Source organism: Perissodus microlepis, chromosome 7, assembly GCF_051167445.1.
Source record: "Perissodus microlepis isolate ML-2025 ecotype Zambia chromosome 7, ASM5116744v1, whole genome shotgun sequence".
NCBI classification, from domain to species: Eukaryota; Metazoa; Chordata; class Actinopteri; order Cichliformes; family Cichlidae; genus Perissodus; species Perissodus microlepis.
Window position 1 is genome coordinate 19083669 of NC_140467.1, and position 70675 is coordinate 19154343.

The window sequence follows — 70675 nt, forward strand, 5'->3', positions numbered from 1 at the left end:
TGAATGTCCTTCACATACATGTCTGTTAAAAATATAGTGAGTACACATAAACGACACACAGACTTAAATTTAAAATTACTGCTGATGTCTCCAGCATCAGTGAGGAAAGATGCTTAGTTTTTGTGCAAATAAGTCACAATGATATGTACAGTGAGGATCAAACAATGAAGCAACAATGATGAAAACACAGTTTTGAAGGAGGCTGACCCATCCTGTTGAGTCCATGGCTGTAGTGGCCCCTGTGGTCTCCTTCCACCAACACTTCAGCTAGACTGCGAGCATGATGCTGCTTGGTACCCACTGCTGTCATGCACCTCTCAATGAAGCCTTTGACCTCCACCTCGCTGATCAAACATCTGCATGGGCAACGCGATATTTAATAAGCAACATTTGAAAAAGTAGAGTAAAGATGATGATGTGATCATACAGCTTGTTTGGATATTGCATGTACTAAAAACACATTACACATATTACTTTTTTATCAGTCATATCAAATTCAACGGTCGACAGTCCAGTTATTTATTCTAACATGAATTGCTGATTTTCCTTAAATTGCAGTTGATCTTACCTAAAAATTTGAATTATATCATATAATTATATGAAATGTATTGCTTTTATTTTGTAAGGTTAAAGAACCATCACCATCTTGGTTTCTTGACCTGAGTATATTTGGATGAAAGGGGTGGCTAGCTAATTTTATTAGAATGGTGCAGTGGTACTTCATTTATATAAGTGTATTAAATGCTGTGTCACTTTTGTGCAGTGAAAGACAGACATTTAGAAAGCCACAAAAAGTTGACGCACCACACTCTCCAATCTTATCAATACTTAACCATAAAAACATTTATTTATTATTTATTTTCACAAGGCTTGGGTGTATCATATTTTCTTTACCTGGTTTGTCCATGCACCACCTCCAGTGGCTCAGCACCACACTGGAGCATCTGAAAGTGGTTGGGCTTGCCCTGCTGCCTGTGTAATTACAACTAAATGCCAAATAGGACAACATAAAACACACCTAACATCTATTATTGTATGTATTTTTTACTACAGGTTCATTCATTTTCATTTTATTAGCACCAGAAGTTGTTGATTTGGAAAGCATAGCTAGCATACCTTCTTTGTTCTTTCACTTTTGACACGTGGATATGAATGTGTAACACACATGACTAGGCTGTCAGCCTGTGTAGTTGTATTACAATTGTCTCCTTGATGAGCTTAATTAAATGTTTCTGTGTAACACATCTGAATCTGTGTGAGCTGAGCTGATTACATCACACATATTTTGTGTTCACCTTTGAGCCCTGCATAAATAATTGTTTTGGCTCACTGCATCTAATTAAAAATCAGTGCACATGACCATGACAGTCAGTAAAACTACCACAGGAGTATTCTGCCTGATGGTCTAGCTCTCATTCAAAGACTGGAATCAAGAACAGGACATAAATAAAGTAAACTGCAAAGCTCCCCCATACTCTACACAACAGTTCCACCAAGGGGATTTTTTTTCCTGCCCTGTGCTAATTCAAATTTCAAAGTCCATTTTTGAAGTGATTGCAAAACCTGTAACCACACTGATGATATACTTGTGGTAGAGGACTGCCTTCAAGAGAACACCTGAGGGTTATATTGTGAACTTCAACATGGCCTGGCTTTCTTACATTAACTGGCTTGACAAAACCTAAAAGCCCAGTCAGTCATGATGTGTATCATGATTAGTGGTTATCAGTTGGTTATCAAACCTTTCTATGTTTCCTTCCTGTAATAAAACAAGTTTGAACAACTAATGATAAGTTCTGAGTGTTTAATGCTGAAAATGTAATGCTTTTCATCCTGTCATCATTCTCATCCTCCTTTTTGCTTCTTTCAGAATCAATAACAATAGACATAGAAATAATTTACCCTGAGACTATTTGTGATAAAAAAACAAAACAAAACAAAAAACATTTCCTTTTCTTTTGTAAAATTAATTTCCAGCAAGATATTTTCACATTCCAAGAATTACCCAAAGGCAAAATAAACAATAAAAGTAAGATAAGTTAATGAAAGTTTAACATAATTGTGTATAATTTCATTATTGTTATTTAATGCATTATTATTACTTTGATGTAAGGAGCAATTTACCATTCTTTATTTTTGGCCAGATGTTGGGCATTGCACTCAAAACTAGAGGCGCATGGACAATTCAAATATTGATAGTATTGATACCAATGCTGGTATTGGTATTGCTTAGATACTAGCACAATAGTATCAATACTGTGTTTCCATGTTGCCCGCCCGTTAAATAACTATGATATTTTCATTATTATTAGTAGTAGTAGTATTGGAAATAAAAAATGCCTTTCAGCTTTTCAGTTTCAAAAAATATGAAATGTTGAAAGGTGTGTTTTGTTGTATTAACTAATTATTGAGGAAAGTAAAACTCACAGTAATTTAGGGGTCATTAAAATGTGTTCAGAATTCGCACATTATTTATGATTCATCTCATGAAGTCGTAGCACACTGCTCTTCCCTACATTAGCTTTATAGGTTAAAAGTATCGGTATTACCAGTAATGGACAAATGCTAATGATTTGGTGGCTCGACACCAAAAAATGTAGGATGGCACAGCACTGCTGTAAGCTGACGTTTACGGTTTTTTCGCTAAAATCTAGCAATTACGGAATGTAGTGAGATGGTAGAATATTAATAAAGATGGAGACGATAGAAATACTAAAACACGGTACAGGTAAACGTCTGTACACATAATAAATAATAAGCTACTGCATCACAAAAGCACTTTTTGTCGCAAGTCTAGGGATTATGTTAATCACAATGAAAAAACTCTTGGATGAGTTGCTAACTCGTCTTGGCGCACAGGTTATTAATTCATTGACTGAATCTACAGGTGTCCTTTGACCACACTTCTAACCACGCTCCTACCTGCTCATGCTGACTTTGCTGTCCTTTCACTATGATGGTCTGTTGATCCTGGATCAGATGTGTTGGGGGTAAATCCGATGACCTGTCAACTTTCCTCTTCAAGTGCCTCAATGTTAGGAAACGCCCCGTGTGTCAAAACTATCTGTCAGGTGTCTCTGCCCGGGGAGAAGCTTTGTGATTTGGCAAGGTCGTGAACCTGCTGCTTTCGGTATTTCCATTATATCGTGTCAATTTAACCCAGAAAGCACATTCTGATCACAAGTACAAGTCAATGAGTTTGGCAAATTGACTGTTTAATATCATAAGTGTCATTGGCAATAAAATGTATTTTTCAAGAGAGATCTGGCCAAAGAGGGCAGCAGAGTGGAATCACTTTTTGGCACACCTGGCGCTTTCCGTTTTCCTGCTGTTTTAATCGCGCTCTACTTTCTGATGTCTGTCTCAAAGACCACCTCGTAAACGTCGCACCTTGCGTCCCTAATACAGCGCTTATACAGACATGTAGGTATACACATAATTTTTCTGCTTGAAAACACAATTGCTGGTAATACACAGGTTAAGAATGGACAAGAAAAGCCCTTAAGAGCTGCATCATTTTACCTCAGCAACTCCTTTTACATTTGCGGGAAGACTGAGAAATTTCTCTCTGATGCATTTTTCATAATCTTAATCGAGAGCGGCGGATCACAACTTTGACTACACTGCACCCACCCGGTACCGCTGAAAACTGCTGTCCTGCACCAGTATATGCAACTCCCCAATCACGGGCTTAAAGAAAAAATACAACTTATTTAATAATAAAACAACATATATTACTATTTAACAGGAAATATAGATAATATAGATAATAGATTATATCTCTTCATAGTTAATGAATGAACCTTCAGTCTTTTTCCTCTCACAGTGATGTGATGTAAACCAAGGTTTTTCTTATATTTTAAATTTTTATTTTGAAAAGGCCAAGGAATGTCTTGCATCAGTGAATTAGACGCCAGTCTCTTTCTTTGAAAGCTTGCTGTCCACAAGGGGTCAGGCACTCACTGAATGCTGGGCGACTGGTAGGGATGCAGAAACATAGAATATGCTGCAGCATACAACTTTGTATCTCTCTCTCTATATATATATATCTATATCTATAGATATATATATGTACAAAGAAAATAGGCAAAGAAAACATGATGTATCTTAGACCGTAGTGATCCTGTACAAGTAACTTACCAAAAGTTGCTATAATTTTTGCTTGTTTAAACCACGTTAACCTAACATGAATTATATTTGAGCCAACCCACAAGAGAAATTAGCTTTTCACATTCCGCTTTTGTTTCTGCTGGATCAACTCACCAAAAGGAGCTGTTTGGAGCTCCTAGGCATAAACCGCTCTTGCAAACCTACATTCTGGCCCTATATGTAAATGTTCGTAGTGCTACACTTCAGTTAGGTCATTCTGGTGCTAATAAGGAGACAATGAGATATTTAACCCTCCTGTAGCGCTGCAGTTTAATGTAAACACTGTTCAAAACAACATGACCATTGTCCTGCTTCAACACAACAACAGCCCAGCTATCTAGGCTATCCATAAAAGGGAAAACGTAGCTGTGGTGTGGCAAGAAAGCTTATCGAGTGTTACGAAACAAACTTTAGTCTTTACTTGCTCTTAAAACCTGGACCGTGCTACAAGAAGAAATGATCTGGGAATCAGTTTGACTTCTGTGTAAATGATGAATTGTAATGACCAGTACTGGACTTTTGAGGATCGTACCGTAGCAACCGTACTGTATTGTAGGAAAATTTTGAAGTCATTGTACTCCAGCGATGGATTCCATAAACCACTCCTGATTGCTGTGACGTTGATACATGTCCTACAGACAATGCTGACATCATTGAAACTATGTGACACTTTATGAATGACTTGAAGCACATTTTTCTCCACAGTGTCATGTGTAGAAATCATATTCATAATCATATACATCTTGGAGCACATTGTAGAACACCAATTTTGGTTAGACTCAAATAAGTGATAAGCCAGAGTGAGACTAAATACAACACAAAAGCACAGCATCTTCATAATTTCTACGCCTGGTTAGTACCCTTGTAGCCCGGATGTTGAACCAGAAAATGTTTGCTTCAGGTGGCAATGTAATAATGTATCTTAATGTATGAAAAAGAATAATAATTTTAAGACTATGTGTCAGTTTTTCTCCGTGACAGAAAAAGCTGCTGTTGCAAAGAAATATGTCTGTGTCCTAAATAAAAATATAAATGTGTAAAATTACAGCAAAAAGTTGATAGTAGATATCAACTCAAAACTATTTGATAGTTAATTGGCCAAGACTGTCCGGTAATGATAAGGTTTTTATTAATCCATAGAAAATGTCTTGAAAAAGTGTTTAGTTGTTTATCTTGTTGTAATTTGCGTAAAAGTACTTTTGTTACAGTGCCATAAACCGGTAGCTTTATGGTTTGGTTTTGACATAAAACGCTAACAAACCAATATTGGAAAACTAATGATTGAGTTTAGGTTAGTGTAAATGTTAGAGATTCAAGATTCAAGAAGTTTATTGTCATATACACCACAAAATACATTGGTTACACTGAGCAATAAAATTCGTACTGTGCGAGTTACCTTCACACAACTATAAAAAAAACAACTAAAGTTCATTGCTAAGATGTGTTTCCGTCTCCTGACTGACTTGATAGCACGAGTTTATGCAGTCCTCCTGCACGTCTTTACTCCCACAGGCCTCAGCTGCGACTCGAGAAAGAGTATGGAGAAGTTAGTGCCACCTCCCTATGCAGTGCCGCCTCCTATCCTGTAATTCTCCATGGGTCAGACATCTGTAAGCATTTCTCTCAGACCACAAGAGGAAAATAGAAAGTTGGAAGCTACAGGCTGTGATTTGGGTGTGTATAAATAAAGTTGCTAGCAAAGGAAAAGCTGCTAATATGATGGGAGTCCAGAAGGTGGGAGGTTAGTAGGAGCAGGACACCCAAATCATCAAAGAGTGGAAATGAGTTGCAGGAGGGCAAACATAGCCTCTGAAGAATTATATGAAAGGCTAGTTTCTGATTTGCTCATGAGATATTCGTGGGTGTATATTTTACATATGTAAGTACAAGTTTGATTCATTGCATGTGTGGCTAAAAAAAAAACATACATGGAACGTACATTTCTAAATGATTTCTCTTTTTATGGGTTGCACATGGTAACCAGGGCTTAGCTGAACATGAAAACACTTGGAAGGGTAAGTCATTTTGGGAGGGCTGTTGCAAACATATGTCATTATAGTCAGGGCTTGATCAGGTGATCCTTAGTTACTGTGCAATAGGCCTAGGCTGCTGAGGGATGTGTTTAATGTGCTTATACACCACAATCACACAATCATTTAATCATTAGTTGTTATTAATCTCTGGTTCTCTGCCACAGTGTGTTTTTATCCTGTCTCCTTCCCCTAACCCCCAGCTGGTCAATGCAGATGGCTGCCCCTCCCTGACCCAGCGTCTGCTGGAGGTTTCTTCCTATTAAAAGGTATTTTTCTTTCCCACTGTCGTCAAGTGCTTGGTCATAGGTCATTTGATTCTTGGGGAGTTATCTTTGTTTTTCTATGGTCTTTACCTAATAATATAAGGCATCCTAAGGTAACCAATGTTGTGATTTGATGCTATGTAAATAAAATGTAATTGAACCATATGGTATACTGCTCTAGCTGTGTCTACAATCTTCACTCCTTAAAATATAAGCAACGCTAGAACAAATTAAAGAATGTTGTCAGATCTATTACCAATTATTGGAACAAGTAACAATTTGTTTAAAACTGGTGTTTTAAGGCTGTTCTAATGAGTCCATCTGCAGTAGACGAGTAAACTTACAAAAACATGTTGACTCTGAAGTCTCAGAGTGCTAAACAGGGAGCAACACCCATTCAGTCTGTAATAATGCCTGAGCAAAGAGCAGATTGAGTGGAAATGAGCCATGTTGCCCCTTCACTGCAGGCCTCCACATTGGTGCTGACTCCTCTGTAGTGGTCGGCACTGCCTCAAAACTGCAGGGCACATTTGTGCAGCTTCCAGAAATAGGATGTGCTGTATATAATTGGCAAAACAGCAGGCTCACAGCTGCTATGAAAACAACCATGCTTTTCCCATTGCCTTAGAACCACCCTACAGGCTTACATATGAGGCCCAAAATGATACCTTTAAAGTTGGGTGTAGGTGCAAAACCGCAATTTAATGGAGCGCCTCTTTGCCTCTATGTTCCTAAAAGACCTGAAAAGCATTTGTAGATCTTTGATGAATTGGGCAAAAGTTTTTTTAAACAAAAGAATAAAAGTTTTGTGCTAACAGTGTTAACAGTAACTGGTTTATTTAACTCATTTATAAGACAGCAAGAGAAATTCAAAATACTTATAAAATCACAGGAATAGTGATAAAAAATAAATGTGTGTCGTGACTATTAACATTTAAAGCCTGCTGAAAGATAAAATATATTTGACTGTCAATGCAAGATGAATGTTGATTGTCCTTTTGTGAAGTGGTTTCTCATCCTCGTGGTATTCAGACATCAGCTCCACAGCCCCCTGTTCTCTCTGCTATTCCTCTCTCTCCCTCTCTCCCTCTTTCTCTAACCTGACAAAAGATCATTCAAATTCACTCATAAATACAATAAATAACAAAAACGATGCAGAGTAGCTGCTTGCTCAGTCTCTCAAGTTGATTCAGCTCCCAGTCTCAATACAATACTAATACTTATTCAGTCTTTGGTCAGCTTCACATCTCTACTGACCAATCCTAGTAAGGCTGACATTAAAATGGGGACATTTTAATATTAGTTTTTCAGATCCCATGTGTGAAATTTCTGTTATGCTTTTTCTTAACCTCTTAAGCCCCAAGCCTTCCTGATCTCCTGCCTTTTGCCCCCGTATCAGGGGGCGTTGGGGCTTAAGAAGTTAATGTGTTTGCTCTTAATTTTTATTTTTTGCAAGTTTAAGTTTACTTTTCCGCATTTTTGAGACCATCTCATAATGCACTGACATGATTTCCTTTGAGTTAAAATGGTATTTTAGCGCTGATTAGGGGGCAGAGAGGCCAGCCCAAGTCCAGACTCCCATTTAGGTTAGGAGTGTAATAAATTCTCATGTCAGACTTCATATTCTTGATTTAAATCAAATGCCTTCTTCACATATCACTCTTATCTCTTGCCTTCGTCTACCAGCTGAAAAGTTTCAGGAAGTTTTGGAGTCCATCTTCTCCAAGGAAGTCGAAAGAGCCCTGAGACGAGCCCAAGTGGACGAGCAGGAGTACAAGCAGGACGATGGCCAGGAGCGGAATGAGAAGGTTCCAGCCGGCTGCCAGGATGTTGTACCATTTGGCCTTGTCCGAACACTCCTGAGCCAGCTGCAGGTTGCCCTGAGTCTTTTGGTCCCTGGCCTGCAAAGATGCAGGAAGACAAATTCATATTAAGACATCTGGTGTAGTCAGTTTTAAACATGCAACTATTTTGCTGTAATAACTGAAATGAGTAAAGAAAATGAACAGCCTATTAATACAAGATAATCCATAATTTTATTGGGGGGGGGGGGGGGGGGGGGGGGGTGTTGTATTGGTTGGGTCTGATTATTGCGGGGTCATAACCCCCCTAACCCCCCCTGGCAATTACGCCCCTGCTCCTCAGTTTCATAAGTCTTGTGGGACATCTAGAGACATTAAAGCTTCATCTGCACTACATAAAAAAGATAATATGAGTTCACTGTAAATAAAGAAGGTAAAACACAGATCATCTTTTTGTTTATAGACAGATCTGGTTCAGTGCTGACCCAGGGCAGACTGAATAGCTTCTAAGTGTATCCATTTATTGTGGAAAGAACCCAGCCAGGGCCTTCCATACAACTCTCTAATTTCCCATGAGTACTTGCCCATTAGAAAGATACCAATTATGCCATTTTTAACTCCCCAGACAAGGAACCAGTGACTGTCTTTAATCTGAGTGCTGAGCCAGTGGCCCTGTGATTCTGAGCTGCACCGTGTGCATGCAGAAAAAAAATTAAATAAAGGGTATACACGCCCTTTTGTGGTGAGATTTTCGGGAACTTTTATTTCCAGGTAGTCATGTGGTGTTTCCAAACAAGATTTGAAAATGCAATTTTCCAGGACTTCTTAACTTTTTAAAATGTGTTAAGTTTTTTGTTTTGTTTTATGTTTCTCTGCAGCTCCATTCCTGTGGTAAAGGGCGCTCCTGCTTTCTACTGTGTGAGACATTCGACCAGAGACAATAATAAGTTTTTACATGCTTCAGAATCTTACTGTGTTTAATCAAACTCAAAGAATTTTGCAACAGAACTTTTACACAGAGGAAAAGCTAGAAGTTGTTCTGCTTTTTACACATAAAAAATCTGTAAAAAATTAAGTAAAATGTACAATTTTTAAATGAAGAATGCTTCCATATTCATTTTATAAGAATTTTTTAACACCTTAAAAATGATAGGGTATGCAGGGTTTTTTCCCCTCTTTTTACGGTTTATACCCTCACTTACACATGGTTAAAAGAAAACAATTTTCTTCTTTTTGTCAAAAATGTAATTGCTGGTTCCCGCTGCTTCTTTTAGAAATGTTATTGTAGGTGCAGCCACTCATTGGTGCTTGACTTTTGCCCATTGTTTCATAAGTATCCTTGCCAACTTTGCACAACTTTTGCTTTTGCTGCCAAGTTTCATTGCAGAAGGCTGAGGCAATTATAGTAGCACAATGTTCTTGTTAGCATTAAGCTGTTCAAGACTGACAAAAGTCTAGTGTTACACTGCATAGAAATTCTTCCATTTTTTTCATCAAGTGTATCCAAGTGTTCCTGCCTTTGTTGTTTTCAAAATGTTTTAATAAAGAGTTTAAATAACTGGAGACAACAATGAAGGCTACTTTATTTATTTTTTTTTAAAAAACACATTAATAGAAAGATTTGTTTTAATTGGGACTGAGTTAACAATGTAGACCCTTCTTTGTTAGATGTCTGTAAATTGATTGTAAAACATTTTCAAAAGCAAAGAAAGAAAAAGAGCACAAGGCCTCACCTTGATGGAGTAGATGAGCGCCATGAAACCCAGGCAGCAGAAGTTAACATACAAGGTGTTGCACAGCGACCAGACTAGATAGTCTCGGGGAGGATTCTTGCCAGTGTTCCCCATGTTCACTACAGTGGATCCAACAGGCTTGCGGGCAGATTTGCAGTTGGTAAGAGGGGTGCAGTCGGAAGGGAAGTTGTAGGAATGGTTGTCCATTGTTAGCGTTCAGAGAGGGGAATCCTAGCTGTAAGTGAATAGACAACTTTGTGAGCTTGTTATCCTTCCAGATGCTTGGTCCTCGTCTTGAGAGTAGTCCCCCCCTCTATGCGAGAGGCTTAAAAAGGCCCATAAAGAGGGAGGTGGCAGGGAGAGCTTGCATGGGCAGGGTCCTTTAATGCACTGCAGGTCTGTCATTATGTGGTCAAGCCTGTGAGACTGAAATAGAGATAGAGAGAAGAAGACAGGGAAACAGTTCTCTGAGAGAAAGACCAAATATATAAACTGTAGCTGAGAAAAGTATCCAAACGATAATTTTCCTAGAGATTTGAAGGTGGTGCGTGGTGATTTGGGTGAAGGTGAAGGCCATTTGAATGATGTTGAAAAGCCTTGATATGTCTGATGAAGAGTCTGCCAGAGGTCTTGAGGCAGGCATCTGTATCTTGGTGGGAACAGAGTGGGTTAACACAACCAACAGGACACATTTCTAAAACATATAAGAACTATTAGTTCAGTTCATTTCATTTGGTTTTCATGTGAATGGTCACAGTTTCTTACATAAAATAAAGTAAATTACCCAACCTGAACATTATTTTTTAAGCTGAAGCCAAACAAATTGTAATATTTGTAACAAATTGTAACAGTTGCATACATTGAAGATCCCACAGTAGATGGCCACTGACCAATTTATGCTGGACAATAGGGTTAACCAGGGTAAGAGGATACGCTTTAGAATCAAGTGCTTGTCCTTTTCATTGTTTTCTTTTTTTTTGAAAATCATTTTGATATAAACACAAGGATTATATACATTTGAAAGGGAATAAACAGACTCAACAGACTATGTTTTAAAAGACCAATGAGCCAAGTAGTGAGATCTAGCTTCCACCAACTGCGCCTTATCTCTAAGGCTAGGCATTATGTTCCGCATGAGGACCTGGAGAAGCTTATTCACGCTTTTGTGACCTCCAGGTTGGATTATTGTAACTCCTTGTACTACGGTCTTCCCTCTTATCTTCTTCTTAGACTGCAAACAGTCCAAAATGCAGCAGCCTGCCACTTGACTGGTACCAGGAAATTTTGCCCTATTACTCCTGTTTTAGCTAGCTTGCATTGGCTGCCCATAAAGTACTGTATTCAATTTAAAATATTACTCCTTACATTCAAAACTATAAGTAAATTAGCGCCGAGTTATCTTAGTGAACTTCTCAAACCACATACTCCTGCTAGAACACTTAGATCTGCCACTCAACTACTTCTGATGCAACCTAGATCTCGGCTGAAGTCCCGGGGTGACCGTGCGTTTGCTCTGGCTCGACATCCGCGCATCTGATTTATTGTTATGATAATAATAAACGTTTCTTTGCGTTAATAATAAAATAGGAAATCAAACATCACTTTGCACTGTCTATTCCCACAGTATCATCAAAGATGCACAGAATAATTATTAGTGGATCAGGTTCAGCTACACATGAAGAATTTCAGACATTGAATCAAAGATGTCGGCCCAATATTTTTTAACCTCGGGACAAAAAACAAAACTGTGGCTTATGTATCTTCAGCTAGGGAGCATTTCTCCCATATAGGAGAGACCTCAGGGTATATTTTATTTAACCTTTCTCTAGTAAAGTGTAGATGAAGCTTTAAACTGAATCAAGCAGTGTTTTGCATTAGCATTTATGGATATTCTGCAAACCTTTTTCCCATTGAGTGTCTGTGATTATGATACCTAATTCTTCTTCCCATTTAGATTTGATAAAGGATGACCTTGCAGGGCTTACTAACATTAAATTCTGAAAGGTGCAAGAGATACATTTCTCACTACAAGGTGAAAGTTGGAGACACTTATCAAGACCGGAAATGTTGAGACTCTCAAAGACCTGTACATATTTCCTGACAGAGTCTGGCTAGTATCTAAAAAAAAGTCTCTCCCTGGTAGCTTGTATATCTCTTGTAACTGCTTGAAAGAGGCAAAGACACTGTCCCAATATAGATGACTGATTGAGCAAAGTCCTACCTGTTTTAATGCATTGTCTAGAATAGATGGTTTAAAAGATGGATTGCCTACAATGGGTGTAATAGGGGATAGAGACTTCAAATTAAAACGTAGTTTAATCTGCTTAAAAATACATATGGTGCTATGTATTACCACATTGCCATCATACATAGACTTATCAATGGGCAATATAGCTATATAGTAAAGCTGACAAGCTTCCTGCTCCAGTTGCGACCATGTGAGGGGATTGCCGTTGTCTGCTAACCAGTATGTCATAAATTTTATATGCAAAGCCCAGTAATAGAACAAGAAATTCAGAAGCGCTAACCCTCCCTCCGTTTTAGACTTGCAAAGCTGTTTCCTAGCAATTCTGTGTTTTATTGCCCCATAAAAAAGGTAAGAGGAGTAATTTCAGGTTTTTAAAAAATGTTTTAGGAAGGAATACAGAGAGATGTTGAAATAAGTACAACCACAATCAAAATTATCATCTTTATAGGATTAACTCTACCAATGAGTGATATAGGAAGTGAATTGTACACTTGACTGAAGCTCAGATATTAAGGGAGAGAAGTTAGATTTTAATAGAGAGGAATAGCATTTTGTAACCTGAATACCCAGATAAGTGAGCTTCTCATAAGCTATACTGAATGGGAGGTTTTGCAGTCATGATGGGTTACTCACATGTATAGGCATTAGTTCACTTTTATTCAGATTTATCCTGTATCCAGAGAAAGACCCAAATAACTTAATTTTGTCTAATATGGCAGGAATAGTCTTTCCTGGCTGGGTGATATATAATAACACATCATTCGCATAGAGTGAGATTTTATTAGTAGTTGTATCAGTATTTTTTTTAAAAATAGATCCCTGTTTTGTCGCTCTATATAAGCCAAAGGATAGTGATAGATTCTGGTTGGTAAGAATGCGAGCATGAGGATTGCCATAAAGCAAACTTACCATTGAAATACATTTCTTGCCCAATTTAAATCTTTCCAATAGTTCGAACAAATAGGGCCATTCAATCTGGTCAAATGCCTTCTCAGCGTCGAGTGCCAAAACTGCCAATTCTTCTTTAGGTCTGGCAGTGGAGTAAATAATGTTGAATAGTCACCTGAGATTAAAAAAAAAGAATTTCTCTGGGGTATAAATCCAGTTTTATCAGGGTGTACTAACTGTGTTAAAAGGGGCTTAATCTACTGGCAAATACTTTAGACAATAGTTTCCCATCCAGATTTAGCAAGGAGATGGGACGATAAGAACCTACATTCTCAGCATTCCTACCTTTTTTATAAATAACAGTTATAATTGCCTCTGTAAGGGTGGGAGGGAGGACTTTATCTGCTAGAGCTTGAGTGAATGTTTTATGCAGGTATGGGCACAAAATCTCACTAAATTTCTTATAAAATTCGCTGGGGATGCCATCTGGTCCAAGAGCCTTATTGGTTTTACTTGAGGCAATTGCCCTCTTGATCCCCTCTGTTGTTATTTCTGAGTTTAAGCATGTGAGTTCATCCTACCCTAGGTTTGGAAAAGTGCAGCTATCCAAGAACTTTTTCGTAGAGTCACAATCTATATTTTGTTTAGCATATAAACTTTGATAAAATTGGAAATAGTGATTGTTAATGTCCATTAAAGCCTCAACTGCATTATTTTTAATTTTATGAATTGTACTGTCTTGTTCTTGTTTCCTAAGTTTTCTTACTAGTATTTTATGCGGTTTGTCACCAAGCTCAGAGTATTTCTGCTTGGTGCACAAAAAGGCTTTACTGATTTTTGCTGAGAGTAGATTATTATATTCATATTTTAAAGACAGTATTTTCTTATGTAGCATTGTGGATGGCGTTTGGGCATTCTCTTTATCCAGATCTTTAATTTGTTTGTCCAAGTCAAGGAGCTTAACCCGGTTTCTCTTCCTTCTGGCTGATTTAAAAGAGATAATAGTACCCCTTAAATACTCCCAAAGTGTAGCTGGCTTAGTTTCTGAGTTTTCATTTACCACAAAATAGAGAGATCAGTGTTTCCAAATATTCATGAAAATCCTTCTCACCTAACAGTAGAGGGTTGTTGCGGTCTAGTTGCATTTTGGATGTTTAAGGTTAATGTGACAGGGGAGTGATCAGAGATGACAATATTGTGATATTTTGTGTCAATTTTGTGTCAATGACATGTGGCATTAATTCAAATCAAATGTTGCCATTAAATATGTATAATCAAAATATTACAGTACACACAGGTTATTTAATTTATAAATTATTTCCAATTTTTCAAAAATTTTATTTCAGCAAAACAATAACTGTCATTGTATTGTAGAGCTTATGAAAAACTCTGTTAGAGGCACAATTTCTTCGTTTGATTTCCGAACACCAGTGAAATGATTCTGATGCTATTTAAACATGATAAAAATGAGTCAACTTTGAGCCAATGACACAATGAAAACCGACTTTGATGATAAACATGATTATGCTCTAAGTAGAGAAATGAGTACTGTGAAATGTGAGATCTTATGACCACTATAGTGAGCTGTAAGTTCAAAAGTATGGCTTAATAAAAAAACAAATATAACTTAATGAATTGAATCATCTAGATTTTTAAATGTGTCTCTTTGCTTTTGAATGCTGTTGTTTCAAATGTTGAAACAAAATGAGCAACAACGCCCTCTGCCGCCTATAACTGTGCTTTACAACAAAGGCAGGAACAACCAAAAAAAGTCCCTCGTGATGTTTTATCTATGTGACCGTGGAGCAGGTAGCTGTTGTTCTCATAGTCTGTTGCAGTAGTGTGATACGTAGGTTTAAACTGCGTGTTATCTACGAAGTATTTCGTTTCAAAATGTGGTGTAAAATGCGTTATCGTCGTCACTTCTGCGAAAGACAACAGTGGGAGGGGCGTATGCAGAGCTCCAATTAATAGTGTCCTGTGCCGGTAACTCAGCGCAGCAGAGTGGCGCAGCGGAAGCGTGCTGGGCCCATAACCCAGAGGTCGATGGATCGAAACCATCCTCTGCTATCTATATATTTTTTTTTTAATTAACTAATCTTACAAGATATGTAACATAATGTTACATTAAATCGTGTAATTACATTCATTTGGAATAAATGTTTATTTTAGTATTAACATCTAATCAAACCACAGTAACTTTATGCCTATATACAGTTTATATCTACAACACTATCTTTGTTCTGAAATTCTCACTCTCTTTGTTATGTAATTACTTTCTAAAATGTTTAGAGACAAACAAAATTACTATCTACGTTTAATAAAAAGAGCAGAAAACTATATGGTGCCTCATTAATATCAGTTTACAAAGTCAAACCAATTAATGAAAACAGCAATTAAAGTTGCGTTTTTTCACTTTAGTAAAAGGTAAAAATTAAAAGGTAAAAGTAAAATCCCACACTTCTGCAGTGTTGTTTTTATTGTATAATTTTTATATTTAAAGCATGTACACATTAAGAATACCATCTGGCATTTATATAAGAGAGAGATGAAAACTCTAAATATGTTTTGTTAGCAGTAGTAATTTTTTTAAAATCAGATATTATAATACAGGTAAAAGAAAAATATAAAACTGTTAAAAAACCCCACACAGGGTAGAATGTAATTTATCATTGTTTAAGAAAGTTATGTGTTAATTCACTCCATGAAAAGTTGAGATAAACATGACATGGGGAAAGAAAATCCCCCAAAGCGAGATTTCCAAGGAACTGTGAACTTTCTATAACTGACAAATGATGTAAGCATTCAGGAAGCATTCTGGTGTAACTTGCCAGATGCCGTTTTCTGACAGCATGGTGCAGCCTGTATCTTGGATGGATTTGTCTGGCTGACCTTCTCCCCACTTGGTAAATGTCAGACGTTGATTTTTCATGTCCACCTCAAAATTCGCCTCTGCCTTTTTGTTGTTCACACTGATCCAAGCTGCCTTGTAAACATCGCCAAACACTTGAGTCAGTGCGTTGTTCTCCTCCTCGTTCTGGGGCAGAGCCAACTCTAAGTGTTGTTGGGAGCAGAATTCGACAGCCCTGGAGAAAGAGCCTCTCTCCTTGTTGGACACAAAGTATTTCTGACCAACTCTCCGGACAAAATGATAGTTAATGGCTAGAGAACAGAAAAATGTAATAAAGCAAACTGTTACTCTTAGGCTTTTTATTTAAAATCAATCTAATGTTGTAGACACATGGAAAACTGTCACACAGAAATATGATGATGAATATGATGACTTATCAATCATGTCTGAAAATTAGACTTAAAGTTGTATTTTTCAGATGTCCTGTGTATTTGACAAAAACAGTTCTTTGTAACTGAGTTGTGTTTGAATTTGAATTAAAAACACATGATTGTGACACTTACCGAGCTCTAGCTTGGCAAGTCTGTCCTTCAAGGCTCTGAGGTCTGGGCAGCTCGTCTCAGTAGCAGCTGGATCAAACAGATCAAGTTAGTGAACTTTACACAGAGGCCACACTTACAGCTGTGCTGTACCTACAATGGTCATTTAAAGTTTCCTCACTTTTAACCACTGATAGATTTTCTTTTCCAAACTTTTATTTATTTATGACATGGAAGGAATTGTTGTTGTTTTTCTGATTTCTGAAATGATTAGATAATCACTCTGTTTAGCTTACGGGCTCTTTAAACTGTTTCAGGACGTTTTGTTCAGTCATGAGAGAAATATGGAAAAAACAAGTGGTTACCATTTGTAAACTGTTTTTCTAGCTCATCCATCATCGTTGACATGCTGCTAACCAGCATCTAAATTTAGACAGTGATCAAATTACCCCCATGTGAATTATGTTGTGGGCACTTACGATCAACAAATCAGAAGATAACATGAGAAAATACAAAATGCGTGCAGGCATAAATTGTTTTATATACTCCAGCTTTGAGTAAACGTAACCAACCAAAACAACTGAGGCCTTGTGAGAAATTTGTGTGACTACAAATGTTACAGAGAGAACGACAGTCTACAATCAAGCTTCCCTAGTGACTTTACAGACTATAAATACAGTAGAGACTTATTTCTAATCCTGCGCCTGCCTAATTGTGTCACCATATGCATAGATTTCAAGGCACATCAGGGGACACATAGCCTTTATCTTTAGAAAACATGCCAGATAACTGAGGTGTACATGATCTAAAGCAATCATTGCAAAAAAAGGTGTTTAAGTGTAAACTTTACAGCATGTTCCATGAACGCCAGGATATCCAGGTATCCCAGGAAATCCTCGATCCCCTGCAGAATAGATAAACAGGTAGTGAGCCAGCTAAAGGTGCTTGTGGCTTCAAAATCAAATATATTTGTCTGTCCAAATAAAAAATAAATTACCTAAATTTAGTCCGAAATTACATCCTTTAAAATACTGCTGGAATGAAGTAATAACATCGGTTATTTTGACCTTGAATCCCCGGTAATCCAGGAATACCATGTCGTCCAGGTGGTCCTATCATCCCAGCAAACCCAGGATATCCGGGATCTCCTTTTTCACCTTTTTGACCTGGAGGACCAGGAGGCTGACTGAAGCTGACAGTGGCCATCAAGCAGATTACGGAGAATAAGAGAAGCAGTCTCATCTTCGTAGTTCAGAACTGAAATTTTGGTTAAATATAGTATTAAGTTTTCCATATAAAAGCCATGTAGCCCTAACCCTCAAATGGAAGAATGATAAATATTCCAATTATAGACATTCTTTATGCAGAAATTGCTAAATTTAATTAATTTTTCTAGCTAGCGTGTTGTACTTCTTTATCTTTGTTGTTTTAAAGTGTTTTCAAGAGTTAAAACCATTTGGTAGCACAAAATTTAGTACAATACAGAGATAAACAGGAGAGAACTCACCCCACCAACGAGAAGTGATGTGCTGGGCGTACTGCTTCTTTGCTGCTTCCACAGAAAAAGAACTGAGATATTTGCTAGAAGTAATGTGGGAGGGATTCAGTCCACAGTAAGCAGCTGGAACGTCTCATTAGGGATTGTCCATTAACCTCCCTCCTTTCAAACCAAAAAAAGGCCACTGTGTTGTGATACCTTAAAGACTCTATGAATCTAAACATGAGAATACGGATTTGACATAGTTATGGGTGAATGCAGAAATGATAACGTTTGACTTTATAAGGCAGAAACAGTTTCTGCCACTTACAGTTTTTTACAGACGCTAGGACACATTTCTCAATACTTAGGTCACTTTTGCAAAACTCCTCACACAGTGAGCACAACAGAAGTCTATGTGGGCTAAACTGAGGATCAGTTATCATTGTTTTGGCACAAAATGCATTCAATGACTACATCTCTCAAATTTCATGAATTATTTTCTCACTCAGACACAACAACTGCCAAAAATCTTTGTACGTACAGGACATTTTGCATGTACTTACATACTGTTTTCAAAACTGTTAAACTTATGGTCAAAACAATAACAATGCAAAACTGAATAAGACAGCAAAATTCAACAGCAATATTTTATTGAAACATATTTTAAATCTAAAAATGCAGTTTAACCAGCCACAGCTGATTCTCATTGTAGATGAACATCTACACAGGTGTTACTCCTTCAATTTCATTGCAAAAGGAGACAACTGCTGAATAGGTTTGTTTTGTGATGTAAACATGGACCCAGCCAGAAATGGAGAAGTGGCTGAAAGAGGAAGAAGAGTGGCTGGGAGGGGGCAAGGAATACGTATGCGTGGTGGAAGAAGAATAAGAGGAAGCTCAAGAGCTGTAGTCTCAGATGAGATCAGAGCTACTGTAATTGATCATGTAGTAAATCATGGTCACTCAATGAGAGAGGCTGGTCAGAGAGTGCAGCCAAATCTGCAACGCTCTACAGTGGCATCTATTGTTAGAGTTTTCCGGCAAACCAACAGGTAACTTGTATTCTGCAAGGGCATTTGCACATTTCAGAAGTAAATAAGCTTTTGTGTAATTGTTGTTGCATTTCTGCTTAGGACTCAACGGTTACCTCACACAGGAGGGAGAGGACGGATGTTCACTGATGTGCAGGAAACTGCCATTGTTGATATGGTCATCAGAAACAATGGGATAAAACTCACTGAAATTAGACACAGAGTCTTGGCAGACAACGTTACTTTCGCAAATATTCACAGTGTAAGCATAACAACAATTTCTAGAGTCCTGAAAAAACATCAGGTCACGATGAAACAGTTGTACACTGTGCCTTTTGAGAGGAACTCTGAACATGTCAAGCAACTCAGGAACCAGTATGTCCAGGTAAGATCACAATAAAATACAGATCTGTTTTTGAACAAAACCAAACACACACAAAGACAATTTTTACAAATTTACTACTGTAACAGCTTATGTTGCCTTGTGGATTTATGTTAGAGAGTCATGGAGATTGAAGGCAGGCAAACACACCACATTTTCATCTTTGTGGATGAGGCAGGTTTCAACTTGGCCAAAGCACGGCGACGAGGGAGGAATGTGATTGGGAAGAGAGCCACAGTGAATGTCCCGGGCCAGAGGGGTGCCAACATCACAATGTGCGCAGCAATATCCACTGATGGACTGCTGTTACACAGACCACTAATTGGGCCATACAACACTGAACGGCTCCTTGCGTTCCTGCATGATCTCTATGGAAGGGTTGTGCCAGGTGAGGAAAGGGATGCGGAGAGAAGGAATCAGCCAACATTTATAATTGTATGGGACAATGTGGCATTTCATCACTCCCGTGCAGTCACCGAGTGGTTTGCAGCCCATCCCAGAATGGAGTCTCTTTTCCTCCCACCTTACTCTCATTACTCAACCCCATAGAGGAATTCTTTTCCTCATGGCGGTGGAAGGTTTACGACCATCATCCACATGATCAAATGTCCCTCCTGGATGCAATGAATGCTGGATGCCTGGAGATATCAGCAGAAGATTGCCAGGGATGGATCAGGCATGCCAGAAGTTTCTTTCCTAGGTGTATTGCCCTAGATGACATAAGATGTGATGTGGATGAGAACCTGTGGCCAAATGGAGAAGACCGAGTAGATTAGCATTACTATTGTATGTGTATCAGTGGATGGTGTGTATACAAATTCTTGTATTTTTGGGATTACTTGGTGCAAAAAAATAAAAATACATAAACAAATATTAACAAATTCTGCATGATGTCTGATTCATTCCAGTAACATATATTGAAATTATAAACCGATGTGTCCTTGTTTTACACAAGAAAACACTGTGTAATGCTACATGTTGTTAGTGTTTTTTAGGTCATTGTTTTGTGGGTGACAAAGTGTGTTTGTCGGCTGTCAACCTTTGCTAGTGTTCTGGAAGAATGAGTTTATTTGAGACCTGAATAAAGTGTTTTGGTAGTTGTAGTGCATTTTGAATGTGAAATGAACTGCTTTGCCAAGCTGAAGGTCAGTTAGGAGAATTGTGTGAAGAGTTTTGCAAAAGTGACCTAAGTATTGAGAAATGTGTCCTAGCGGCTGTTTTAAAAAAACAAAAAAACAAAACTGTAACATACAGTAAAAGGCTACTCCCTGTACAAAACTCAATTTCAAAAAGAATTGTGCTCATTTTGAGCACACAACCATTGCTATGAGATTAAGACATGAGTGCACTATTGTTTTAAAGCTCTCTTAAAATTGACAGACTTAAGGCAAAGTTCAACATTTAAGATTAATAAATCAGTTGACGCTGAATTGTTTGAAACACATATTTAAAGGAAATTTAACAGCAGTTTAATGTTTAAAATAGTACACTGAGGTGGTGTGCAATGTAAATATTTCAGTACGTTCACTTCTTAGTGAAAAACTACAAATACTGTGAATCAGACTTTTGCAGAATCACTTTAGCAGCAATAATTTGAACAAAGCATCCTCTGTATGATTTCATCAGGCTCTCTCATAATTATAGAGGAATTTTGGCCTACTCTTCTGTTAACAGAAAGGAAAGATTCAAAATATCTAATCAGGTACATTTGATTAGTAGCATATGGCTGCTACTTGTCCTCTTAACTCCCATGGAAGCATTAGGGATGTGCTTAAAAGACTCCAGAAATAAGCATTGCTATGTTGGGTGGACCTCCTTTTTGCTCATTCCACAGAAAAATAGCTGAGATATTAGGCAGACCTCCATGTAAACAATAGCTGCAAGGTCTCATATGGGAACTGGGAGGTGGATGAGAGTATGTGTGTGTGTGTGTGTGTGCGTGTGTCTGTGTGTGTATGTCTGTGCGTGTAGGTGTGTCTGTGTGTGTGTGTGTGTGTGTGTGTGTAGGGGCATGATCTCTGATATTATGAAGTTATCATCACACCTCAATTTTATTCCTAATTATGTTAATATTTCTTTCCAGTTTTTCAACCACAACTGCAGTATTGCATTTGCAAAGAGCAAACACCAACCAGCTGAAAAGGCTTTTATGTAGAAATGCACAATATATGTTTTTATAGGAAAACACTACATAAGTATTTATAGAATTATGAAGATGGAGACAGAAAAAGGCTTTTGTCTAACATAAAGACACTGACATATAGCAGAAAGCACAATAGTGATGAAAAAGCATTTATTTGAAACCATGAAGAGTTAGCTTAGATGATTTATTGACAATACATCAGTCAAGCATCAGAATAACTGACTTAAACTTAGGTCTGTTAGATAATAGTTATTCCTATTACAATGCATTCATGAACTCATTGCCATTGGGAGTTTCACTTCAGTTGGTCAACTGAGAATCATTGGTCTCATTTTTAATACTACAAAGTTTTCTTTCTTCTACAAAATGCAGCCCCGATACTTTACCCATAATTCATAAACAACTGCAAGCTTAGATTTTTTCTTCCATTGGGGTAAATGAGAACATTTCTCTACATGTAATATAAGAAATAAAAATGCAATAAAAATGTTGAGATAAACATGATAGTGGGGGGAAATTGCCAAAAGCAAGATTTGCAAGGAACCGGGATTTTTCTATAACTGACAAGTGATGTAAGCGTTCATGGAACATTCTGGTGTAACTCGCCAGATGCCATTTTCTGACAGCATGGTGCAGCCTGTATCTTGGATGGATTTGTCTGGCTGTCCTTCTCCCCACTTGGTAAAGATGAGACGTTGGTTTTTCATATCCACCTCAAATTTCCCCTCTGCCTTTTTGTTGTTCACACTGATCCAAGCTGCCTTGTAATCGTCGCCAAACACTTGAGTCAGTGCGTTGTTCTCCTCCTCATTCTGGGGCAGAGCCAACTCTAAGTGTTGTTGGGAGCAGAATTCGACAGCCCTGGAGAAAGAGCCTCTCTCCTTGTTGGACACAAAGTATTTCTGACCAACTTTCCGGACAAAGTGATAGTTAATGGCTAGAGAACACAAAAATGTCAGGGAACAAACTGTGACTCAGAAATCATTATCAACAAAGGTAAATAAGCAATTAGGAAACAATGAAAAAAGCTTCATCTACATGGTGCATTTGTCATAGTTAGATACAAGAAAGGCAAGTAAAATCAAAGTTTAAAAACACAGAGCTTGTAGGAACAAGATCACACACCATACCCAAAATCTCTGGAGGCTTCTAAATGAATATGCCAATTCATCAGTCATCTTCAAATGTTTTTAGCTTTGATGTTCTGATCAGCTGTTTTTTATTGCTGCTAACTGTTAATCAACTAACTTTTTTAATGTTGATCAAGTTGTAACATCAGGCAAAAACACTGGATTTATTGTAAATTGCAACAACAAATTATTAACGAATGGTCTTTGAAAGAGTTTTAAATAAACATAATTAATAATGCCTTGATGATGATACTTACCCAGTTCTAACTCAGCAAGTCTGCTTTTTAAGGTTTCAACATCTGGGCAACTGGATTCAACTGTAGCTGAAATTAAATTGTGAGCGTACAACAGGAATGAAAGGAGCTGATGAGTCTGTGTGGTCTATTTTTCTTTTAAATTACAGAGCAACAACTAATTCACTGTGCAATCTGTCATCAAACTGATCTTGTGCTGTCTGACACAGATTGAGACTAATATCAGTATGCTACATGGGATCTTCTCATCTTATTGTATCTTATCTTTACCTTCAGTGCACACTGTTTCTCCAGGGTGCCCAGGAAGCCCATGTATTCCTACATCCCCTGAAAGCAAAGAAACAGACATAAAGCCTTCTAAAGTCAAAGTACATAAATATGTGTCAAAATCAAACGATGATAAGAAGTTATATTCTTTACAACATTCTTGTGGTGAACTCATAATATTTTTGACCTATTTCACCAGGACGTCCAGGCAGTCCAGGAATTCCAGTTCGCCCACGTAGTCCAGGCACTCCTTGTGTCCCAGAAACTCCTCGATCTCCTTTCTCACCTTTAAGACCAGGAGGACCTGGAAACTGAGTGTAGGTGATGCGGGCCGACAGGCACAAGATGCACAAAAAAAGAAGTGGGCTCATCTTCTCAGTGAAGAACTGAAATGATAATTAAAAATATATGTAATGTACGTTTTTACCTTGGTTTGACTGATTCAATGTGTAACAAAAATGAAATCTGATCATTCAAAACAGAGATTGTATTAAATATTGTGATCGTAGCTCCGAGGGATTTTCTAGGTATATGTTTAGAATGTCAAGCAATATTTCAAACAATATGTAACACTCATGATAACATTAAATTTAGTAGAATAAAGCAATAAGCAGGAAAGTACTTACAATATAAATGAAGAGCAGTCTGTTGGGTGTACTGCCTCACTGCTAATGTCCCAGCAAAATAACTGAGATATTAGGTAGAACTAATGTAAGAGGGATCGTTCTCTCCAAAGTAAAACAACAGCTACAAAATCCCATTTGGGATAGAAAAAAAATGTCAGAATGTAGAATCCTCCCTCTTGTGCTGAAGCACAACCTACTTTCCAGATTAATATTTTTTCAGCACTCTTTATTTCCCCACCACAAATAAAGCATGCTTTAAGACAAAAAACAGTCTTTCTTCAGGTATTTGTGCAGACAAACTTCAGTGTGAAACAAAGTATGGTGACACAGAGCATAGTTTTCATGCAATAAAAATACCACACTCACAAAATGTATGTTTCTGAAAAATATAAATACTTGGCTTGGGTCTGTTTTGAACATTTAAAACTTCAAACATGTTGAACTTAGCGTAGCAAAGACATTGACAGAGACATATGGGGCCAAGTTGATGATAAAGATTACTAAATGAGCTTCAGATTTCCAGTTTTGGAAACAATGCAACAGTCGTCAACTTGTTGCAAACAATTAACTTAACTCGTTGTTAAGACAAATAGGCTTGTTGTGTTTTAATTGCTCATTTGTTTCATAATTTCTTTATCAGTGCATGAAAAATGTATACGATAATACATGGAGTGCAGAATTATTAGGCAAGTTGTATTTTTGAGGAATAATTTTATTATTGAACAACAACCATGTTCTCAATGAACCCAAAAAACTCATTAACATCAAAGCTGAATGTTTCTGGAAGTAGTTTTTAGTTTGTTTTTAGTTTTAGCTATTTTAGGGGGATATCTGTGTGTGCAGGTGACTATTACTGTGCATAATTATTAGGCAACTTAACAAAAAACAAATATATACCCATTTCAATGATTTATTTTTACCAGTGAAACCAATATAACATCTCCACATTCACAAATATACATTTCTGACATTCAAAAACAAAACAAAAACAAATCAGCAACCAATATAGCCACCTTTCTTTGCAAGGACACTCAAAAGCCTGCCATCCATGGATTCTGTCAGTGTTTTGATCTGTTCACCATCAACATTGCGTGCAGCAGCAACCACAGCGTCCCAGACACTGTTCAGAGAGGTGTACTGTTTTCCCTCCTTGTAAATCTCACATTTGATGATGGACCACAGGTTCTCAATGGGGTTCAGATCAGGTGAACAAGGAAGCCATGTCATTAGTTTTTCTTCTTTTATACCCTTTCTTGCCAGCCACGCTGTGGAGTACTTGGACGCGTGTGATGGAGCATTGTCCTGCATGAAAATCATGTTTTTCTTGAAGGATGCAGACTTCTTCCTGTGCCACTGCTTGAAGAAGGTGTCTTCCAGAAACTGGCAGTAGGACTGGGAGTTGAGCTTGACTCCATCCTCAACCCGAAAAGGCCCCACAAGCTCATCTTTGATGATACCAGCCCAAACCAGTACTCCACCTCCACCTTGCTGGCGTCTGAGTCGGACTGGAGCTCTCTGCCCTTTACCAATCCAGCCACAGGCCCATCCATCTGGCCCATCAAGACTCGCTCTCATTTCATCAGTCCATAAAACCTTAGAAAAATCAGTCTTGAGATATTTCTTGGCCCAGTCTTGACGTTTCAGCTTGTGTGTCTTGTTCAGTGGTGGTCGTCTTTCAGCCTTTCTTACCTTGGCCATGTCTCTGAGTATTGCACACCTTGTGCTTTTGGGCACTCCAGTGATGTTGCAGCTCTGAAATATGGCCAAACTGGTGGCAAGTGGCATCTTGGCAGCTGCACGCTTGACTTTTCTCAGTTCATGGGCAGTTATTTTGCGCCTTGGTTTTTCCACACGCTTCTTGCGACCCTGTTGATTATTTTGAATGAAACGCTTGATTGTTCGATGATCACGCTTCAGAAGCTTTGCAATTTTGAGACTGCTGCATCCCTCTGCAAGATATCTCACTATTTTTGACTTTTCTGAGCCTGTCAAGTCCTTCTTTTGACCCATTTTGCCAAAGGAAAGGACGTTGCCTAATAATTATGCACACCTGATATAGGGTGTTGATGTCATTAGACCACACCCCTTCTCATTACAGAGATGCACATCACCTAATATGCTTAATTGGTAGTAGGCTTTCGAGCCTATACAGCTTGGAGTAAGACAACATGCATGAAGAGGATGATGTGGACAAAATACTCATTTGCCTAATAATTCTGCACTCCCTGTATGTTTCTAAAGTGAATTGCATCTCCAAGGTGGTCCCTGAGAATTGTTGCACAGACAGCAAATCCAAATCCATGTATAGTAATTATGCACAGGGAGACATTATGAATCCAGATAAACAGTAAAATCTTTACTTGTGTCAAAATTTGTGACAGGCACAAGAGGCAGAAAAAAGCTGCTCTTAATGCATCCATTTAACTGTTAGTAATAATTATTGCTTTATTGAAGTTTTGAAAATATCTTTGGTTAAGTAACTGTTTTTGAGACCCCATTAGAGTCAAAATTTTGTTGCTTCTGGAGTCCAAAAGTCTTCTACTTATAGCCTTTTTATGTGTGTCCAGACTATTCTTTGACATTCTTTAAAATTACACTTTTGTCTCATTGCATGTTTGCAACACCTTTTAAATTACTGCTAACTTATGGTCACAGCTGGCTATTCTCTTGGGAAGCAGGGTTGCTTCCGATTCCATTGGAATCTTTTAATAATGACTTGAGTACAGAATTATATATTGGTTAAAAGTGGCATATGAGAGAAAACATCATCACTAAAATTTAATTTCACTGGCACAGGCATTCATTCCCACTTGCGCAATTAAATTCTTTGAAAGTGTCCAACAGCGCTCCAGCTGATTCATGCTGTCACAGTTAGTTCTGATCTCAAAGCTGAATTCTGCTCGCTAAAATCAATCTGATCTGACTACTTGCTAAACAGACCTGTTGAGTCACGATAAAAATGGCAAAAGGGTGATTTACACAAGCACTCCTATGTGTGGTCCTGTCACTTGGTGTCCGTGCTCTCTGCGGTAGAGTATCACTTCCTAGGGATGGCCAAATTAAGCTTTCTGAAGCATTGAAGTACTGCAAAACGGTTCATTACTCAAAGCTTTTCAACACAGTTATCTTTGGTGACATCTGGTGGCCAAAAGAGCAGCTTGAATCTACAATTTATAATGAACTGCTTCATTATGATTGACCACTTTACAGCTGAACTGACAGTTTCTGTTTGATCATGTGATAGTTCTGTCTGATAACGGGATGATATGGTGCTTCAGACATCAAATTTATTTTTTTTATGTTATGTCTATTTTAATAATAAATGTGTATTTAAATCCTCTGTTTACCTCCGTCCGTTGTCGTGATCGCCCTCATTCCTGTTGAAACTTGTTCGATTTGGGTAAGAGAAGTAAGCAGACTGAATCCAGGTAGGTGGCCAAAAATAGTGATCTTTATTTACACACTTGCGCAGAGTGTGGGAAGAAACTTGCAACAACAATCTTACAATCTTCGTCGAGCAGACCGCTCCCCATCCTTATATTACCCTGATGACATCACAGTTAGATCTTACTGGAAATGATAACAGTTCAAAAAGTTCTCCTTATATAGACATCCGAGGCTACTTTAGAGACAAACAAGTATGTGATATGTTGTGCAATTTTGTGAGACTGTGTCTCCAACCGAGAGACTGTCCTGAGACGACCTCCCTGTTCTTAATACGTGCGGGTGTGAACGTGCGTGTTTTCCATGACTCTCTATGTGCATGTTGGTGTAGGCCTGAATATGTGTGTAAGTGAATGTAGAAGGCCCTACTGGACCCACAGCTTCGAGAGGTGTGAATACAATGATATGGATACCATTTGCAACAGCTTAAGCAGATAGAAAGAATGATAGAGAACAACAATAGACTAATTAAAGTGATGATAATATGCATACATTAATATTTTGCTCAGATTACCATAGATATAATTCAGAGATTATTCTGTCAACAGATTCGACAATGATGAATGATTGATCAATGATAGTTCTGATTATAAATTGTCACCATAAGAATACAAAATAAAATATTTCTTGTCCACATTCCCCACCATGTGTTCCACACACTTGCTTAGGTCACACATTTCTCAGTTTGGTTTTTGTATTGTTTAGTTTAGTTCAGCTGCCTTTTTTGACTTCCTTTTCACCCAAATGAGTCTCCATTTGGGTCTATCCCTGCCTGCTTCACACGGCTATTCACAAGAGTATTTGGTTCCAAATATGTTAGGGTTTAGAATTTCAACTTCAGACATTGTACCTCACAGAATGTTTGACATTATTATGTGACTAAATGTCAATCTGTGAACAACTATTAACATCATCTCCAAGATCCAACTTTAGGAGACATTTTTTCTATCAGTGTGACAAATTACAACAGGACAAATGGGTGATTATTGATTAGTGTGCTGAAAAGTCTGACTGACTGACAGTCTGACAACTTAATTTCCAGTTAGAAAAATGGAGGCTATAGATTTTATTCTGAGTGGATTATAAATCTCCATTGTAATCACTGTCTCCATCTTTATATATTGATGACTGAATGATTAAGTGTTTGTGTTAAAAACAAAAAATAACGAACTAATGGGATTTCAGTATTTGTAAAACTATAAACATCTGCTAATTAGTTTTCAGCAGCTTGCGTTTTAAAGAACAAGGTGCAGATGTGATGCAGAAGTGGTTTCCACTTTATGAAAGAGGAAATTAATTGGTGTCTCACAGTTAGCTTTCCTGCAATAACAATAATAATAATATCTCTGCTATAACTGACAAATGCACTCAAGGAAGCATTTCAGTGTAACTTGCCAGGTGCTATTTTCTGACAGCATGGTGCAGCCTGTATCTCCCCATTTGGCAAAGGTCAGAGGTTGGTTTTTCATGTTAACCTCAAAATTCCCCTCTGTCATGTTATTTCTGACATTGATTTAAGCTGCTGTGCAAACATCCCCCACACCCTTTGGTCAATGCGCGGTTCTCCTCCTCACTCTGGGACACAGCCAGCTCAAGTGTTGATGCGTGCAGAGTTCTTATTTCTGGACTACAAGGCGAAGGAAACTCTATCCTTGCAAGAGTATTTCTGACCAACTCTTTGGACAAACTTGTAGCTTGTAGCTGAAGAAAAAAGAAATCAAACAATGAACCAAATTTAAGAACAATTTATTAAGCAAATTTATCATTTCTGCGCATTTGTCATTTTTTTAGACTCACACACATGAACAGACACTTTTTTGTTTCTCACGTTGATTCAGGCCTTTTTGTAAATATATCCAAAAACTTGATTTAGTATGATGTTCTCTTCCTCATCCTTGTGCAAAGTCAGCTCTGTGACGTGTTTGTAAAAACTGCTTTATTTAATCTTTTTCAGCCCTAACAGTGGACAAAACATATTGTGCGGAAGAAAAGTCACATGGCGCCTGAAATTACCCTTTTATGTGACCAAGGGAGCAGCCACATTCACTTATGTGAATGTGGCTACTTCATAGCTTAAATAGTGGTCTTGGTGACTTGCTCCCATAAACCAAAAAACAAACTGTATATGTTCCTCTGAGTTCTGTGTAAAGTTTCTTGAGTCAAAAGTGAAAATAATATGGACCATTTCAAAGTGGTGGCATAAACGTAGTAAAGTCGAAGAAAAAACAGCATGACACAAAAATATATAAAAGTTGCATTCTGTCATTGGGCATACCCATGCTCTCATCCAGTCACACTGGACACTGTAAGATTAACAGCACTCTAGTCATATTGTCAATTATCAGCACTCGGTGTAAAGTGTGAGACCATTTCACTGCTGTGCACTTTATTATGCCATTTACTTTAAAATTTCTTTTTTTATCACTGTTTTCAGTGCTATAATGATGAAGAAACCATATGCACTATATTGCCCAAAAGTAATCACTGCTTTGCCTTCACAGCACTAAACTTGAGTGACATCCTATTCTTAATCCACGGGCCACCCTTGGCCCATGGATTAAAAATGGGACCCTTGGACCATTCTTAATGCTGGGCCACCCTTTGCAGCTAAAACAGCCTCAACTATTCTGAGAAGGCTTTCCACTAAGTCTTGGAGTGTGTTTACGGAAAATTCTGACCATTGTCCCAGAAGCACATTTGTGAGGTCAGACACTGATATAGGACTGCAAGCCGGCCTGGCTTGCAGTCTCTGCTCTAATTCGTCACTGAGGTGTTCTCTCGAGCTGAGGTCTAGTTCTTCCACACCGTACCTGCTCATCCATGTCTTTATGGGTCTTGCTTGCACCAAAATGTCTTGGTATAGCGAAACATTTAGAGTTCCTCTCACTGAAACTAAGGGTCCAAGTACATCTCCTAAAAAACGACCTTGCACTGTAATCCCTCCTCCACCAAATTTACACTTTGCACAATGCAGTCAGACAAATGCCATTGTCTTGGCATCTGCCAAACCCAGACTCTCCCACCCATCAGATGGAGAAGCATGATTTGTCACTCTAGAGAAAATGTCTCCACTGCTCTACAGTCCAGTAGCAGCAGGCTTTACACAACAGCATCCGACACTTTGCACTGTGCTTGGTGATGTAAGGATGCGCTGCTCAGCCATGGAAACCCATTCCATGAAGCTCTCTACATACTGATCTTGAGCTAATCTGAAGGCCACATGAAGTTTGGAGGTCTGTAGCAATTGACTCTGAGTTGCTGTCATTGCAAATACTTCTTCTTTGTTACAATACCATTAACAGTTGACTGTGGAATATTTAGTTAGGTAATATTCTATCATGATACCACACTGGAAGTCACTGAGCTCCTGAAAGCAACCCATTCTTTCATAATTGTTTGTATAAGCAGTCTACAGCCTGTCTGACTTTATACACTTGTTGCCATGGAAGTGATTGATCCAGTGATTTGGATGGGTGAGGGAATACTTTTAGCAATGTAGTGTATTTATGAATATGCTTAGGCAAAAGTAAATATTTTGTAAAACAAAAGCTGAAAAATTTAGCCCATGAAGTAGTTTTTCTAATGTAAAGACACCCTGCATTAACAGATGATTTAGATGAACTGATGTAAATTAAACATAAAAGGTATCATGTCTGAATAAGGAACATAAGGATCATTTTGATCTTATTTCATTGCTTTGTCACTTTTGGCATTACATAATCTTTAGTTGCCATCACACACAAGAGGCTGAAACAGAGTTAGATTAAGCATGCAAAGCTGAAAATACACATATACACATAAATGTGGGATTTGTGTTTGTTTGTTTTGGGAGTTTTTTGCAGTTCTTCTCATGAGACATTTCTATAACTGACAAATGATGTGGACATTGAGAGAACATTCATGTGTCACTTGCCAGGAACCGTTTTCTGACAGCATTGTGCAGCCTGTATCCTCAATGGATTTGTCTGGCTGCCCTTCTCCCCAATTTTTAAAGGTCAGAGGTCGATTTTTCATGTCAGTTTTAAACTCCCCCTCAGCTTTTTTATTGTTCACATTGATCCAGGCTTTGGCTCTGAATTTGCCATGAACTTGAGTCAGTGCGTTGTTCTCCTTCGCGTTCTGTGGCAACGCCAGCTCTAAACCACGTTGGCTGCAAAACACTACAGCCTCTGAGAAACTGCCTCTGTGCTTGTTGGAGACAAAGTATTTTTGATCAACTATTTGGACAAAATCATAGTTTACAGCTGAAAAAAAGCACAGAAAAGTAAAATTAGAAAAAAGACATTTACTTGTAGGCAATCTTAAGGATATATTTTCTGGCAAAATAATTGTTGCCTTTTCTAAAGCTTATCTAAAGATTCTTATTCGGTTAAATTTTATTTTACTAATATACCATGAATTGTCTCAAAAAAGAAACTTGGATTTTGAAGTAAAACCTCTAAATATGAGAATTTTATTAATGTTAATCAATAATATGTTCTTTACAGCTACTGCATTGCCATTGGAAAATTATTTTGTTACTGTTTATCAATATAGTTTTTACAGTGTTGACTTCAGGTTATTGTTGTTGCAAACTGGTGGTATTTTAATAAAATAAAATTAAAAACTGACTATGTAGTCTTTTCTTTATCAATTTAAAGAATGCTGTTTATTATACTATTATTGATTACAATAGTGATGTGACCTCTTAGCTTCATTCAGTGACAGCAAATCTTTGCGTTAATCTGAACAAAATAATACAAATAGGCATTAATTTGAGTCCTGACTACAGCTGCTGGTCATCTGCAAGCTACTTTGCAACCCACTACCACACCAGTCCCTTCTGTGGCTGACAACAACATCTTGACTATTGTTACTTATGTCTGGTTTGCTTTAAATTGTAGGTGGGGGTGGTCTTAATACAGTTTTCTCCATTGAAGAGTCCTGTGTATGTAATAGTGAGGCCAAACTCCCCAGAACAGAGATATACCATCAAATTTAAAATACAGCTGTCTGTTATGCTATAAAATAGCAGTTATGTATTTGAAACAAATGAATATGGATAAGATACTTACCAAGTTTAAACTTGGCAATTCTCTTCATTAGCTTTTCAGTGTCGCTTTGAAAAGAGCCAATAGGATCTGGACAAAACACATTAGAGTTAACAAAGTGTGTATTTATTCATTTGCATATTTAGTTATCCGTCTTTTTCCACGTCTCTCAAAACTGTAAAATAATTATGAAAACATAAGGGACATCTCACAATACAATGCATCTGGTGCTAAACCTGGTTCAGTATATACTAAAAGTTTTGTCTGCATAAAGGTTTTGTCATGGAGTCCCGGGACTCAGTGATTTTGGGTTTGGTGTATTATTATTATTATTATTATTATTATTATTATTATTATTATTATTATTATTATTATCATCATCATCATCATCATCATCATTATTATTATTTGTGATGTTCTAGCTTTGGGATTATTTGTGTTCTGGGATTCTGGGTTGGTGCTCCCTCTGTTGGTCCCTGGTGTTAGTGTTTCCTCTGTCTCGTCAGGTTAATCAGGTCCAGCTGTGTCTCCCACCTGTGTGTGTGTGATTTCCCAGTGTCCCTCTGTGTGTTTTTATGTTGTGTAAACTCATGTGCTCATGACTGGTCCGTCTGTGTTCGTCTCCTGGAAAACTGTCTGTGAATCCACTGTGTCCTCTCCCTGCTGTCCCCCTTCGTGTTCAGGATTGCCGTTAAATTACGTTTCTCCCAGTTTAGATTACCCTTAGTTCTGTTTTTGTGATGGCCTCTTTGTGTTTGCCTTTTGCAATAAACCTCCCTCACAACTCAGTAAGTGCCTGCATTTGAGTCCTCTTTGTGGGATGTGTGGGAGCTGCAGCCCTGACAGGTTTACCAGACATACTTTGTATTAGATGGGAGCTTGACTTCCCTAATAAGCTAAACCATAGTGAATTGTGATTCAACTCCCAAAACCATTATCCTTTCAGAAACCTAACCAATTAAGTTTAGAGACTAAACCTAGAGAAAAACTGAGAAAGTAAAATTAAAACTAAAACAAAAGAAAGATCAAATATAAGGAGAAAAAATGGTCTCAAAATGGAGTCAAGACAAACACCACCAACCTTCTTTGTTTTTAAGATTTTTGGTTTTCACTAGAAACTTAAAAGAGCATATTTTATGGGAATGTAGTTTTCATGTGTTTTATATTTATGGTTAAACTGCTATTAGTTGTTCCCTTATTCACAAGTTGTCAAGACAGTAGGTAGCCCTGCATGTTTTTGCCTTAGATGCCCTCCCTGACACAACCCCAAAGGGTTTTAAGTTTCACAGGATTGAATTCAGATATGACTTGTTAGGTAAATGTATAAACCACAACACCATAGAGCCACTATTAAAGTGTGTGTCTGTGAAGTTCCCTCTGGGATCAATAAAGTTATTCTTATGTTCTAACCTCGTCCACACATTATAATAGTTCCAGGTGGGCCAGGCAGTCCAGGTGTTCCGGTTTGTCCAGGAAGTCCTTGAAATCCAGGTGGTCCTTGAGGCCCTCGAGCCCCTAAAGTGAAGATATAAACACATCAAATAAGACGTGAAGTTCATACCAATGTTTCCAGTTTCTGGATTTCCAGAGAAAAAAATTTACCCTGTTGTTGTTTATAAATGCCGTCCATATAAGGTGGGGAAAATGATCATGTACACAACACAACAATGTGAAAAAATCCATGTTGGAGTCAAATTGTTAAATGTTGCCAATATTGTACTTATATTTGTAAGTCTTGGTTCAAACTATGTGATCAAAGACATTCCTTTGTTTCTGACCCCCTCCCCAGCCTGTTGAATGGTCGGGGAGGCTATAGATTTTTATCATAGGCACATCCTATGTGAAGGTTCCGCTTTCTTGTTTAGTAAACTTCCTGCCTTTATGACCCTTTTGTGAGCAGGAGGTCACACAAACGCACCCCCAAACACAAACACACATACTCATGCGCACATGAATACACACACACACACTTACATACACATACAAACTCAATGCCTTAGGGTTTATGATGCACCATATTGGGGGGGGGGGGGTTTACAATGATTTTTTCCCCTTAATAATAAACCCCTTTATTAAGAAACTGCATTTTAAATTTACTTGTTTTATCTTTGACTAATATTCAAATTTGTTTGATGATCGGGAACATTTAAGTGTGACAAACATACAAAAAAAATATGAAATCAGGAACGCGGCAAACACTTTTTCAAACCAGTGTAGCTCTTATGCTAAGGAAGTTATGAGGGCTTACTTTTTCCCAAATATATTGTAGATATATTGATCCAGAAGGGGGGGCAAATTCAAATCCGAACACATCACCACTTACTGTCACGGTCCTGGCTCGGTGACCCAGTGTTTTGTGTTGTTTATTATTAGAAGTCTTTTCTTTTGTCTTATTTAGAGTCTCTGGTCTTTGGTTTCAATGTTATTTAGAGTTCTTAGTCTTTTGCTTTCTGTCTCTGTATTCAATGTTTGCTCTGTCTCCCCTGTCAGCCGTATCCCCTTGTCAAGTTCGCATCTATGCGTTACATGTGTTCCTGCTTTACTTTGACAGTCTGTGTCCTATGTCAGTGTATTCTGTTTTGCTTCCTCCCTGTTTGGTCTTGTTTGGTCTGATTAGTTACAGCTGTGTTCGCCTCCTGTTTGCCATTTCCTCATTACCCTCTGTATATAGTGTGTGTTCTCCTTTGCTCCTTACCAGATCATCTGTTCATCATCCTGTGTGCATCCCCCCCCCCCCCACACACACACACACACACACACACACACACCCAACACTTCTAGGTTTCAGGTTTTTTGTAATGTTTTTGAGGCTTCCCATGTTATTATATTTAGCTTCACCCGGTTTAGGTTTTTGTAGCATTTTTATTTCTTCCATTCATTAGTTGTTTTGCAGTCTTTTGTAGAGCCTCTAATAAAGGCTGGCTTTCAGTTTAAAAGTTCTCATGCATCTGTGTCTGCGTTTGGGTCCACATTATCTTATCTCCACGTGGATTGCCTTCCAAACTGTGACACGATGCTGCTGCTGTTTGGTAGGCTGGGATTGGACCCAAATGAAAGACTCCAGAGACCAAACTCAAAAAGGCAGTTTTACTACTCTACTTTCACAAACCTAAGTAGTACAAAATACCAAACTAAAGAAATTAAGAAAATCTGACTACAAGGAAACACGGAACAAGAAAGCACTCAATATGACGGGAGGATTGACGATGATGTGACAAAGAACAGAGGCACATTCAGACAATATACACACAAGAGGAAATCAGGGCAGTTCGAACACACCTGGGGCACACATGTCAACAGAATCTAACTGAAAGAAACCTAGGAAGAAACTGTACATAACATACACAACACAAGTGACTATAGCAATAAACTAGGAAACTAACACTGACATGGAGACTGAGACACACAAACTTGATGTAGACAAGGGAAAATTACATGGAGACATGACTGACAGGGTAAACAAGGAAAACTACAGAGACAGGGCACAGAGGGACCAAAGAGACACAGGGACTCAACTGTGGAGAAAGAAGGTGAATAAACATGGAAGCAAGACCGAAAACATACACGGGTCACTAGGGAAGACACACAGATGATAGACTAAGAAAACCTGGGCTCGAAAACGAACAAAGAACTAAGAACTAAACGCATAAATAATTAAAATAGGAAGCACTGGGAAATACTAGACACAAAAGACTAAACAATGTAGAACTATAAAGAAATCACATAAACCTCAAAACAACATTCAACAGTCCAAAATCAAAAAAGCACTGGGTCAAATACCCAGAACCATGTGAGGCACAAATATGTTAGACCATGAAGTAATTTCCAGGAAAATCTGTTTGTTTTTTAATTGAAGTATTTGTTGAACTACTGCTTACCGCAACTTACTGCATTTGGCTTTTTTAAAAAAACAGATTATTGCTTGAAAATGTATTGTGCAGTTTATTTAGGTTTTTTGGTGGAAAAGAATCACACTGATAATGTAAAATTTTTAAAAACCTATAAAAAGTCGTGTACAATACACTTGCCATTATGGGGTTAAAAATAACCCTGCCTGAGAGTGTATTTGGGGGGATGTTTATCACACTCACCAGGTTCTCCTTTCAAGCCTTTCTGTCCTTGTTTTCCAGGTTCTCCATGTGCCCCGGGTTCTCCAGGTGACCCAGGTGGGCCTTTAGGACCAGGAGGACCAAACAGCTGACTGTAGCCCACAGGAGCCATGAGGCAGAAGTTTATGACAAAAACAAATGGCTTCATCTTCTTTATGCAACTCTGAAATGTGACATGTTGGAAATTGTTTTATAATGAAAATCTTCTTCAATTTTTATGATAATTTAAATAAATGAAATCAAAGAAAAATAACAGTTTGTTTGGTTGCAGGTTGTCAGCTGAATAGAAAAAACTGTACTTTTTAGAGACAAATACTCACAGTTTAAATGACGAATGATATGGATGTGATCCTTCTTTGCAGCTTCCAAACAGAAGTGGCAAAGAAAAAAGTCAAAGTCAGATATATAAGACATCCAGCCCAGCTATAATGAGAGACAGGTGAAGAAAACCAGAGTCTGCCTCTGGTGTCATAATCGAGAGTTCACTTACAACCGATGCCTTTTAAAAGCTTTTCCTTCCACTCACAAAAGACAAACCACTGTGATCAGTCAAACGTGAATAATCAAAAGGCCTGCATTCCTAGATCTGAAATATAGCAGGGTTTAGATTAAAGATAAATAGAATCTGATCAGTAATGTTGGTTCAGTATTGGTGAAAGATTTTCTTATTTACAGTTTATGTTAGTGTTCTGATCATAATTCCAATTGACATTTAGTAAATATGATCAAGCAGTAATTTCACAGTTATTAGAAAGGATAGCCAGATGCAGATGATGTAATTTTTTTAAACTGAATTTTTATAAATGTAAATTGCAAAGTTATTCAGTTATGTTAGTGTCAAATAGTATTAAAATGAAAATAAAATAGAAACTCACCATTATACGTAAGTAGTTATCGACTAGTTGTGCTGCTTCATGTACAGCTTTAAAACAATTTCAGAACCCAAAGTCAAAAATATCTGACACTCTTTGGAGAGGAAATAAAAAGCAGGTGAGTATTTTGTTAGACACAGAAAAGGGGGGGAGGGGGTATGAGGCCCAAAGCCTGCCTCTTTTTAGCTAAAACACTCTGAGAAAGACAAATATGTGTATCATAAAACAAATTGTAGTTCAAACTTTACTATTTTATTATATTAAACCACAAAGAACACAGACTTATCTTTGATGAAACATGTATTTTACATAACTGTATAGGTCCAGGTCATGGTAATCTGAGGAGCTTGGAAAGAAAAACCATAGGACTGTTTTAAATTTCTTGAAGACATTTTGTCTCTCATCCAAGAAGCTTCATTAAGTCTGAGACCAAATGATGGAGACTCCCAGGATTTTAAGCGCTAGTGGGAGTTTTCCTTCAAGAAGGTTGTTGAGCCATCATTGATCATGTTCCTCATCACGTGTGCCAAGGTTTGAAAAAGAGTGTGGGTCATTATTATCAGAGTTTTCAGGTGAAACCACTGTGAGACCTTGCCTCACCCTATCATGTGACTTACTGAGATCAACTGACACAAGATGTGAGTGGGCATTAAGGCACCTGAGAGGGGATCTCAAAACTGGATTATAGGTGATAGACAGTTGGTGTCTGTGACACAAAGGACCCAGAAGTACACACTGTTAACAGGCTGGTTACATTTTATTTGCCACTTTTTAAATAATTCTGATCAGCTTTCAGCTGACATGTTCATGGTGCAGCCTTTTTCTCTCCTGTCGCAGCTGGTAACTGAAATAGCAGGACTGATCACACCAATCAGTCCCAGCTGGTCTGCCAGCCTTCTGGCACTGCCCACCGCACACACTGTCCTACCAGTCCTCTGCAGCAGAGGTGCAGACCACACCCCTGCCACATACCTCCAGCACCCAACTAAGGCCAGAGAGCCATCCGGGCGACCCTACCACCCACGAGAGGGAGAGGGAGAGGAAATCAGCCATGACCACCTTGAAATGAAAAGACTGGAGAGCGAGATACCACTGGGTGATTAAGTAGATCCCAGTGGGGATTCAAGATGGCGTCTGTGTGTGTGGCTTGCCGTCAGCTGTTACCTGTTTTGATTCTACTAACCCTGCTTATATCTGTTTTTCTGAACAATGTCTCTACTCTTTTGGTGTATGATTTCCAATCGCTATTAACCATCCGAGCCACTGTTGATGGGCAGTATCATATGGCCCCAGGAGGTGAGGATTACCGAGTCCCACCTGTGGTAGAAACCGTACCACTGTTTCTCCGCCGTTATCCACCTAGCCTTCCCCTCAGGAAGAAATCCTACAGAAGGCGAGGGAAACGGGGTGGAATACTGGTAAAACTCAGAAACTGCGTCGCTACTTACACGGCAGCCTCGGACAGCAAGTTGTTCATCTCCTGGAATCGGCACCCGTTCCCGATTCCAGGGAGCATTCCAGAGATGATATCCAGCATTCCAGGGAAAATATCCAGCTTCCACGGTATCCTTCCCCACGTCTTCGGAGGGGTGAAGTGGATTACCAGAATCTTTGCCCTCTGGATCGATCATTCGAGCCCACGGTGAATACTACATTAGCTAAACTGGCCCTGGTTAACGCCAGGTCGTTGGCTAAAAAGTCATCCTGAATGACTTTTTTACCACTCGCAATTTGGACTTTCTCCTGGTGACTGAAATGTGGCTCACCTTGGGTGACTTTAGCTCGTTTTCTGAACTTTCTGCTACTACCTCAATTCACCCCGAACCACGGGCCGGGGCGGCGGATTAGCCACTGTTTATAAAAACTGTTTCAACTGTCGTCAGTTACCAGCAGACGCCTACAGCAGCTTTAAACTGCAGTTATTTGAAATTTGTTTGTCTACTCTTGTGCCATGGGCGCTAGTGTATCGACCTCCGAAATATAATAAGGACTTCATACAAGACTTTTCTGAATTCTTGACAAGAATTTTACCAAGTTATGACAGTATTTTAACCCTTTAAGACCTACCATAGAACCAAGTCCGCCAGAGCTTACTTTATATTTTTACATGCTGTAGTGCCATTTTTGGGAGCATTTCAAGTTGCTATACATCAATACAACTGTTATAGCCCATATTTTAATAATATGTATGCATTAAGTCCATAGTAACTACATTAATTGCAAAAAAGTGCAATAAACTACAAAAAAATTGAAAATCGTTTTTGTTTTTTTTACATATATTTCTACTTGGAGAAATTTAAGAGGCTTATCCCTCAAAACTTTAAATACAAAAAAGTTGCAAAAAATAGTTTACAACAACAGGAAATTTATTTTGAGTGTCTTCATAGTTTTATTTTTGAGATACACCAATTTTTATATACTGCAGGAAAAACGAAAAACAATCCTATGATGCAAATTTGCAAAGAAAACAGCATGTGCATCAAAATAAACTATTTCCAGCAGTGCAATTCGAGTTCTAAGCATCCCAGAAACTATTCAGAAAAGCATAAAGTCAAACATGACTTATAAAAACACCAGTATATGCTCTTAAGGCCTACAAGTAAAAAACTACATTTTCCGCGAAAATGACGTCACTTCCGGTTTCGGGCAGGAAATGGTGGACATGCGATCGTTCGTGCTGACGTCTATTTCAATGTGGGAAGTGTTACGAACAGCTGATCAGATCGGCAAAGCTGTTTCTGGAATATTATGTTTTGTTCCCGCAAGCGCTTTTTATGCAATTTTTGCAAAGCTTTATGTGGAAGGAAACCGTGACTTAGGACAAGCTGATGGCATAAGATGTAAGTACAACTCCTCCGGTTTCATATGCAAAAAAAATTATTGCGCTAGCTTATGCGGTTGCAGTGCTACCGGGATTTAAAAATAGTTACGCAAAAAAGAGCGTGCCCGCTCCGACCGGCTTCAAAGGGTTAATTGTGGGGGATTTTAACATTCACGTTTTCTGCCCAAACACTCCATTGGCCAGTGACTTTTTTAATCTGATAGATTCTTTTAATCTTGTTCAGTCAGTTAACAGCCCAACATGTGAACGTGGTCATACTTTGGATTTGGTCCTATCTTGTGGCCTGTCACGTCTTGACATTGAAATCTGTCACATAATTTTTTCTGACCACATACCTGTAGTATTTGAGTTTCCTCTCTTAGGTCAGCCCATCAAATCAGATGTGCCTAAATACAGATCTCATATGATTAACTCAAATACTTCAGATCGCTTCGCTTGTTTGCATAAAAATTTAAATCTTGCATTACTTGCAAATAGGCCCACCCATTTAACTATTGACAACCTACTCTCGCTTTTTAACCCAACTTGTTTGGAAGTACTTGATTCTATTGCTCCTTTCACCACTAGGTATCTAAAACCCAAAACTCAACCATAGTTGAATAATGATACAAGAAAACATAGACAAGTCTGCAGAAAAGCAAAACGAAAGTGGAAAAAACACCGATTACAGGTATCATTTGAGACTCAGAGAATCCTTGTCAGATTACCAGAAAGCCGTTAACCCTTTAAAGCCGGTCGGAGCGGGCACGCTCCGTTTTGCGAAACTATTTTTAAATCCCGGTAGCACTGCAACCACGTAAGCTAGCGCAATCATTTTTTTGCACATGAAACCGGAGGAGTTGTACTTACATCTTATGCCATCAGCTTGTCCCAGATCACAGTTTCCTTCCACATATAGCTTTGCAAAAATTGCATGAAAGCACTTGCAGCAACAAAAACATAATATTCCAGAAACGCGCTTTGCCGATCCGATCAGCTGTTCGTCACACTTCCTACGTCCATCAGCGCAAACTATTGCATGTCCGCCATGACCTGCCTGAAACCGGAAGTGACGTCATTTTGCGGAAATGTAGTTTTTACCATCTGGGCCTTATGAGCCTATACTGGTGGGGTTTTTTTTGATTGATTGATCCGAGCATTCGCATCTTTCATGCAATGGAGCCATTGCAGTGGGGTATGGTCTGAACAGAGGCCTGCATACTATGCCAGCTACTTGGTTGTGGCGTTACCTGTATGCTTGGCCTGCTAGCATGTAATGGATTGTCTCAGGGGCATCGTTACACCGCCTGCACCTGGGGTCTTGCCAGATGTGATAGACCCCAGCTTTTATTGATCTTGTGCTTAGAGCTTGTTCCTTTGCTGCCATGACTAGGTCCTCTGTGCTGTCTCGGTACATTTTATACATATCCCTGTACATTCTATATATATCTCAGTACATTTTTTATCTGTTCGAATTTCGGTTGCTTATGTATATGGGACTACTTTTGTTTAGATCTACCTTGCTATAAGAGCTGTGTAACACCCAAATTTCTTTTTTTTTTTTTTTTTTTTTTGTTGTCCCGTTTGGATCTTTACCCATCAGAATTGTTGTCTTAAGGCCAAGAAAGATGCCAAGCGGATTTATTTTACCAAGTGGATCATCATGGCCTTGCCATATTGGTCCATGTGATTGACCTTTATTATAATTATGTATTTATTTTATTTTCAGTTGCTACAAACGGGACAGACATGACTGGGGGATAGGACAGGGAGAAAGAATGAAAGAAAGAGAGGGAGAGAAAGAAAAACAGAGGGGAGAAGAGACAGTGAGAAAGGGGGGAAGAAAGAAAGAAAAACAAACAAAACACCTGGATCACCTGTATGGAGGAAAAAAAACAGAAGAGAAAGCAAACAAAAAAAGAGCAACATAATAAATACAGCACCATCACAATAAACTAGCTAGCAGTAGATAACAGTAGATACTAAATATTAAACAATATTGTGCAGCACGCAAGATAGACAGCGCACAATGTGCTTTGAGGCAGCAGCCAAGAAAGGTGTAGTCCGCGTCTGTGAACACCCGTGTGTACACCTGTGTGCATACCTGTGTGGATCAGCATGCTTGTATTCCAAAGGTTTCTCCATGTAACGATCTGCTAGGGAGTGTGGGGAGCCATAGCCCCATCCCCCAGGGCATGAAGCAGGTATGGAGGAGATCCAGGCCCCAGACATCCAGAGGCCCCAGAGTACGAGGACCCGATGAGGACCACCAAAAGGGGGGGAACCGTGCCACCCTCCTGGGAAGAGCTGGGTAGAGCCCCAAACGAGAGGTCACCCAGCAGCTACGGAGCAGAGGCCAGAGGGGGTTGCAGTGGCGTGCCCGCGGGCTCTGCCGGCAGCCAGCTGTGCCAGAGAGGACCGAGCTTCAGGCCCAGAGGCCAGAGGCCTGAGGGCACCCCACCCCCCGGAAGGGGCCCAGCCGGGCCACAGGCACCAGGCCCCGCCAATCGGCCACCAGGTGTGAGCCCGTACATACATGAGCACCCAGCCCCAGTCGACAAGAACCACCAACACACCAACGTCTGAGGGCATCAGCCACCGGCAGGGAGTGTGGTGAGGGGAGATAGGCCTCCGTACTTTGGAGGGCCTGAGATGTACCCAGAGAGGTTGAGTCTAAGACCCAACCTGACATATAGACACAGACGAACAGGCGTACGCGGACACAAACGTGCATTCCCACCCCCATATACACAACCAAATACTCGGCACTCACCCAACATGTAGACAGACACAAATAGACACTGCACAGACAGTCACACTCCCCAAACATACTCTATATCCCAGGTCCAGGTACCCCCGCCCCCAGAGGGGCAAGCCGCACCTAGACCCAGGAGATGTAACCCTTCTCTCTGGGGTGGAGGCAAGCGGACCACCTCCTTATCTGCAGTAGCAGGGAGGCCCCGCATCCCAGACCCCAATCTGACGGCCAGCACCTCCTCCCAGCCCCCCAGCCCTGACGGCTAACAGAACCGGGGTGAGTGAAGACCCCAAACCTCCCTACACCCGCTCATATGTAGTGTTGCTGTGTGCTGTTCTAAAGTGCATTTAAAACACAGGAGAGCATGGTTCCTGCTTCCTATCAGAGAGCAGCATGGCTCCTCCCGAAAACCCTTAGTGTCTATATGCATTTAAAATTGAGGGTAGGGCACCAGTGCCAGAGGTGGGTTGGAATACACCGACCATCCTCTGGATGCTGTAAAACGTGCCCACCCCCAAGGCCCTATATGTATGTGTTATGTGAGAGTGTGAGTAATGTGGATGTCTAGGTTGCAGAATAAAATTGAGGCACAGGCAGCCAGAAGGGGACAGAGGGGGAGTGCCTCCCCTGCACCTTGGTGACATACATACAAGACATACAAGACATACAAGAAGCTGCATCCCAAGCCCTGCGTGTGTGGGTGGGTGTGGTAGAGCGGGAATAGGGAGGCAGCTGAGGATGGGGAGGGAAGAAAGGGAGGGGCAAGATGCTGAATTACTTACACCAGACGCCATGAAAAGGTCCTCTTCTCTCTCCCAGGTTCAGTCGATGGGTACTTCTCTGCATACTTTGATTGCATGTCCTATTTTTTTTAAAAAATAGATAAAGTATCGAAATGAGTATAAACTATATGGGTGACTGCCAACAAAGTGCATTCTGAAGTTAGCCAAAAGTCTAAATAATTATCATACCTCAAGAAGCATGTCATTGATGTGCCTGATTCTCACTCCTTTAGCTCCTCCCCTTAATGAAACTACATCCATCAGTTTTGGGGTCCAATGGCCACGTTTAGCCAGATTCAACGCTTACAGTGGTTATTCTCTTGAATTATTTTTTAATCTGTAGATTACACATACAGAAAAATTGCTATAAAAAGCTTTGACCATTATTACAAACGAATGTCAGGCTTTACAAATGTTTTCTTTAAAAGGAACCTGTTATTTTAAAAGTATTACATTTAAATTTACTTAAAACTGATAGTGCAGACAGATAATCCACCAAAATCACAATTTAATATATTTTTAAAATATTAAATGATTTTTATCTATGCACAAATTACTTACATAAAAACTTAAAGACAAGAAGATTCACATAGTCTATGCCTGGATGTTACTACCAAAATAGTAACATTTCTTACATGTGGTAGTACAAAATATTTGCTCAACTGTATGAGAATAACATGAGACACAAATCCACTATTGGTCATAACAAAATTGACTAGCACAAAGGCATTGCTTTAGTAGAAGTGTTATTTGAAAATAAAATGTTACTTACCTTAAAATTTCTTTAACATCTGTCTGCAAATCCACCATCCACATTTAAACATTTTACATGTCTGAGTATTTCTCTCATGATAAAACTGTGGTTATAAAGCATTTATCTAGTGAAACATATATATATGATTTTAATCTTAGTAAGTGCAATGTACAAATTGATACAGTCATGCTCAGGTAATGAAGGTGAAATGATTTAATCAAAATGATAATGTACTGCTGCTGCATTCCAGGTTACAAGCTGCTTATTCATTTGGAAGCTGAAAAAATCAATACATTTAAATCTGAAAACAAGCCACAGACTAGCCTCAGACTTTGAGCTGCTAATTCTCATTCCAGCCATGTCACACTCACTAACAAGTTTGTTGTTTGATCAAGTCATGCAAATAAAGCAGAGATGAGATCCTGGGGCCACCGAACCAGAACACCCTCCACGACTTCTCACTCTGCTGGATGAATATAAATATGGCTACGGTATGGTGAATGGTTACTAAATACTGCAGGTCTCGAAAGAATTTTTCATTTTACCTAAAAATGTAATAAAAGATTTGAAAGAATGTTTTGACCTGTTTTATAGGAATAGGAAAATTGCGCCAGATAGATGTGTGATTACATATTTGTACTCCATTTGATTTCCCCACACCAGAATCCAAAGAGTTATACTTTACTTCATGTCATCAAAGGCATTTCTATAACTGACAAACAATGTAAGCATTCATAGAGCATTCACTTGTCACTCTCCAAACACCGTCTTCTGACAGCGTGGTGCAGCCTGGATCCTGGATGGATTTGTCTGGCTGCCCTTCTGCCCAGCTGGTAAAGGTCAGAGGTCGGTTTTTCATATCAGCTCCAAAGTTTCCCTCTGCTCTTCTATTGCTGACATTAATCCAGACTGTTTTAGGACTGTTTTCAAACACTTCAGTGAGTAAGCTATTCTCTTTATCACTCTGGGGCAAAGCCAGCTCTAATCCTCGCTGGGAGCAGAACTCAACAGCTTGGAAGAAAGAGCCTCTTTCCTTGTTGGACACAAAATATTTTCCATCAACTCCTCGGGCAAAATCGTAGTTTATAACTGAAAAAGAAAGCAGCATAGAAAGAGAAATTGGAATGAACTACTTTTATTTTAAAGAAACCAGCAGAAAAAAGGTTTCGTCTAGTCATTACACACCATGTATCCTTCCATTTAGCTTTATTGCTCAAAGTTCAAATTATTATGTTAAATAATAATCTGAAAGATAATTGAAATTTTAAAAGCAAACAAGGAAACCCCCCAGAGTTATTAATGATGGAGTTACTGTAAAACCTATGTCCTGTTGCTGCTGATGACACTTACCCAGCTCTAACTTGGTTATTGTTTCCTTTAGGGCTCTAATGGTTTGAAGGTCCTGGTCTATGTAACCAAAGAGCTCTAGATCAAACAGATAAAATTATCAGTGTTGTAGTCATTTGGGACCAACATTTCTTTGTGTATGTTTAAGCTAGTTTTTCTCTTTTGAGCTTCAAATCTCTAATCATGCACGGCGTCAACACGTTAGCGCGGTTAGCTCGTTAACGCGTTAGCGCCATCAGCCCCTCACACGGGGCAATCTGCGCTAACTCACTAATGGAGATTTGCCAAGTTAATGCGGTTATGGCGTGAATGCCATTTTAACGGGATTAACGCTGACAGCACTAGTAATCAATTAAAAGTATAGCTAAGATGCACTTTTTCTCAAATACCACATTTCTGTGTCTTTCACATTCCAAAACACATTACACTAAATATCGTTCTAAACCAAGGATCAGGTACCCCAGCATAAACAGAGTAATATAGTGTATGCAGTGAAGTGCCAAGAGGACTGCTGTGAGTAGTGACACTATATAAAACAAAAAATTTGATATTAATAAACCCTACTGATTAAAATGGTAAAAGTAATTTGTATAAATTACATTTAAAATTCTGCATCAAATTTAACAGAGGTTGTTTTTACTTTTGCTCCTGTCAGTCCATTCAATCATCAGAGTCAGCTACTATCACTGCCATTGATATGCCTAGTACAAGTCCTACTACACCCATGCTCGCCTCAATAGATTTTTATTTGGCATAGTCCTTGATTTTAGTACTTGTGTTGGTTTCACCTCAAGTCCAACACCCAGAGACTCTATACTCAAGCGGAAGCAAGGAGATCGAGGACTAGTGAGAACCACTGTCCAGGAGAAGACAACAAAGATCCATGAGTACATCAAAAACATGGCCACAACCAATTATGTGCTTAGTGAATATCTCAGGCAGAAGAGGAGCAAGAAGAGGAAACATCATGGGAGTACAGCCCCCTGTACGGCATTTACAACAGATAGATACAACGAGTGGTTGGACTTAAAGAAAGAAAGTTACAATGGTTAAGGACACTGAATGCTTCTATGGGAATGTTTCATAGCAAAGAAAGTGGTTGGTGCTGCCCTTGTGTGCAAAAATGAAAAATAAAACTTAATAACTAATGAAACTAATAAAAATTGATTTTCACCTGTTCTGCAGTCAGAATCTTTTCCAAATTGTCCAGGAAGTCCAGGTATTCCAGGAAATCCACGTACTCCAGGTAGTCCAGGATTTCCATGTGGTCCATTAACTCCAGTATCTCCTTTAAAGCAGGTATGGAAGTATCAGGTGTAGCCCCATATGTTCAGATATTCACTCACAGCCCAAAGAGGAAAAATTCTCTCACAACGTTAGGAAACTGGTTATACGGAGGTAAAAAGCAGTTAAATACCTTATTATTAATTAATCACTACTCAAATGGGAATTTTAGCTTCACGTCAGCACCAAAAAGAGACCATATTTAATACACTTAACCATATATCTAAGTATAAAGTGTATATAGAAGTATAAATATATTGAGCCTCCACTCTCTGATGTCATAAAATGCTCATTCAGTGTCACTGCCATTCATACTTTGTAGCATAAGCCTCTGTTGATACATCATGAAAACTTATTTGGCTATACAAAAGAATTGTAACAAGCTTTAGATAAAATATAAATAATATCTGGTCAGTAGTCTTGTGGTTTGTAGGATTATTGCTCACCTTTTCGACCTACTGGTCCTGGTACTCCAGGTGGACCAGCTGGTCCAGGAAGTCCGCTGTCTCCTTTGGGACCACGAGGACCTGGATTCTGACTGTACCCAATTGGAGCCACCAGGAAAAGGATACAAAATTGGAGCCATGCCATCATTGTTTAAATGCAGAGCTTAAAGATAAACAAGAAGGTGTTAAAGGTTTTCAAAGTTATTCAGAGATGTTAATTTGTTAAATGGTATTAACATTAAAATATAATAAAAACTCACCAGTATACAAGCAGTTATCCACTAGCTGGGCTGCTTCGTGTGCTGCTTTTAAACAAATACAGCTCAGAACTCAAAGTCAAAAATATATGAGCCACTCGTTGAAGAGGAAATAAAAACCAGGTGAGTATTTGATTGGAAACAAGGCAGAAAAGAGAAAAAAAACTATGAGGCCCAAAGCCTCCCTCTTTGTAACAAAAAAGGTCTGAGAAAGACTAAAGTTTGTATAGACAAACGTCCATTCAAGCAACATCATTTGATAACACTTTATAATAATTACACACTATAAAGGATTAACTAGGTGTTAGTAAGTGCTTTATTTATCAGTTATAAAGTATTGCTCCTCCTTATTATGTAATTTATAAAGTTATATTCAGCTCCAAAGTGTCTTGTAATTTGTTTATTTAAGCTGACTTTACATGTGTGAAAGAACAACATCACTCTTACTATTTTGACTAATTCAGGATAATTTTGGACCTGAACCTGAGTGGGTGCTGAGTTATCTTACTAAAGCTCGGTCACAGACTACAGACCTGAGGAAAGTTGAACTTTAGGAATCAACTAAAGTAATTAAAAACATCCCAGAGACATTTTCGTGCTTATTGGCTTAATATAATGGGCATTTTGTTTATAGTGTTTACAACTGTTCGTGAGGCTCTGTGAAACATTTACTTTTGTGATAATCTCATTCATATTTTATTTTAAATGAAGAAGCTTCGGTATTTTAAAGGTAAGATATCCTGTAGCTCCAACTTCTCTTTCTGTCTTAAACCCCTCTTACCATCTTAGACGCTGTTCCAACTTACGTTGCAATCTTCTGCAAATCTCTGGGGGTTGACATTTACACCTGGCAATATGTTGGTATGTTTTGTATCTCTTTTTGATTTGTCTGTTATTTTTCTGTTGTGAAGATAACCAAGACTTTGTGAGCTACTTGATTTTCATTAATAAATGCTTTATAAGGTAAACATAATAATCAATTTAGATGAAGTCACACAAAATGGTTAAATGACTACCAGTAATTGCCTGAATTAACTATGAATTAAAAAAAAAGTACATAAAATAATAATCAAATAAGTTTTTATAAAATTCTCTATTAATAAATTCACAAAAAATGAGCTCATACCTTAATCTTAATAGTGCATGTAAACTTAATAGTATACATGTAAATACTTTGATCACAGTTATATATTATATATGCATGATACATGAACCTATTAATCAAGAATAAACATTTATATCAGTTTTTTATAAAGGAGGAGTAATGCTTTATAATGTTTTATGAATGATGACTGAAACACTTACTAATACCTTACTAATTCTTAATAGTGTGTCTTTATTATAAATTATATATTTTAATAATGTATATACTCTTATGGTTTTCTGCACTGATGGCTTTGATAGGATTGAATCACTAAGATTGTGCACTTTCAGATGACAGATGATCAAAATGTTTCTTTTTTCAATTAAGCTATTAAACTATTGCTACTGCCTCAGATTCTATTCAGTTACAATTCATTTGTTGTTTTTTATCAATTCATTGTGCATGTTTTCAAATGTGATCAAATTTTAAAGCGAAACAATGAATAGACATTACTTTTTTGAAACCAGGTCAAAATATATTATATTTCTTTGAAATGTATCATGTTGGGATGGTGAGCAGTGGAGCCATAAAGTTGTGCACCATCCAGACCTCTAGCCACCTTCCTGTCTCTGGCCTGGAAAGATAGAAACATACACGTATCCACTTTTTTTTCTTTTTCTTTTAGCATGTCCTGTTTGGTTCAAAAAGAAAGCAATACAATAAACACAACACCATTGCAATAACCTATAACGTGTAATGATAATGGATTGGATTTATATAGCGCTTTTCAAGGCACCCAAATCGCTTTACAATGCCACTATTCATTCACTCTCACATTCACTGACTGACAGAAGCGAGGCTGCCATATCGCGCCATCGGCCCCTCGGGCCAACACCAGTTGGAATGTTGTTGCGCAGCACACAAGACCGACAGCACACAATGTGTTTTGAGGAAGCAGCCAAGAAAGATATAGCTTGTGTCTGTGAGCACCCATGTGTACACCTGTGTGGATGAGCGCGCTTGTATTCAAAAGGTTTCACCATTGAAGATGTGGGGGTCCATAGCCCCGTCTCCCAGACATAGAGGAGACCCAGGCCCCAGACATCCAGAGGTCCGCAAAGCGCGAGAGCCCAAGGAGGACCATGAGAGGGGCAACCATGGGCGACCATGAGAGGGGCAGCTTCCTGTCGGAGAGCAGCAGGTGTCAGCACGGCCCCTCCTGAGAACCCTCAATGTCTACATGCATTTCAAATTGAGAGGTGGGCACCGGCGCCAGAGGCGAGGTTGAATACACAGACCGTCCTCTGGACGCCGTATAGCGTGTCCATGGAAACTCAAAACATCAGATGTCAAGCAAAATCCTCTCATAGTCCCCTGAAAATAAGATTCTTGTCTGTTTTCTTTAAATTGTGTAGCTTATATGTATGGTCTCAGTAAAGCTACTTTTGTGCACTGTCCATAACACTCTCTTACACTCAACCACTTTAATGTCATCTGACAATTTCTGTGTTCCTTTCGCTAAAGTTAGTTACGCATATTTTCTGGAAATATTAACGAACAACAATGCTTCAGATTTATAAAGCCCTTAAGAGAATGATAGTCAGTGAGGTGAGGGACTTGCATGGGTGGCCATTCAAAGACTGGACTCAAAATGAGTTTCTAGGTAAAGAACTCCTTTCAGGGAACCTCACCTACGTTTCTTTTTTGCTATTAGAAGCAGTTTAAAACACAGAAAAAAGAAAACAAACAGGTGTAATTGTGAAACTAAAAAAGTTGTTAAACAAAACTGCAGATCTTGTGATTTCCCTGAGCTCTACGAACTAAAAAATCTGTTAAAATTTCAAACAATGAGCAACATAATTTCCATCCAGGGAATTATTTGATCAGTTTATCAGTGTAGCTTTAAAAATGGCAACATATTACCCACAATATGCCTTATTGCAGCAGCGATACAAAGAGCAGAGACTGAGGTTAGAGCTTATCGCTCTAACAAAAGCAATATCGCAAGCTAAAGGAAAAGTGGAAATTTATAGATTTTTAGTCACACTGAAGTGTTTTACTTTTTTTCCACTTGACTTTTTTTGTAAATTGCCTTTTAGCTTCTAGTTAGCTTCTGATAGTTTACCAAAATATGATGTATGGAGAAAACACTTACAGTTCTGCTTTTAAAATGGCTCATAAGCAACAAACTAAGTAAAAAAAAGAAGGTTACTTCAAAGACTGCTTCAGAACTGCACAAGATTATTTGCCGTTAGCAGGTTGTTAATGCTATCCATCAAGTCTAACAGTCTGCAGTCTATGAACTAATTTCGGCTAACGCCAGCTAGCAATATTAGCTTGGTGGCAAGTAGCCTTCAGTAATAGTAACAAACACAGCAATAGTACATCGAAGATACTGAAGTGGCATATAACCCAGGTAGCTGCCACAACTAAAACAAGGTAGATGCAGTAGGCTAACATTAGTTTTTTAAAAAGAACTAACTTCCAGATGTTTCTTTAGGTTAGAGGTGGAATCTTTTGACACTGAGAGCAGCTTAGTTGCTGGCAAACAGAGTTTGCATTGCATGGTCAGATTTTGCCCATCCCTTTATTCTTTAAATGTGAAGTGCTGTCGGAATTTCCACGTAAGAAATGCATTCCTGCCCATGCACCGCTGGCTCTGTTGTGCTGGCTCTGGGTCCATTGTGTAACTGATGCTACCAAAATTAACAGGACGCTTACATTAGAGCCTCTTATTGTGTGTTTTGTTTGGGTTTCCAGCAATACGTTGAATTACCAAAATTAGAGAGAGGGGATAGCCTAACATATGAAACAGGAAATGACCACCATGTAATCAATTTATTTCAACAAAGTAACTGTATTCTAATTATCACCTTTTTAAACTTTTTAAACACTGGACACAATTAGACAAGGTGGAAGCAATCCTGAATACAATGAACACAGGACAAGGGACTGTCAAAATAAAACAGGAAAGACACAGATATGGAGATGCAAGCTTAACATTGAGTCTGGGGAAGAAACAGTCATTCTGACTGGGGACACAAGAGTAACTAGATGTGGAACACAGGGAAACCATAGTGACAGAAAACTAAAGACTAGAAACTATAAATATAACGTAAGCAGAAAACAGCTAAGAACCAGAAACATGAACGACACTAAATCAAAGAATATCAATCACACCAGAAAACACATAAACCCTGAGTCACAGACCCAGTGTCATGACACTATCTGGGCCCAGGATTCTTAATCTCAAGAGTTTCTATTACATTACAGCTACAATAGCATCCAAATTCTTGTAACAAGCAACATCTGGACACACCTTGAACTTGGGTCTATGGGGTAGTGAAGCTATTAAACTTAACTTGGAGCGCCACCTAGTTTTCTAACAGGCGAAGCACTATGGAGATGAGGAGAATAAAATACTGTTAAAACATGACTATAAAAAAACTAACAATTTTTTATGAAAACAATTATGATGTACTTGATTAATTAGTAAACACGTCTGTCACTGTACAGTTTGTTAACAGTTTTTAACATACTGTAAGGGAGGTTGAATTGCAAAAGGTGGAGGTGGAGGCGGAGACAGCTGTCAAGTTGCGACAGTTGGAACTCCAGCCGGCTTCCCTTCCTGCGACTGCCTCCATTCGGCAGGCAGACATACCGTTTGATGTGGGGAAAAACAGTCATCTGGTTCCGGTGTTCCGCGACAATGAGGTTGACATCTACTTCGAGTCATTTGAGCGAATAGCCACAGCCTTGCACTGGCCACGGGACTCATGGGCCATTTTGCTACAATGTAAGCTGGCAGGTAAGGCTCAGGAAGTTTGTTCCTCGTTGTCAGCTGAGGACAGCCTGGACTATGACAAGCTGAAAAGTGCTATCCTGCAGGCTTATGAGCTGGTCCCAGAGGCTTATAGGCAGCGTTTCCGGGGATTGAAAAGGGGACAGGGTCAGTCCTATCTTGATTTTGCCAGGGAAAAAGGTGTCCTTTTCGATTGGTGGTGTGCGGCCTGCAAAGCTGCTGACCTGGCTTCGATCTGTAAACGAATGCGGACAGAGGAATTTAAGAATGATTAATGGGGTGAATTTTGACATGACATAGCGGGTGGGAAAGTTTATCCTACCCCTGAGGTGACCAACAATCCTGTTGTAGAGCCTGTTTTAGATGCCCTGAGCCAGCATGACCTGACCACTTCATGCAATATGCAGTAATGGCCTTTGGCATGAAAAATGCCCCAGCTACCTTTCAACATTTAATGCAGTTGGTGTTGGGAGATGTGTCCCAGTGCAATGTGTATCTAGATGATGTAGTGCTATACACAGACACATGGGCAGATCATATGTCCCTCCTGAGGACAGTGTTTCAGCGGCTAGCCGAGGCCTCGTTGACCCTCAATCTCACTAAATGCGAGTTTGGTAAGGCAACAGTCACTTACCTAGGTAAGCAGGTGGGGTTTGGACAGGTCCGCCCAGTGGAGGCGAAGATTGCTGCAATCTTAGACTACCCGATTCCAACCACCAAACGGGAACTGAAGCGGTTCCTAGGTATGACCGGATATTACCGGTGCTTCTGTAAGAACTTTTCTCTGGTCGCTAACCAAACTATGTAGTCCAAAGGTGCCTTTTGAATGGTCAGTTGAGTGCCAGCATGCCTTTGAGTCGGCAAAATCCCTCCTGTGCAGCACCCCTGTCTTGGCGGCTCCTAATTTCTCTCGACCCTTCAAGCTAGAGGTCGATGCCAGCGCCACCGGAGCTGGGACTGTCCTACTGCAGGATGATGAGGAGGGTGTGTGCCATCCGGTCTGTTATTTCTCTGTGAAGTTCAAACGCCATCAGCTGAACTACTCTACCATAGAGAAGGAAGCTTTAGCTCTGCTTCTGGCTCTGCAGCATTTTGCAGTGTATGTGGGCTCCAGCTCTTCCCCGGTGACCGTGTTCACAGATCACAATCCCCTCATTTTTCTGAACCGGATGTACAACCACAACCAATGACTGATGCGCTGGGCACTGCTGGCCCAGGATTATAATCTGGTGATCAAACACAAAAAAGGTACTGACAATATAGTAGCTAATGCACTGTCACGCAGCTCACAATTAGGTGTCTTTGTTGTTTTGGTAGAGCTTGAATGTAAGGGGGGGGGGATGTTACATCCTGTGAGGCTGTGGGAGAGTGTGAGTGGGGTGTTTGCCCACTCTCTCCGCCTCCTCCTCCCTTGCCACTCCTACCCCCTCTGTCTCTCTCACTCTCCTCTCTCCCCAGGACACAGCTGCTTTTGATTAACCTCGTTTGCCACCTGGATCCAGTCAGCAATCACCTCTGAGGCTATGTAAGCAGGGGATGAACTGTGAGCGAGGTGTTTTTTTCCCCTTTGTAGCTCTACACGTTTTTCTGCTAGGTTTTGGACAGGCAGCCTCCGTCGACTAGTGAGTAGATGGGCTTGTGGGCCCTGAGATTGTCTCCCCGTGGTGAGGAGTAAAGTAAGAAGTGCCTCCCTTATTTGTTTGGTAGTTTTTTTCTTTTGTTGCTGTGAGGGTTTCCTTTGTTTCTTTGGCATTATTGGTAAAACAGCGTTGCCGGCTCTTTAAGATAAGGTTATTTGTAATAAAACCATATTGTTTGTAATAAAACTATATTATTATAGAACAACTCTGTCTGTTTTCCTTTTCATTCTATTTCCGGACCCATTTGTTACTGGTCCCCTCCCTCACACGCCTAGACCTCTTCGTGGGGACATAACATACCCTTTGAAAAGTAGTTAAATCTAGCTCCTGAATGATGAACTGGGGACTTTATAGGATTTGGCAAAACATCCAGAGCACAAAATATGTTTGAATCAAGTAACAGGTGCTATACATATTCTTCCAAAAACTGCCAAGAGATTCCACAATGCTTTTTGCACACAAAGGATAAAATAGCAAATCAGTGGCAGAATATTTGTACAACCACAAACAATATGTTTTTTGTTTTTTTAGTTCAAATATAATTGGCTATTTTTATAAGACCATATTGGCTCCTGTGTTCCTGTCATACTGAACTGAACTGTTTTACATGACAATAATACTGAAAAAGACTATGGTGCTTTCTAAAAGCTTTTGTGTGTGCGTGTGTGTGTAATAAACAGATTTGCGTTGTTTTGAAAAACAAACAAACCATCAGCTGGAAACTGGAACTGATGTTACAGACTGTGAGTGAAAAATACTTCCAGAGCATGTTAAATCCTCAGTATTTCATCTTTTAAAATTGAATTAAATCTGCTATTAATGAATAATGACGCATCATTGAAGTGCAAGCTTTTTTTTTTTATTTGATGTTTCTGTCCTTGCAGATGTGGAGAGAGACAAAAGCATGCTCCTGTATGTACATGTTTAATAAATAGGTCAGCATAGGAGGCCAAGAAGAGTCCAGTCTATTGCTCTTATGGTCTAACATTCATAATAAAAGTAACAGTCACTGAACAACCCAGTGACTTTTCTCAGTGTCTCATATAAACCATTTCAGTGTCTCATCTTCAACTGCTGGTCTAAACATTCTTCTGTTCTGTCAGAGCACCAGAGCAAATATCTGAACCAGAGCATTGACTCCAATGACAAATTAACCCTGGCTAAAGACTAGTTTCTTTAGTTCTTTAAATATCTGAACCAGAGCACCGACGTTAATGAACAAACTGATTTCTTTAGTCACAATAAAATCATTCATGTGCAAGGATTAGCTACCAAACGTGACTTTCCCCAGCAGGTGACAACTCACCTTAGCTATCTAACAAGGATGTTAGCTACAGAATAGCTTAAAAACACATTTAACTTACCAAAAAAGTGCAGCGGGGCCTCAGGTCCTTGTGTTGGTTTGTCAGTTTTACAGCTAAAAACCACAGTGTGTGTGGTTTTCAAAAATAAACACTGGCCTTCCTCTCAGCTTTGCCACTCTGTTTGCGATTCTTGAACAGAGATGTGCAAGTTTGTCAGTGACTACAGCTGCAAGTCAAAGCTGTTATGATGATGTTGCACTACAATTTTACAGCATTATGGTCATAATTAGAATCAAACTTATGACAAAGGATACCGAAACACCCCTTGATGAGCACCACTAATAATGACACAAAGCGTCTTAGGGAAAATTTTATCTGAGGAGAACTTTTTTAAGGAGCTGTTAGGTTACATCTTTTACATCAGCTAGCACAAAGGAGCTAGTGGATTTGATCTCTAGCTAGAAGCTAGAAAGTGACAGTGTAAGCTTACTGCAGGATGTTGAAGATCACTTAAATTAGCTTTCAGCTGGAACACCTCTGACTCATCATATAGCTGCAACAGTATGAAAGGCAATAATATGAAAATAAACATGTTGCCTAATTGCAACTACAGCAAGAAATTAGCTTCTAGTTATTCCTTCTAACTACACATCAGGCTTTCAGCTAGGTCTGAGTTAGGCCTGTCTCTAAAATAATTATTTTATTTTATTACTTTTATTCTTATGTGTCATTTAAGCTCAAACATCTTTATATTTACTGATTATGTTCTGATCAGTATTGAGCATACTGTGATCAAGAAAATTACATATCAATCATAATTCTGTGTTTAACCCATACAACATTTAACACTATTTTTCTTGCTCAAAAGTATGATGATGGGTCGGCAAAAACACAGTTCTTATCTTCTCAAACTCAGACACAAATAGAAAGGTCAATAATGGATCATGTCTACTGTCGTGTGTTCTTTTTCTCTAGGATAAAGAGAGCTCAGGTTCAGTTCAAGTGTAACAGATTTATTGTATCAAGCAGTTCAAAGAATAATTCATGTACACGGATCTCCTTCCGGTTAGAAAACCACAGTCTACAGCAAACTGCTGTAGCCAACCACCAGAAGAGAGATGCTCCTAACTTAGCGGTGTACACATATTTATAAAAGAGAATGTGCTTCTATCTGATTGGTCAAAAAAGCGTTGCGAAGAGGCCGTGGTTTATACTTTAGCCCCCCTTATTGATGGTCTTCTTCTCCTCCCTCAGTTGCAGCTTTACCTGGGGATGGACACACACACACACACACACACGCACACACTTATCCCTGACCTGTTACCCAGTTTCATGCATCTAAAGTAGCATCTATCTTTGAGAGCTACTGTCTCTTGACCTCGCTTGGGTTACTCCCGCATTCTTTTCACTAAGTCTGCACAAACTTTTCTGTTTATTTTATTCTGAGTGCTCAGTAGTAAAATTAACTATTAAAGTGATCTAAAATTAATTACAGTCCCAATACCATTTGCCAGCACAGGTCTTGTAAACCAAACTTTTCTAGTCCTCACACTATGCACACAAAACTAGAATAGCCTGAATAGAAATTTTCAGTACTCACAGTGCATCTCTCTGCTAACATATTCATCAGACTTATATCTAATCCTTACTAGCAGATAGGGAACAGCTCTGTTTTAGCACTCTGTCCATTTTCAACACATTGTTAACACATAAGGCTGAGTGTCAAGTCCTTTTATTCCCTCAGCTGTGATGGCAAAGGGGAAGGGGAATCAACATACAGATGTGATTCAGGCTTTTCACACCTGAACTTAATAAAAACTAAAATTATATTCTATCAGTGTGAAGCTGTAATCATTATATTTGTCTGTATGTACTGTAATGGGTTCCTGCAGTGATAACTTTGATGTGATTGAATCATTAATGTTATGCACTTTCAGATGTCCGATATGAGCAAAATGTTTTCCTTTCTATTACCACAAGTTGTGGCTTTTAAAAAAACAAACTATTTCACTACTTCAGATTTTGTTCATTTACTACTCATTTGTATTTTTGATCCATTTTAAAGGTGAAACAATAAGTAAATATTACTCTTTTTCAATAGAGTTTATTTTTATTGGTTTGAAGTTTTGTCTGTCCTAGGGACATTTCTTGGTTTGAGAATCCGATCCAATTAAATTTAGAACTGCTGTAGGATTTTCTGTAGCTGCACACGTGACACATTTTCAATTTATACATTTTCTAATCTGAAAATAAAACTTGTCAATAAAGAAATAGAGAAGATTTCCATTTAAGACTGTTGGAAAATGATTTTTATTTCCAGACAATGTGATTTAAAAGTTAAAAAGCTGCAAAATATATTTTAAGTAAAAATGCAAATGTGAACTAATCACAGCAGAAGGCAACTCTAAAATGCTTCTAATGTACATATTATCTAAATCTGTCATAGAGCAAACATATAACTGTCACAAACACAGGGACAGCTAATACTGCGGCGGCAATGTTGAAAGTTTGAGCAGTGGAGCCATAACGTCGTGCACCATCCACATCTCCAGCCATCTTCCTGTCTCTGGCCTGGAAGGAAGAAAGCATTTTATACACTTTAAAACTGTAAACCAACACATGTTCAATGCTTGCTGTAAGACACTTATGTCATTTTGTATTTTATGATTTCCTTTCACTATTATTAGTAAGCCATTTGTTTGGATTGTAGTTTTGCTTGGAGCTGATTGATTTTATGAATATTATTTTCATTTTTGTTGGTTGTTTTACTGACATTTGATATATATTTTTATCTTGTTATCACTTTATTTATGAGTTTATTTTACTGAGCTTTATGATGTACCATATCACTTAACATAATGTTCTGTTAAATATTTTGATTTTTTACATATTTACCTCAGTTAATTTCTGTATACTCCTATTTCATTTAATTGCACACCTCATTTGTATAGTTTTCACGTTTTATCATATTTTACATCAACATTATATCTCTAGATAGATAGATATTCTTTTGTTATAGGTTGTCTTAATATTCTGGCTTCTGTAACACAGGAATTTCACAAAATGTAAGTTCTAAAAAATTAAAATGTTTCACAATAAACTCACCTTGATGGAATTAATGAGAGCTGCAAGCCCAAAGCAGAAAGGATTTGTGTAGACAAAGGAAAAGAGCGACCAGATAATATAGTCGTTGGGGGGCTCTGTGATGACTGGTTGCCCTCTGGTGATGTTCACAGCAATGTGATGGACCACTCCAGGCTGACCAGGGAGTCCACCATAAATCACGCCCTGCAATGGCACGGCTTCAGTCGGGTAAACTTGAGGATACATCGTTCAAACTGTTCTCAGCTCAGCTGCAATGTGGAGAGGATAAAAGTGTGAACAAGAACAAGAGAGTCACCACAAGTTGTGGCTTTTAAAGCTTTTTTGGGTGGACAGGAAGCCCAGGAAAACCTTTACTACAATAGTGTGATTCATCACTACAAAAGAAGTGAGATACTAAGAATGCATGAAACTCTCAAATCTAAATATGAACCTGCAAAGACACCACTGCCAGTAATAAAGCCTTTTAAATTAATAGCACTGCTAGTAATAGTTTAAGAAATAACCTTTATTGACTGAATTTGATATTGTGACTTTTTGGCATTGTGTTTATGAGATGATGAAGCCGTCTTTGCTTAATATTAAAACTTGAAGGGGATAAATAAGTTTTCACAGTACTGTACTTGCACTTTCTTTCCCACTGTTACAAATTTTGCTTGAATCATCAGCTTTGTGTAACAGATGGAAGACATGAGGAAATATGTGCATTCAAGCCAAAATAAGAGTTGGTGTAATTCTCTACATACCTTCTTTAGCACTTGAAATTAGCAAGAAATTAGATAATCCAAAGAAATCAACTGAATCAGACTGTTCAAGAAAATAAATGATCCAAAGTAAGACACTAAGAATGCTGCAAACTGTCACATTTCTAAATGTAAAGCTGCAAAGAAAGCACTGCCAGTTACTAAACCTCTTCTACTAAAAGCATTGCCAGTCAGAGTTTGAGAAATAACCTTTATGTACCGGATTTAAATGTTATTTTGACATTGTGTTCCTGAGATGATGAAACATGAAAAATGAATTTAGTAATCCCCGAATCATTGCTGTATTTTTTTTATTTATTTATTTTTTTAACGCTGAAACATCTTCATTTTTCCAGGTGGAGAGACTAAAAATTTGATGTGTTCAGGGTCAGTTCCAATAAATTTTGTCATGACTCTGATAAAAGTTCTATATTACTAATTTTCTTTAGAGAACTTTTGCTTAAAAATGAAATGACTATATTTTTAAATTGCTAGATTTTATAAAGAGTTAAGCCAAAATCATTCAGAAATATCAATAATGTGCATCTACACACAAAAAACAATTAACAGTTAGTACAAATATATAGATTTAATCTTTTATATTATTTTTTTTGCCTATATATTGTAAATTTGAGAGAATACAATATTAATATCATCAAAACATATGTACCGAATAATATCAATACTGAAAAAAGTCACTGATGAATCTGGAGTTATTCACAAGTTTTGCTGTGTGTTTCATGGGTGCTTTACTATAAAGACATCCCACAAACGTTTCTTGTAAATAAACAAAGATAATGTGCATTCATCCAAAAGTCATTGTGTGGGTTACGTAACCTACCTGACAAAGTGAAATAGGCTAAAAGATCTCAAAAAGCAACACACCATGGCATAATATAAAGAAAAACCAGAGAAACAATGTCATTGATATCTGTCATTCTGGAAAAGGTTACAAAGCCATTTCTAAGGCTTTGGGCACAATAAAAGTAATTATCCACAAATGGAGAAATCTTGAAATACTGGTGAATCTTCCCAGGAGTGGCTGGCCAAACAAATGAACAAGAGTGTATCAAGAAATCATCCAGATCAACAAAAGAACCTGGAACAACATGTAAAGGACTGCCGGCCTCACTTGTCTCAGTAATTCAAGATTCAACAAATGGAAAGAGACTGGGTAAAAACATCACCCATGGGAGAGTTCAAGGAGAAAACCACTGCTGACCAAAAAGAACACAAAGGCTCATCTCATGTTTGCCAAGAACATCTTTCTGATCCCCCAAAACGTTTGGAAAATATTTTGTGAACTGAAAAGTTGACAGTTTTGTAAATTTTGCATCCTGCTACATCTGGCATAAAGGGAACATCATACCAACAGTCAAACATGGTGGTGGTTGTGTGATGGTCTATGGCTGTTTTGCTGCTTCAGGGCCTGGATGACTTGCTGTTTTTGATGGAACCATGAATTGTTCTTTCTTCCAAAAATCTGGAAGAAAAAGACTCAGTCAGTCTCACTTAATGATCTAAAACACACCAGCAAGTTCATCTCTGAATGGCTCAAAAAAAAAGAAAGAAAGAAAAAAATAACAAAATGAAGGTTCTTGCTGCCAAGGGAGGCACAACAAGTTACTGTATAAAGATTAGGGATTACTTAGTCACAGGGAGCGGGTCTGTTTTCCCTTGATAAATGAAACCATCCTTTAAAAACTGCATCATAAGGAACAGCCAGCCTGAGACTCACACATGCAGGTACAAGGGCTTGAGGGAGACAAAAAGAAGAAGAGAGCGAGGGGAATGAGAGAAAGAAAAAAGGATGGCAGATACAAGCAGTTATTCTAACAGCTCAAGAAGAATAAGGGATCAGAGGAGAAACCAACCTTAATGTGAGGATTTATTGATTATTTCTCAGATGTTATTGTGACTCAAATAATTGACATGCAGAAATATCATGACATGTAAAAACTGAAATGAAACCCAACAGACGGGTGAAATGTGACTGCAGAGTATCAAGTGTGTGTGTGTGTGTGTGTGTGTTCATATATGTGTTAAACAGGTAAACCAGTGGTAAAGGGCACAAATGTAAAAGAAAACAATGCAAACATGTCAGTAGCCTAATAGTATTATCACAGTATGGCAAGTAAATAATAAATACATAAATAAAGTTAGTGTAGAACAGAATAGGTGATTTAGGCCTCAGTCACACAAAAGTAAAAATAGGACGACCACCAACTGGTCGCCCGCAGGCTGAGTCTGGTGGGAGGCAACCTGTCTCTGTCAGACTCAGAATGAAAACAACCACTCTTAAACAAGGTCTGCAATTAATTGCCACATAATTTATAAATGCAAATGAATTGCTGACTCTTGCAATCACTTGAATCAGTCTGCCCCATTGTGTGCCAAATTGTGACAGACACAAATTGAAGACACTAAGCTTTTTCACAGTAAAATTTAATGAATATATATCAGTCATACAAATACACGCACACAAAAAAGAAATGCAATGCAATGGTTGGGAAGGACAGTTAAATTCTCACCACAAACCACACAACAGCTGCAAATGCTTCCTGGAACATTAGGTTCCAAAAGCAACGTCCTGTGGTATTATCATACGAATAACATGTTAACAATGCATAGCTTTTCTGGCAATATTTAAATAAATGCTATCACATTCAAATTGTTGGTTATTTGTGTTTAAAAAAAAACAACAAAGCTTACGATTTATAAAAGTGTGTGGCTTTAAGAATGGTAGCATATTTACCCACTATATGCCTGACTGCAGCAGTGATACAAAGAGGAAAGAATGCAACCAGAGTTTATCACTCCAACCAAATTATATCACTTATATAAAATGTGCAAAAGTACAAATGGATCAATGTTTAGTCTCACTGAAGCCTTTTTGTTTTGTTTTTCCTCAATAGTCTTTAAATAAAATAGTCCTAAATAGATTCTGGTAGTTTACCACAGTATGATGTATGAATAAAAAATATGTTTTGAGGGAGGTTTTTTTTTTAACTGTAGTTGTAAAAACCTCCAGAAATTTCTATAGTAGAAAATAAAAAACAGAAACTTTTCTGTCATTTATTGTTATTTCTGTTATTTTTCTGTTATTTGGTTATTGATTAATTAATTTGTATAGTATGATTGGCCCTAAGGGAGGTTAAAAGTACAATTAAAAGTCCAAAATGTATGCTTGTGCTTGTTTGTAGTGAGCAGCAGATCAAAGAGTTATGAGTTATAAATGGCTTCAAGCGCACGTTCAGGCCTGTGAGGCTCATTTAGCCCCTCAGACACTGAGTCGTGGCTCACATTTCTGCATCTCTGCCATTCAAAGACACTTTGACAGATGGAATATGGCACATTTTGTTTCATATTTAATACTGAACTGTAAATTTAGTCTTTTTCAAGGAAGCAATTTTATATTCAGTGTTTTCTTAAAAGTCTTGTTTTATGCATTTACTACTACTAGAGAGAACAAACACGAGGTTTAAGGCCTGGACAAGTTTAAAACTTTTGTCCTCCACAATTAAAAATGTTGAAAATAGGAACAGGCATCACTTTAGCCAGCTCCTAATTGGATCAATTCTGTACTCAGCTTTGCAGTCTTCAGTATCATTGAAAAGCAGCCAGATGCTGCTTATTTCACGTTTTCACTCGTCTCTTACTTTTTCCCGACACGCTTGCATTGAAATCCAGCTCCTCCCTCTCTCTGTGTACCTTGCATGTACCACTACACTTGCTATTTTCGAAGCTCATGCCCCCCCTTCCTTCTTTCACATAATGGTATGATCCCAGTCTGCTGTTTCATGTGATTGGCCGCATGGTCTTCTCAGGAGATTGAAAAGATTTGGCATGAGCCCCCGCATCCTCAGGACCTTCTATCACTGTGCCATTGAGAGCATCCTCACTGGATGCGTCACCACCTGGTATGGCAATAACAACTGCAAAGCTCTCCAGAGAGTAGTGCGGTGTTGTGAAAGGATAATTGGAGGTGAGCTTCCCTCCCTCCAGGACATCTACAGGAAGCGGTGCCTGAGGAAAGCGGGGAGGATCATCAAGGACTCCAGTCACCCCAGCCATAAACTGTTCAGACTACTTCCATCGGGAAGGAGGTTCTGCAGCATCCGGTCCCGTACCAGCAGACTGAGAGACAGCTTTTTCCATCAGGCCATCAGACTGCTGAACACTTCATAGACACCTCACCTTCACTACTGGAACTTCAACATTATGCACTACATACTGTACATTAATGCCACTGTTTTGCACATGTCTCAACCAACTCTGAATATTTTTATATATTTTATTTTATTGTTTACTCTATTTAATTTGTAAAATATGTATACACACACACACGTAGAAAAACATATTTAGTATACACATCCAGTAATGCATATACTATTATATATTGTACATATATTTATTAGTCTCAGATTTAGCCATTCTTATATTTTGCTTGTTTTACGTTATTGTATTTTTGCACAACTCTGTTGCTTGTGAAGCTCGCACACAAGAATTTCACTCGCATGTACTGTACCAATGTACCTGCACATGTGATGTGACAATAAAAGTGATTTGATTTGATTTGATTTGGTGTGACCATCAAAATAGAATCCATCCCTTGCCTGCATGGATTCTCAGCAGGGCTGAGATATTGGGGCCAGATATAATTGTATTTATATGTCTGCAAAGTGTGTTGTAGTAACATTACAACACCTCTTCATCCAAATCCTTGTAACAAGAAATATATGGAGACACCTTGAACTTGAGCTTAGTCACTTGGTAACTCAACACCAATTAGTTCACACTTCTGTATGTTCTCAGTACAACTACAATGAAACATGTCTAAGAACTAAGTTTAAATTCAGCTGCCTGAACTGCAATAGTGCATTTCGCCATGGTAGCTGGCCACATGGGCCCTAAAGGGGCACTTAATAGTTTTCCCACAGCTTATGATGGTTCATCTCTGGGTAGAAGACTTGATCCAAGACAGAGAACAAGGAAGATACAGATTTCTTCTGTTGTGGAAGCATGCAGTACTTTAAGAAGATTGAAATGGTTGAACTAGAAATGTACCAGCCTGCTCAAAGGTTGGTACATTTACCAATTTATACATTTTAAAATTTATAAATTTTAAAATTTATTTACCAACATTTACCACCTGGATGTAAAACGGCTCATTCATAAGCTACTGCACAAACAGATTCTCCTCTTAGGACAATACACAAGTAAAATTTTGGATAAAAATCACTCCATCAGCATATTTCATTGGCAAATTAAGCGTGCCACACCTTCACTAAGTTCTTATTTATAAATAACTGTGACTTTATGATCCCCTTTAAAAATGCACTCATAAAGTAATATGTGTGTTTATGTAATATATGATACATCTAGTTCTTTCATGCATAATAGTCACTACAGAGGGCAGCTATTGAAAAAGGGTTCTCTTGTATATGCATGTGTTTTGTTGTTATAGTTGCATATCAGCTAACACAGTGTTGCTTGTGCATCTTCCATACACTGCTTCCTATTGGTCAGTCATGGAAAGTGCAGTTTATTTCACTTAAACCAAGATGGTGGCAGGAAGTCAGAAATGCTGAACATCTATGGAGTCTTGTAAATTGTAAATTCTTTTATAGGATTTTCTTGCAGGTAGAAAAAATACGCTAGCATAAGGTAAAATCTGAGGATTCATATTATTGTAAAAATGACAAAATATTTATTTTGTGTTGGGTGAAATTTGCAATTAATCACATGTCCACTAAATTAATGGCTATAATTTAAGTGCAATTCATATCATTACCGTAACCTTGTTGTTCTTGATAAACTTGATCTGCAGGACTTCTTTTTTTAATCTAAAACAAATTGATATTTGTTAATATTTTTTTTAAAAGCAAAACAAATTTTTTGCATATTATCTTCGTGAGTTACTGTCTTAATATTTTGTATAGTTGAAGTTCAGGAATAAAGGAATAGGAATAACATAGGAAAGCCTACAGGATACTGGAGGATATACCATCTGAGTCAATTGAGGAGTCCAGGCTGATGAATGACTGCTAGAAAAACAAAAAGAAAGAGGATTGTTTATTTCTATTTTTTCTTTTGTTTAATTCTGTTTAGTTTTTTTTAGTTTTCTGTTATTTATTTATTTATTTATTTATGTTAAGTAATTATTAAATTGGTTCAAAAGTCAGCTGAGTGGGCATGTTTATAATACCATGGAAAATGGGCTTATAAACAAACCACTACAGAGCTGCGTGATATTTGAACAAGGAGTTGCACTTGTTGAGATGGAATTATTTGAAGTGCCTCAATTCTATGCTTTATATTAACTAAAATGCCATATAACCATATAGTGCAATGTTCCCTCTAATGTTTCATGTGTCTGAGCGAACACACAAACTCCCTGAGCGATCCCTTGGACCACTGTGAGCAACAGCAGACATGTGCACTGTGGTCACGCCAGCATCGAATCCATCCAAGTTACATGGTTCATTAAAATAATCAAATTACAGCATTTACATTTATGTTAGACTACTTTTAATTAACTGCTTTATCCCACTTACAATGAAAATTTAAAAAAATCTTGACCTCAAATCATGACCTGTGTAGTAAAAATAACTGGAACTCCAATTTTGAAAACACAACTTTCTTTTTTTTTATAAAGCTCTGACTTGTATTATGAGTATGAGTCTCTGGTCTTGGAGAGAGTCCTGTAACTCTCTGTCTGCAAAATACAGTATATAATGACCAATGTTGGGCAATTAATTATATTACTTCTTCAAAAAAGTAACTGTTATGCAAACAACAAAGTTTTTTGCAGCTGTTTACCTAAAAATGCAGCCAATGCATTTTTAAATAAACATTTCAAAATATTTACAGAACAATCAGGTGTTCTGCATAAAATCTGATGCAACACAAATTATTTGTGCCACTCCAAAAAATAATTTCTGTCCACTATGAGATAAAGGAGAACAACAGCCTGATACCTGCAGGCCTGACAACAAGAGATGTATCACTCCTGTAACACCTGTAACATTCAGCAGTCGCTTCATTGTTCTGACACACACAACAAAACTATTGACTACACAACACACTAACTACACAAGATTTGCGCTAAACGTCGCAAATCTCTCACATCTCAAAACACTGCCGTCACTCCTAAAACTTCCCCCCTTCCTAAACAACTAAATTAACACGTTGCCATATCACTTTTTGATTGGTTGACATGGTACATTTTTTGACCAGTAGGAAAGGGTGGGTTGTTTTTGGTTTTGGTTTTGCTCACAGGCGGAGAGAGCTTTCGAGCGTTTTCCTTATAAAACGCAGTTTTTACCGTTTTTTCCGCAGTAAATACAAACAACAATAGTATTCAGGAAGAAAACCAAACATTGCATATATTTTTATCATAACTCTGGTTTTACGTGGCCTATCAACACAATTTAAAAACTGGTATAAAGTCCACACTTTTTCTTGTCAATTGTTCCGTCTGTCCTGCTCACATCTCCAGTGGTTGTACACGTTTTCATTAACTTGGCTTCACTCCACATCAGCCACGCCGCTTTGGTAGCTAAAACACCGGTGTCGGCACATAAGGACGCCGTTATAACCTGTCAACGACGTTGATTAGCTGCGTATATACGAATGTGAATCGCATTATTGGCTGGACTATGGGATAAGGTGACATCGTTCTAATCCCACACGGGAGCAGCCAGTCACTTACTGACTAACACTGCAAAACAGAATTGTTAAAGTATTAATTTTAATTTCAGTTCAGGTTAGATTTTTTTTTTTGTGCGCAACGCAGATTTTCTGTGCGCAGAGACCGTGCCAGCAGTGCGCAATTGCGCACGCGCGCAGCTTAGAGGGAACACTGATATAGTGTAGTATTAAGTGGACACGGCCCTGAAATTAAAGGCATTAGACTACGCGTCCTTGGGGGGTAGAATGCTGTAGACTCTCGTTCACGCTTGCCTGGGCGAAAGTAGATAACAGGGGACCATCTTCTAGTAGAAAGTTACTGAAACACTATTGTTTAGACTAGAGAGGGACCCGCAGGCACCTAGTTTTAAGAAAACAAAGGTTGTTGATTTATGTGTGTCAATGTGTAGTGCTGGAACTGCCCCAGTGGATTTTGATGTTTGATGCTGAGCTATGAAAATCCCCAAGTAAATGTAATAAAATTAATTGAAGTGAACAGCCTCACTTGCTCACTTTCAAGTGAGGCTACAGTTTGGATGATTACATAATTGCTTTAAATATAATTCGATATGTATATATGTGTATATACACATATATACATATATGTGTGTATATATATATATACATATATATATATATATATATATATATATATATACATATATATATATATATATATACATATATATATATATATATATATATATATATATATATATATATGTATGTATAGATATTAGGGGTGCAACGATACTCGTATCGATATTGAACCGTTCGATACAGTGCTTTCGGTTCGGTACGCATATGTATCGAACAATACAAAATTTTTAATTTATTTTATCAACTTTCCTTCTGACGATGCTGTCTGTGTTGAGCGCTCAGTGGATCTGCGCTCGACAGTGCAGCCTAGGCGGAGTAGTCAAACGCAGATTCACTGAGCGCAGGGCAAGCTAGCGAGACAGAAGTTAAGCTGTGTTGCAACATGGCAAATTGAACCTCCCCCACCCTAATTCAGATCTGGCGTTTGGAACTATTTTGGTTTTCATGTGACGTATGACCCTGAAGGTAAGCGCGTCATGGACAAAAGTAAAACAGTATGTTGGATGTGCCACGCAATGCTCGATTACATTGGTGGGAACTAGTGCGTTAGAGCAGTTAGCTTGTTAACGTGTTGACGCTGTCCAGCCCCACGCATGGGGCGATCCGCGGTAGCTCGTTAACAGAGATTTGCCGTGTTGTGGCGTTAACGTCATTTCAGATTAACGCTGACAGCACTAGTGGGAACAAAATGAATATGACTGCACATTTACTCCGACATCATCCTAGTGCAAAGACAAGTGGAAGCAGACAAAAACAACAAGCACGCATGCTACAAACTTTACCCGAGTCATTTAGACAGCCGTTAGCACACATGTGTCAAAGTCAAGGCCTGCGGGCCACATCTGGCCCGGCGTACATTTATATCCGGCCCGCGAGATCATTTTATACAGAGTTATTATCATTGTTATGCATGGCCCGGCGATATGAGGCGCTAATAATATACAAACTACAGACTATGTGCTGCCTCTTGGCCAGGACTCCCTTGAAAAAGAGGTTTTTGATCTCAACGGGACATTCCTGGTTAAATGAAGGTTAAATAAAAAAAAAAAAAGATCCCATAATGCAGCGCTGCAGCCTCCTTGGCTAGGCTAACTGGGAACATTCCCGCGTCAATCAAGTCAAACTTCTGTTATTGCGAAGCTAGCCGCTCACAATGGTGGAGAGAAAAGTTGATTCTGAAAACAGAGCCTTTCAGCACCGGTGGGTGACTGAATATATTGTGGCGAGCTCAGACAAGGAGGAGACGGAGGTATCGTTTGGTCTTGCTTCCCGTGAGCTAGCCAGGGAGCACAGCCGTTTATTCACATTTGCAGAAGAACACTGCCGCTAGCTAACTGCTCAGCGCGGCAACAACAACAACAACACAGGGCGCCCTCTGACCCCGGAAGGACACACCGTCGCAGCGAGAGGGCGTCACCTGTCACTATGGCAACATAAACAAAACATAACTGTACAAACAGAACCCCGAACAGCCCTGACCCACTACATAGCCCCCACCTAAGGGGTCAGTCGTCCCCGACGACCCCATTACCCCACACAAAGTCCTGCAAATGTCCAGGTGCCTTCTTTTGGCGCACCGGCCGGTCACGACCGGCGGGGGAAAAGTCACTTGGGTCAGAACATGGGGTGCCACCATCATCCCCAGCTCCGGCATCTGCTGGAGCGAGCGGTCGGTACGGTGAGAGCCTGTCCCGGATACGGTACACCACGTCTGTTAGCCGCTCCACGACCTCTGCCGGCCCTTGCCAGTGACTGCAGAGTTTGGGGGACACTCCTCTCTTGCGAACCGGGCAGTACACCCAAACCTTGTCGCCAGGCATGAAAACCCCACCTCGGCACTTGGTGTCGTAGGCTCTTTTCTGTCGTACTCCGGCGCTGACCTGGGCCTGGCGGGTGTAGACATGAACCACCTGCAGCCACTCCCTGAGCCTCCTGTAGTAGTCCATCTCTGGCCCACCATCAATCTCCGGCTCGGGGGGGGGACCCGAACACCAGATCCACAGGCGTCCGGAGCTCCCGTCCAAACATCAGAGCGGCAGGTGTGCACTGGCTGGACTCCTGCACCGCAGTCCGATACGACCAAAGGACCAGGGGCAGATGTCGGTCCCAATCTCGCTGGTGGCGGCTGGTGAGAATGGCGAGCTGGGTGGCCAGCGTGCGGTTGAAGCGCTCAACCAAGCCATCGCTTTGTGGGTGGAGCGGTGTGGTTCTCGTCTTCTCCACCCCCAGTCGCCGGCAGATCTCCCCGAAGACCTTCGATTCAAAGTTACGCCCCTGGTCACTGTGGAGCTCAGCCGGGACCCCAAAACGGGTGAACATCTCCTCCACCAGCTTCTCGGCCGTCGTCGTTGCGCTCTGGTCCGGCACCGCGTAGGCCTCTGGCCACTTCGTGAAATAGTCCATAGCCACCAACACATACCGGTTCCCTGACTCTGTGACGGGGAAAGGCCCTAGGACGTCCACTCCCACTCTTTCCATTGGGGCCCCCACCAGGTACTGCTGAAGGGGGGCAGTGGAGCGTTGAGTTGGGCCCTTCTGTGCCGTGCAGGTGTCACAGCAGTGCACATGGAGTTCCACATCCCATCGACAGCCAGGCCAGTAGAACCGTCCCCTGAGGCGGCGGAGAGTTTTGGCGTTCCCATAGTGTCCTGCCCCCACCGAGCCATGGACCAGCTCAAGCACCAGCGACCGCAGTGACCGAGGCACCAACAGCTGCAGGAGATCTCTGCCCTGACCGGGGGCCCGCCATCTCCGGTACAGGAGGCCGTCGTGGGTCTCCAGATTGTTGTGCTGGGAGTAGTAGGCCTTCACCTCGGGCTCCTGTCCCGACACCCCCGTCCAGGCGGGGCGTTGCGCCGCCTCCAGCCAGGCCCCCACCTGAACCAACGTCGCGTCGGCCTCCTGCTCCCGCTTCAGCTGCTGCGTTGTCAATGGGAGCCACCCCCCTCCGCCGGCTGTGACCTGAGCAGTAGCCACCCCCAGCAC

General features: G+C 39.1%; 6 protein-coding genes and 1 pseudogene across 9 annotated transcripts in view; all 7 read right to left on the bottom strand.

The window, feature by feature from the left end:
- LOC146382958 (uncharacterized) overlaps positions 1-3119 on the bottom strand; it is an 8451-nt gene extending 5332 nt beyond the window's left edge. Inside the window, exons 1-3 of the mRNA XM_084934009.1 lie at positions 2923-3119; positions 208-356; positions 1-22 (exon numbers count right to left, since the gene is read on the bottom strand). The exon at positions 1-22 is cut by the window's left edge and continues 167 nt beyond it. Of these exons, the coding sequence (XP_084790135.1) occupies positions 1-22; positions 208-356; positions 2923-2930 (179 nt within the window). The 5' untranslated portion in view covers positions 2931-3119. The remainder of the gene's footprint in view (positions 23-207; positions 357-2922) is intronic.
- A 2067-nt stretch (positions 3120-5186) lies between these two features.
- On the bottom strand, positions 5187-10329 carry LOC146382959 (interferon-induced transmembrane protein 5-like). The gene is made up of 2 exons (XM_084934010.1): positions 9981-10329; positions 5187-8346 (listed from the first exon to the last, which is right to left on the bottom strand). The coding sequence occupies exons 1-2, from the start codon at positions 10185-10187 to the stop codon at positions 8125-8127; spliced, it is 429 nt and encodes a 142-aa protein (XP_084790136.1). The 5' UTR covers positions 10188-10329; the 3' UTR covers positions 5187-8124.
- A 5247-nt stretch (positions 10330-15576) lies between these two features.
- On the bottom strand, positions 15577-18117 carry LOC146382960 (mannose-binding protein C-like). Of its 3 annotated transcripts, XM_084932531.1 has the most exons (5): positions 18014-18117; positions 17574-17763; positions 17357-17410; positions 16531-16596; positions 15577-16278 (listed from the first exon to the last, which is right to left on the bottom strand). In XM_084932531.1, the coding sequence occupies exons 2-5, from the start codon at positions 17746-17748 to the stop codon at positions 15896-15898; spliced, it is 678 nt and encodes a 225-aa protein (XP_084788657.1). In that variant the 5' UTR covers positions 17749-17763; positions 18014-18117; the 3' UTR covers positions 15577-15895. The 3 variants fall into 3 exon arrangements, with proteins under 3 accessions (XP_084788657.1, XP_084788658.1, XP_084788659.1); XM_084932532.1 differs by lacking the exon at positions 18014-18117 and having other exon boundaries at positions 17574-17997; XM_084932533.1 differs by lacking the exon at positions 18014-18117 and having other exon boundaries at positions 17504-17703.
- Positions 18118-21659: 3542 nt separating this feature from the next.
- Positions 21660-27469, bottom strand: LOC146382961 (mannose-binding protein C-like). Of its 2 annotated transcripts, none has more exons than XM_084934012.1 (5): positions 27167-27469; positions 23381-23579; positions 23197-23253; positions 22930-22995; positions 21660-22479 (listed from the first exon to the last, which is right to left on the bottom strand). In XM_084934012.1, exons 2-5 carry the CDS (start codon positions 23562-23564, stop codon positions 22097-22099), a joined length of 690 nt encoding a protein of 229 aa, XP_084790138.1. In that variant the 5' UTR covers positions 23565-23579; positions 27167-27469; the 3' UTR covers positions 21660-22096. The 2 variants fall into 2 exon arrangements, with proteins under 2 accessions (XP_084790138.1, XP_084790137.1); XM_084934011.1 differs by lacking the exon at positions 27167-27469 and adding an exon at positions 23820-23941.
- Positions 27470-30689: 3220 nt separating this feature from the next.
- On the bottom strand, positions 30690-36550 carry LOC146382962 (mannose-binding protein C-like). The gene is made up of 4 exons (XM_084934013.1): positions 36385-36550; positions 33704-33808; positions 32318-32383; positions 30690-31507 (listed from the first exon to the last, which is right to left on the bottom strand). Exons 1-4 carry the CDS (start codon positions 36548-36550, stop codon positions 31125-31127), a joined length of 720 nt encoding a protein of 239 aa, XP_084790139.1. The 3' UTR covers positions 30690-31124.
- Positions 36551-45095: 8545 nt separating this feature from the next.
- LOC146382963 (phospholipase A2 inhibitor subunit B-like) lies at positions 45096-47614 on the bottom strand. Its single transcript, XM_084932534.1, has 4 exons — positions 47467-47614; positions 46911-47024; positions 45740-45814; positions 45096-45478 (listed from the first exon to the last, which is right to left on the bottom strand). The coding sequence occupies exons 1-4, from the start codon at positions 47612-47614 to the stop codon at positions 45096-45098; spliced, it is 720 nt and encodes a 239-aa protein (XP_084788660.1).
- Positions 47615-57980: 10366 nt separating this feature from the next.
- LOC146382964 (dispanin subfamily A member 2b pseudogene) lies at positions 57981-58883 on the bottom strand (annotated as a pseudogene).
- Positions 58884-70675: the final 11792 nt, after the last annotated feature.

What these genes read in the sequence shown, in the direction of transcription:
- LOC146382959 (XM_084934010.1), bottom strand. Translation starts at nt 10,187, where the DNA reads ATGGACAACCATTCCTACAACTTCCCTTCCGACTGCACCCCTCTTACC. An exon ending in CGCTCATCTACTCCATCAAG is followed by an intron (nt 8,347 to 9,980) that starts GTGAGGCCTTGT and finishes GCATCTTTGCAG; the next exon opens with GCCAGGGACCAAAAGACTCA.
- LOC146382960 (XM_084932531.1), bottom strand. Translation starts at nt 17,748, where the DNA reads ATGAGACTGCTTCTCTTATTCTCCGTAATCTGCTTGATGGCCACTGTC. An exon ending in TGGCGTTCATGGAACATGCT is followed by an intron (nt 16,597 to 17,356) that starts GTAAAGTTTACA and finishes TGTTTGATCCAG; the next exon opens with CTGCTACTGAGACGAGCTGC. An exon ending in ACTTGCCAAGCTAGAGCTCG is followed by an intron (nt 16,279 to 16,530) that starts GTAAGTGTCACA and finishes TCTGTTCTCTAG; the next exon opens with CCATTAACTATCATTTTGTC.
- LOC146382961 (XM_084934012.1), bottom strand. Translation starts at nt 23,564, where the DNA reads ATGAGCCCACTTCTTTTTTTGTGCATCTTGTGCCTGTCGGCCCGCATC. An exon ending in TGGACGTCCTGGTGAAATAG is followed by an intron (nt 23,254 to 23,380) that starts GTCAAAAATATT and finishes CTTTGCTTTCAG; the next exon opens with GGGATGTAGGAATACATGGG. An exon ending in AGAAACAGTGTGCACTGAAG is followed by an intron (nt 22,996 to 23,196) that starts GTAAAGATAAGA and finishes ATTTAATTTCAG; the next exon opens with CTACAGTTGAATCCAGTTGC.
- LOC146382962 (XM_084934013.1), bottom strand. Translation starts at nt 36,550, where the DNA reads ATGAAGCCATTTGTTTTTGTCATAAACTTCTGCCTCATGGCTCCTGTG. An exon ending in AGGCTTGAAAGGAGAACCTG is followed by an intron (nt 33,809 to 36,384) that starts GTGAGTGTGATA and finishes TCTTCACTTTAG; the next exon opens with GGGCTCGAGGGCCTCAAGGA. An exon ending in TATTATAATGTGTGGACGAG is followed by an intron (nt 32,384 to 33,703) that starts GTTAGAACATAA and finishes TGTTTTGTCCAG; the next exon opens with ATCCTATTGGCTCTTTTCAA.
- LOC146382963 (XM_084932534.1), bottom strand. Translation starts at nt 47,614, where the DNA reads ATGATGGCATGGCTCCAATTTTGTATCCTTTTCCTGGTGGCTCCAATT. An exon ending in AGATTCTGACTGCAGAACAG is followed by an intron (nt 45,815 to 46,910) that starts GTGAAAATCAAT and finishes TGTTTGATCTAG; the next exon opens with AGCTCTTTGGTTACATAGAC. An exon ending in AATAACCAAGTTAGAGCTGG is followed by an intron (nt 45,479 to 45,739) that starts GTAAGTGTCATC and finishes TTTCTTTTTCAG; the next exon opens with TTATAAACTACGATTTTGCC.